This window comes from Microtus oregoni, unplaced genomic scaffold, assembly GCF_018167655.1.
Source record: "Microtus oregoni isolate MIOR12 unplaced genomic scaffold, Mior012 000082F_ref0000272, whole genome shotgun sequence".
In the NCBI taxonomy this organism is placed as follows: Eukaryota; Metazoa; Chordata; class Mammalia; order Rodentia; family Cricetidae; genus Microtus; species Microtus oregoni.
In genome coordinates, this window is record NW_024544542.1 from 664,940 (window position 1) to 735,821 (window position 70,882).

At 45.9% G+C, this 70,882-nt stretch overlaps 1 protein-coding gene and 1 pseudogene across 1 annotated transcript; both read left to right on the forward strand.

Moving 5' to 3' along the window:
• Positions 1–24,571: 24,571 nt before the first annotated feature.
• Positions 24,572–25,346, forward strand: LOC121441841 (annotated as a pseudogene).
• Positions 25,347–35,210: 9,864 nt separating this feature from the next.
• Positions 35,211–53,261, forward strand: LOC121441858 (INO80 complex subunit C). The gene is made up of 5 exons (XM_041643180.1): positions 35,211–35,437; positions 40,398–40,508; positions 41,512–41,623; positions 42,546–42,613; positions 51,391–53,261. The coding sequence occupies exons 1-5, from the start codon at positions 35,285–35,287 to the stop codon at positions 51,520–51,522; spliced, it is 576 nt and encodes a 191-aa protein (XP_041499114.1). The 5' UTR covers positions 35,211–35,284; the 3' UTR covers positions 51,523–53,261.
• The last annotated feature ends 17,621 nt before the right edge of the window (positions 53,262–70,882 follow it).

The following is a 70,882-nucleotide window of genomic DNA, read 5'->3' on the forward strand; positions in this document are numbered from 1 at the left end:
TACAGGCCTGGATGCAGATAGAAGGTGAAGAGCTAAGAGTGAGTCTCATCAGGCAGATTAGAGTCGAAGTGGTGTCTGCATTCTTCAGACTGTGCCATGTCTGGCTGGGAAGCCATGGCATCCGAATCTAAGGAAAGCAGCAAGCAGAGTTTCTAGCCTTACGCAAACCCCTTCCTGCGCTCTCAAAGTCCCTGGGCTGTTCCCACGTCAGGAGGAAGTTCTTTATAAAGTTGGCATCTGTTCCCTCCTTTGGAGACTTGCTTCCTTCTCTTGTCTTGCCACTTTTTTGCTGTTGTGGTAAAACACCACAGCCATGGCAATTTATAGAAGGAAGGGTTGACTTGGGGATTCAAGTTCCAGGGGGTGAGAGTCCATCACCATCATGGTGGGGCGCATGGCAGCTACTGCAGGCATGGGTCTAGACCAGCAGATGAGAGCCCACATCCTGATATGGAAACATGGAGCCGGGGGAACACTGGGAATAAAGAAGTCTTGAAATCTCACTGCTCAACCCCAGTGACTCACCTGACTCACCTCCATCAGCAAGGCCACACTTTCCAACCGCTCCCAAACAGTCCTACCAACTGGAACCAAGTATTCAAACACGAGCCTGTGGGGGCCATTCTCATTCAAACCACACCTTTCCATGGCAAAAATGACCTTTGTCTGAGTTCTCAGGTACTGGTTCATTGTATTAAATAATGATTTAATGAGGCGGGGTGTACTGCTGTTATACCCTGTTGAATAGGAGGAAATCCTAAATTATAAGGGCCATGAATGTAGCTCAGTAGTAGAACATTTGCCTAGCATGTGTCAGGCTCTGGGTTTGATCTCCAACCCTCATGATCCTCATTCACCCCTCAGTGTACACACACACACACACACACACACTCACACACACACACACATACTCTCTCATACACATACACACACACTCTCTCTCTCTCTCTCTCACACACACACACACACACACACACTCACACACACACATACTCTCTCATACACATTCTCTCTCTCTCTCTCTCTCTCTCTCTCTCTCTCTCTCTCTCACACACACACACACACACATACTCAACGTAATAATTTCTTTCCTTCCTTTTTTTCCCCTGAGACAAGATCTCATGTGACCCAGGCTAACCTCAGACTTACTATATAGTAGCAATAGATCTTGAACTCAAGACGCTCCTGCCTCAACTTCTCAAGAGCTGCTGTCACAACCATGTGCTAGTATATCTCTGCTAGATGTGGTGCCCATGTTTGTAATCCCAGTACTTGGCAAGCCTGAGTAGGAGGCACACCAGTTCTGGTCTAGCCTAGGCTACAAGGAAGACCCTGTCTCAACATGAGCAAAAACTAATCCATGAAGTGAATTGATGCCACAGCTGGATCCTGCAGCTGGTGTTAAATCTAAAACAAATGACTGAGGGGTGTATTTAACATATCAAAGTGGACCTGGCTGCCAGGTTCTTCTAGCATCATTCAGCCCCTACCTGTCACAGGGTGTGGCTGGCATACCCTGCCCTCTACCCTGAACTTTCCAGCCCAGGGGGCTGGGCTGCCCTTCCCCTAGAGGCTCTTCCCTATATAATCCAGGTATGTGGTTACTTGCCCTTTTGTACCCTTGACCTCCTGGCTACTGCACCAGGTTGTTGTCCTGCCCACCCCCGCCTTCCTTCCCATCATCCCCCTCTCTCCACATGGCCCATCCCAGTCTGGTGATGTCCACTCTGAACTCTCCCAGATGTCCCTGATAGGAACATCTAGGCTAGGCTCTCCCTGTAATCTAGAATAAACTTTCTCCTGCACCACACCTTAGGAGCTGCCATGGCTCCTTCTTTCCTTCCTTCCTTTCTTTCTTTTCCATTCACAGTGTTAGATCCTTTCTTAAAAATCAAAACAAGCTAGGTGTGGTGGCTCCCACCTGTAATCTCAGTACTTGGGAGGTGAGAGAGGGAGCCCTGGATTTCAAGGCAGGCCTCGATGCCCAGCTAAATTGAGACCCTTGCTCAAAAATCTACATAACAAAATGAACCCAGTGGGGAACAAAAGAGCCTAAAACACAAACAAAATAAAGGCACCCCAATTTTTATCATTAACTTTTCCCAGCTTTATTTACCTATCTGAGTGGAAGAAATTCCCAGCAATCATGTGCTTTCCTATGCTCATTGATTATTGTGATAAACCCTGAACTGCCCATTTGTTGGCCTTCCTTTCATATAACCCCTCTTTCGTGTTTATTCAGAGCCTCTCGTAGAGAGCCTGAGGGGCCCAGTCTAAAGGCTTCTTGTTGCTTAAACCCAAACAAACCAAAAGGTACCCGCTGACCTCAAATTCACAGTCTTTTGAGAAGATGAATTTGCACAATGACAAGGGACAGCTGAGGAGAGAGGAACCCCTCTATGAGAGGAGGCAGCTCCTTGTCCTTCGGCAGAGATGGTCAGAGGACACCAGGAAGAAAACCCCTTCCAGAATAGGAACAGGTGAAAGTCCCTTCAGGTAAGGTCCAGAAACAAGGCAAAACATCTTTCGCCACTTACGTAGAACGAGACATTTTATTGGAGCCTGTTGTGCATATAAGAACAGACTTTTAGTTGGGCAAGGTGGCTCCCACCTGTGTTATTCTTTCGGTCCCTGCCCTAGCCACGCCCACTCCCTTTAACTTCTGACCTCGCCTGCCATCGCTCTCTCTTCCTGCTTTTCTCTCCCGGTGTACACACGGGGCTTTGCCTCTCTCCTCCTCTCTCTTCCTCCTTCTTTTCCTCTCTTTCTTCTCTCTCTCTCTCTCTCTCTCTCTCTCTCTCTCTCTCCCTTTCTTAATAAACATTTATGGCTATTTCCTGTGTTTATATGTCTGACCCGCCCTCGCCAGCGCGGCTCGTGCCCTCCCGCTGGTGGGAAGCTGTAGCCGCTTTTTCTCATGGCGGGCTCTGCCAGCCCGCCCAGGTATATTTTTTAAGAATAACAACCTGGAATCCCAGCACTTGAGAAACTGAGACTGCAAAGCCATGAGTTCAAGGTTGCCTGGGTTACGTAGTGAATTCAAGGCCAAACTGAGCTCCATAGTAAGACCCTGTTTCAAAAGATAAAATCTTAGAATTAATGAAAAAATAAAAACTTGATCTGGGTATGGAGGTGCAGGCCTTTAATCCCAGTATGTGAAGATGCAAGCTGGTTACCTCAGCACTTGAGGCCCTGGAAGGAGAATGGGGTGGGGGAGGGGCTCAAGCTGGAGAGTGTGGAAGTGGAGTATACTTTCCTTTAGGTTCTCACTGTTTCTTTAAATTTTTCTTCAGTGACTATGTTCTACTTGCATAATTAGGAAAAATATCCTTTAAAAAATGAAAATGTTTTTATAAGATTTTTGAGCCAGAAATTTAAAAGGGGAAGAAAAAAATTAGCTTAAATAGCACTCTTCCCAAATGCTTTAATATTTCTTTAATTGCCTAATTCGGGTGCTTGAAACAGGATTTTAAAATAGGCTACGTATTCAATAATTTTGAACTGGTTAATTTTCTCTTGTTCTTTTACATCATATGCAAAAAACGGGGGGAGGGAGGCTATGGATAATGTATCGACACTGATAGCTAAAGTACTGGGACTGCAAAGGGTGCCTGTGTGTTTTCTCAGCTGTATTCAGGTCTCGGGTTATTCGTGTGTCATGCTGTTCTGAGGCGGCTTTCCTGACTTCCAACACCTGCCTCCCTTTCTTTGTCTCTCAGTAGTGGCTCCTGAGTACTCGTTAGTTTAAGCTGTGGCTATGGTTGGGGAAAGAATGGATCCCGGGGACTCCAAGCTGATGTCGGGCATCACGGGATTCTGCCCAAGGCAAGGCACCTCATTTTATTGTCTTGTCTCTAACAAAACCACATAGCTGCCAATCAGATCCTACCAAAGGACCAGTCAGAGATGCCAATCAGAGCCTACCAAAGGACCAGTCAGAGCTGCGAATCAGAGCCTACCAAAGGACCAGAGCTGCCAATCAGATCCTACCAAAGGACCAGTCATAGCAGCCAATCAGATCCTACCAAAGGACCAGTCATAGCTGCCAATCAGATCATACCAAAGGACCAGCCATAGCAGCCAATCAGATCCTACCAAAGGACCAGTCAGAGCTGCCAATCACATCCTACCAAAGGGTCAGTCATAGCTCTGGGAGCCAGAGGTCCCAACTCTCTCAGCAACAGTGCTCATAACCATCCCCCACTGCCAAGCTCAGGCCTACAGACTGAAGCAGCAGGATGCCCATCCGGACACTACTGCAGGGAGCAGCCGTCGGGGAGAAAGGAGAGCTAAGGCAGCCGTTTAGATGCCGTCCTGCTGCCGCTGCCTTTGGATGCCATTCATTCCTCTGACAGCTGCCGAGACCTCTCTATTTCCCAGCCAGTGCACTAAGTGATAAGGATTGAGTAGTTCTGCGGGCAGAACTGCGTGTCTCCAAATTCACTCTTTAAATTCCTCGTGTCTGGAGACAGTAAGTTAAAAGGCCATCAGCGTGGATCCTAATTCACCGTGGTTAAAAATCAAGTGCTTTTCCCTGCTGAGCCACCCCGCCAGCCCAGCTCACACCTTTCAGTAAGCAGCATTTTCATTTTCCTTCCGTTTGGAACGGTTTCAAGTTTCACTTGAGAGTTTCTTTTTGATACTATTGTTTCAAAGCAAGGCCTCATGCGGGCCAAATGGGCATTCTTTGATACAATTGTTGAGCACTGCTTTATTTAATTTATTGCTGTTTTGAGGTTTTCCCACTTAGACTGCCATTGTTCATTTGTAGTTCAATTTCAATGAAAGTGAAGATAAATCTTATAGGATTTAAATTCCTTTTTTTTTTAAATGCTTGTTTGATGATTCTGACAATACCTTGGTATGCACTGGGTATAATGTTTAAGTGTCAAATCACTTGTTGCCCGGTGGTGTTTGTTAGATTGGGATTGATGGAGGGGACATGGAAACAAAAGCGAGCAGACAGGCCTCTCCAGGTAGATAGTCCTTCCGTCAGAACTGAGGGGCTGCAGTCTCTCCATGGAAGGGCAGACTCTGGGCCTGTGGTGTGGGGTGCTTGGGTACTATCCCCTCGTCAGTCCTGCCTCCAGTCTCCAAGTGGTAGATGCCTCTCGAAGAGGTGTGGTGATCCTCTGACTAGAAGCTCCTGAAACCCAGCAGCCCACAGGTGTCACGATAACGTCAGCTTTCCTGTCGGGCACTTTGCCTTTCACCTGAGGCTTTTAAGCCATTAACCTTTTGGTATTCGGTTCCAAATTTTTGCCTAATTTTTCATCGATTTGTTTTATCAATATATAGGGTATGAGTGCTAAAATCTTCAAATATATTTCTGGATTTCTTTGCTCTTTTGGGTATGTCCATTTTTGTTTTATATATTTTAAAGCTGTTGCCTTGTGTGTATATGTGTGTGTATGTGTATACATATATGTATATATGAGATGCATATCGTCTGTGTGTGTGTGTTATACCTAATAATTTTCCTTACTCCAAGATCCCCTTTGCTTGCCTGCTGGTTGCCACCACCTCTTTCTTTCTCTTCCCCCTTTTTCCTCCTTTTTTCCCTCTTCCTTTGACAGTATCTTGTTATATACATGTATATACACGCATGCACACACAGATACAGTGCCCTAAAACTCTCAGATCTGGAGTGCTGGGATTGCAGGTCTGCACCAATTCATCAGACCCAGTGTTGATGAGTGGTTGCTGACACACCTTTCTTGAGCTCTCACTCTGTGTAATTCCATGGGCAGTGAGATCTGAGAATCTTGTAGACAACACATGGTCATATCTTGCTTTAGAAAAAAACCCATTCTCAATATTGTTGTCTTTTTGTTGTGTGTTAGTACCATTTCTGTTTCACGTATGTGAGAATTCCTATACTTCTTTTCTATGATCAACTCTGGTTGTTGAATCTGTACACCGATGTCTTTTGGTAAATTCTGGAAGTTTTCAGCCAATACTTTTCAAATGCTTTGGAACCACATTCTTTTTTTCTCCTCCAGTTTTCTGAGGATTCAAATTTGAGATTTCCCTCATTGTCCCATAGTTCCCAGTGGCACTGTTCACTCTTTAAACTCATTTTCCTTAATTGCTCATATTGCAGAATTTCTCAACTCGCTGACTCCTTTAATTTTTATTCTACTATTGACATCTTCCAGTGATTTTTTAATTTTTGTTATTTTATACTGAAGTTCTAAAGTTTTCATTGAACTCACACACACACACTCATACACATGAACTCATGCACACACATATGCTTGTGCACAATGAATGCACACATGCATGAGCACACACACACACAATTCTTTCTTTGCTTAGAGTCTCTTTCCAGTCATTCCCAAACCACTCCTGCTTGTTTATCAAGATCATGGTTGCTTGTTTATCAAAGCCTCATTGCAACAGCATCTTTGAAATTTTCATCTTGTAATTCAAGCTGACCTGACATCTTAGAGTTGAAGACTTAGGTCTCACTGGGCAGTAGTCGCCCATGCCATTAATCCCAGCACTCAGGAGGCAGAGACAGGCAGATCTCTGTGAGTTCAAAGCTAACCTGGTCTACAAGAGCTAGTTTAATAATAATAATAATAGACTTAGATCTTTCTTTCTTTCTTTCTTTCTTTCTTTCTTTCTTTTTCTGAGACAGGATCTCTCTGTGTAATCCTGGCTATAGACCAGGCTGGTCTTGAACTCACAGAGATTCATCTGCCTGATTTTTTTAACTCTGCTCACCAGCCAGCCCCCAAATAAAAACACGGAGTCTTATTCTTACTTATGAATGCATGATCTTAACTTGTTTTGTTTCTTTCCAGATTTTCTTTAGCTATTCTGTCTACCTTTAGCCTCTGGGCTTTAACCTTCTCTATTCTATATCTCTTTCTATCTTTCTTACTCCTTGACTGGTTGCGTAGCTGGGTAGCTGGTCGCTGGAGTCCTCCTCTCCTTCCCTTGCTTTTCCCTTTTCTCCTCTTCTATTAATTCTCTCTGTATTCCAGCCCTGCCTATCCTCTCTCTCCTGCCTAGCTATTGGCCATTCAGCTCTTTATTAGACCAATGAGGTGTTTTAAACAGGCAAAGTAACACAGCTTTACAGAGTTAAACAAATGCAACATAAAAGAATGCAACAGACCTTTGCATCATTAAACAAATGTTCCACAGCATAAAAGAATGTAATCCATTTTTAACTAATATTCCACAGCACTTGCCTTTGCCTCTCAAGGGCTGGAATTAAAGGCGTGTGCCATCATGCGCTGCACTTTTTCATTCTGAAGATGTTCTTATTCATTTTAGGTGTATGATTCTTTTTTGTCTATATGTATGTACATGAACCATGTATGTGTAGTGCTTGAGAAGGAGCTCCTGGAAGTGAAGTTACAGGTGGTTGTGAGCTGCCATGTGGGTGCTGAGAACTGAACCTGGGTCCTCTGTGCTCTTAGCTGCTGAGTCGTCGTCTCTCCAGCCCTCCTATCCATGGTCTTGGGACCAGAAAGCCTGAACTTCAGTTTCCCTACTCTGGCACATCTGCCTGCATCCGGCCTCTGAAGCCAAGTGGGAAGACAGACTCAGAGAAAAGCTGCTTCAGGTTTTCACTATGCTCTGATCAGAGAGAAGGGTCCCCTACCTTCAGAACTTTAGACCTATCTGACTGTTGCCATCACCATTGCTGTCACTTCATGGGACACAAGGTTAGGGCAGGCATGGTGGAACAACTAAAAGGAGGATCCTTCACGCTCTCTGACCTTGTTTGTCTTATTACCAGACCAGAAAGAAAACCTTTTCTTGCAGCAGCTTCTGCTCATCCCCAGTAGACTGTTCTGTGACATAGGCAACTCTGTATACAGGTGTGGGGGGGAACACGGTAGACTGTTCTGTGACGTAGGCTACCTCTGTATACAGGTGAAGGGGGGACGTGGTAGACTGTTCTGTGACGTAGGCTACCTCTGTATACAGGTGAAGGGGGGACGAGGTAGACTGTTCTGTGATGTAGGCTACCTCTGTATACAGGTGAAGGGGGGACGCGGTAGACTGTTCTGTGACGTAGGCTACCTCTGTATACAGATGAAGGGGGGACGCGGTAGACTGTTCTATGACGTAGGCTACCTCTGTATACAGGTGTGGGCTGGGAGGACGCGGTAGACTGTTCTGTGACATAGGCTACCTCTGTATACAGGTGAGAGGATATGGGGGACTAGTCTCTCTTGATACTCTGGCTTTTTTCCCCAATCTTCCTGCTTTTGTTCCCCCAGCCAACCTCAGGCATCATTTCCACAGAACCTCTTCATGGTCCATAGTTGCAGTCAGTAACAGCCTTTTGAATCGAAGTCAGAATGGGAAATACCTTTTTGATATTCCGTCATTTCTTTTGGCAGTTGAGTCTTCTTAGAACTTTGTTTGAAACTCATCCATTTTGGAAAACCCTCTCCCTAAAAGAGTCTAATTTCCACAGGACAGTGATGGCACACACCTTTAATCCCAGCATTCAGGAGGCAGGGGCTAGCCTGATCTACAAAGTGAGTTCCAGGACAGCCAGGGCTACACAGAGTAACCCTGTCTCAAAACAAAACAAAACAAAAGAGTCTAATTTCCCAGCTGTAGTGACACACCTGTAATTCCAGCACCTGGGAGGCAGAATCGGGACTGGAGGCGGTAAAGCTCTAGTAGGTTCAGGGTACAATAGAGAGAGGGCAGAGCTCCCTCAGCTTCCAGAATTCCTGAGGTTCAACATGAAAGAAAGTCAGAACTAGGCTATGTCTTAGGCTTTCGGACATTCTAAGCTTACGTTTGGAAATAGGAAGCTATGAAGGAGGCAATAAGGGAGATCCAGAGCTGATCGAAAAAGTGCTCTAGGCAGGGATTCCTGGAGAAGCTGTAAAGTAGTGCTAGGAGATGACCTTGGGTCTCACTTGTTTCGAAGGGATATGTCTACCCTGTATTTGAGACTGAAGTCACAAAAAAGGTGTGTGTGTGTGTAGGTGTGTGTGTGTGTAGGTGTGTGTGTGTGTGTGTAGGTGTATGTGTGTAGGTGTGTGCGTGTGTCTGTGTGTCTCTGTATGTTTCCAAATGCACTAGACACTTCCACATGCAGGATCCAGCCGTGTTGACTTCTGAGTCTGCCAGTCTTTGGACCACGTGCTTGTCCATTCTCAGGCTAGACTTCAGCTGGCTGTTGTGAACAGAGTCGCTTTTTCGTGCCTTTAAATAAACTCTATTGAAGCGGGGCAGTGGTGGCGCACACCTTTAATCCTAGCTCTTGGGAGACAGACACAGGCAGATCTCTGTGAGTTCAAGGCCAGCCTGGTCTACAAAGTGAGTTCCAGAACAGCCAGGGCTTTTACACAGAGGATCCCTGTCTTAGAAAAAGAAAAGAAAAAAAAAAACTCTATTGAGTGCTGAAGAGATGGCTCTGGGGTTAAGAGCCCTTGCTCCTTTGCTGCTCTCCCAGAGAACTGTGAGTGAATACAGTGAGCCGAGTGGACGAAATGCAAGAATAAAAACCCAGTATCCTGTGTACTAACTTAAAAAAATTAATTTAGGAGGAAACAATAATAGAGAATATGAAAACCCCTGGCTGACAGCCAGTCCCAAGCAGGCACACTGAGGGCAGAGAGCATGAAGCCCACCCCTAGCCATACTGGAGAGGAAAGCCCCACGATTTTGGTGACACAGTACCTACAAAAGACCTCCACACAGGGCTCTTCAACAACTGCCAGAAAATGAAAGAAGAAAGAAAAGCAAGGAGAAGCCCAGCCACTGGCAAGAGAAAGGAGTTCTAGGTTTTCTTGTTAGATTTTTTTTTTTTGAGGTTCTATAATTAGATGTTGAAACAGCAAGCACAGGAATAACCAGCAAGGTTGTCCCCCCTTGGGCATTTATTCAATCCCCTGCCAGCTGTGGGGCTGTGGCTTGCCGGGCACGCTGCCAGGCAGTGAAATGTGAACTCAGTGGATTCGCATATTCTCCCCAAGTCACTTACAAGCTGGTGTCAGCAAAGTGCTGGCTGACGGTTCCATAGTTTCTCCTTCAGAAGCCTCCTGGAGCGAGCAGGTCAGGCAGCTCTTGTTTGGAGATAGGAAAGACACAGCGAAGAGGAATTAAGAACTGTGTAAAAAGTCCACTTTCCATTGCTATGGCAAAATGCCTGAAGCCAGGCACCACATAAAAGAAGAGGATTGTTAGCTTACAGTTCTGGAGACCTGGCCACCCCAGCTACTCGGCCTGAAAGACTCTGTCCTTGTGTAAATACGTGCAAGAGGCCACATGGAGGGACCGGAAGCCAGAGAGAAAGACTGGGGAAGGGCCAGTCTTGCTGTTTGTCACAACCCTTCTATGAGGTCTCAGTTGGGTTCTCCGTACAGACATTCATTTCACCTAGGGCAACATACACGATGACCTTCAATGAAGCTCCCTTCTTAACCTGACCACACTGAGGACCAGGCCTCCACCACATAAGTACTTAGCGGACAAAGCATCCAAGGCATAGCCAAGTACTTCCAATCCTCTAGAACCTCAAATAGCAAAAAAGTCACCCAAAGAACTACTGAACCAGGTAGGAGGAAGGACAAGAGGCCCAAGAGTCTCCTGATGGTGTTGTCCACAGTCAGGAGCCACGGTGGAACAAGCCGTACTATAGGAGCCCAAAACAAAACAGTTGACCCAAGCTGGGCAGTGGTGGCACATGCCTTTAATCCTAGCACTCAGGAGACAGAGGCAGGCAGGTGGATCTCTTTGGGATCGAGGCCAGCCTGGTCTACAGAGTGAATTCCAGGACCAGCTCCAAAGCTACAGAGAAACTCTGCCTTGAAAAACCAAACCAACCAACCAACCAAAACAAACCAAAACAACAACAAAAAAACCTTGGCCCAAACCTGTCACTCTCCAGTTGTCTGTGTGATTTCCGACAAGTTATTTAACTCCTTGGTGCTTCAGCTTCTTCATCTATAAAAGAGAAACACTGATATTTGTTGCAGGAGGTTGCCATTAAGAAGGATTGAGCATCTAAAGTCATTGGCATATGGTGAATACTCAGTGCTCAATAATTGTTACTGTTAGCCTCCTGGGAGCTATGGTCAGGTCCCTGGCTGTCACTCAGGATGTTACTGAGCTTTGGAGGACATCATGGGTCACTGCCCTTTTGTTCTTTGACGACACAATTTGGAGTTTTGATGCTGTCAGAGTATGTGGTACCGAGAACCTGGCTGCATGGATAGCATGGCCATCTCTGATAGATTTTGTTCCTAACAGAAAATCTGGTGAAGAAAACACAAACAGTGGAGCAATGGCGGTTAATGACTTTAATACCAGCGCTTGAGAGGCAGAAGCAGGCAGATCTCTGAGTTCAAAGCCAGCCTGGTCTACAGAGTGCATTCCAGGATAGCCAGGGCTACACAGAAAAGCCTTGTCTTGAAAATACCAAAAGAAGCCAGGTAATGGCGGTGTATGCCTTTAATTCTAGCACTCAGGAGGCAGAGGTAGGTGGATCTCTGTGAGTTCAAGGCCAACCTGGTCTACAGAGTGTATGTTCTAGGAAAGCTAGGGCTACACAGAGAAACCCTGTCCTGAAAAACAAACAAACAACAAGAACAAAGGAAGGAAGGAAGGAAAGGAGGAAGAAGAAAAGGAAAGGAAGAAAATGAAAGAAAGATAAAGAAAACACAAAGTTACAGCCTTAGGAAAATCCTATAAACACCCACAAGGAAGAGGGAATGTGCAGCATCATCAGTTTCCTTCAGAAGAACAAACTGAGCATGTCTCTCACCACCAAGGAGCCCCATGGCTGTCCTCTTCCTATTGAACTTGGGCCAGATGCTCAGATCTCTTAGGGCTTGTCCCGTCTATAACTGGTGCTTCTTGATACACTTCCTTGCATCTGGGCCCCAGCACACTGGGCACATGGTTGGAGTTCGACAAACACCTGATGAATGCAAGAAATGACTATGCTCACTTCTCAGGCTTTATCTCTCACCCCAAGAGCAGCCCCTTCCTGTCATTATATCAGCTAACTGAGCATGTGTTGTCTAAGTTAATACCCAGTTGAGCTACATAAGATGAAGAATTTTATGATGATGATATGTGTGTCTGTCTGTCCATTGGTGTGTCTGTGGAGTTCCGAGGACAACTTTTAGGAGTAGGGTTTTTTCCTTCTACTGTGAGTTCCACCCATCAAACCCAGGTCTTTAGGTTGTAAGGCAAGCACTTTTTGCCTGTGGAGCCATCTCACCAGTTCAAGATACAGAAATTTCATGACAGAAATTCTAGAGCTCAGGTGGGTTCACATGTACTCCCCATCTGGGTTTGAAGCAAGACTCAACATCTCCCAAGCACTCCCAGGGTCCTTGCTCTCTGCCAGCTAGACCTGTCCCCCTTCAAACTCCGGATTCCAGCTCTTATCATCAATGAAAACATTTAGTGGCTAGAGAGATGGCTTAGCAGAGAAAAGCACTTGCTGCACAAGATGAGGATTTGACTCCAGAGCTCCAGCAGCCACATAAAATCTAGGTATGACATCGCACATCTGTAACCCCAGGGCTCGGGGATGGAGACAAGCAGATCCCAGGGCCTTGCTGGCCAACCAGTTCAGCCAAATGGTGAGCTCCAGGTTCAGTGAGAGAACCTGTCTCAAGAATGAAGGTGGAGAAGCAATTGAGGAAGACACTTGACATCAACCTATGGCCTCCACATTTGTTTAACTCTGTGAAGCTGTGTTACTTTGCCTGTCTACAACACCTGATTGGTCTAATAATGAGCTGAATGGCTAGACAGGAGAGGGATAGGCAGGGCTGCCAGCAGAGAATAAATAGAAGGAGAAAAAGAGAAGATCAAGGAACGAGGAAAGGAGGAGAAAAAAACATCAGGGACCAGGCACCAAGCTACACAGACAGTCACAGAGTAAGAAGTAAAGAAAGGTATAAAGAACAGAGAAAGATAAAAGTCCAGAGACAAGAGGTAGATGGGAGAATTTAAAAGAAAAGCTGGCTGTCCAGGACAACCAAGGCTGTGACATGAGAAACCCTGTCTTGAAAAACCAAAACCAAACCAAACCAAACCAAACCAAAACAACAACAACAAAAGCCCCAAAACAAAAATAAAGCAAAATAAAAACAACAAAGCTAAACTAAAAAAAATAAACAAAACTTACCAAACAAACGAACAAAAAAACCAACAGCAAAAAAGAAAAGCTGGCTAGAAACAAGCCAATGTAAGGCCAGACATTCATAAAAAAAAAAAAAAAGAACAAGCCTTCATGTGATTCATTTGGAAGTTGGGTGGTGGACCCCCCAAAAGAGTAAAGGGCACAAAAACAACCAACAACATTTGGCACCCACAGGCTCCTGTTTCCTCTACATGCACACTGAAACCAGCCATACTAGTACTTAACCTCCGGGGTCGTAGTATTGAATTAGCAAATACGTGTAGAGTACTCAGCAGAGTTCTTGGATTCTCACGGTAAGAAGAGAGAGGAGTAACAAAAGACATGCTTATCTGTACCAAGGCTCTACTGCCGCTGTCTTGAAATGATTAATTGTTTTGAAAGAGTCCAGCATTATCATCCACACTGAAACTTACAGATGGTGTTAACTGGTTCTGGCCTTCAGTGGTGGAAGCCGTGGAGATACAGAGAAACACAGATTCTAGAATGGGCCTGAACGGACCCAGGAGTCCCCTCTCCCAGTGTGGTAGCACCTAAACACACACTGCCGTTACCACGCAGACTGAGGAAGAAACCTAGCATTTGGAAACCTGCAATTTTCTCTCTTTGCAATTAAGTTGTTTTAGTAAATTTAAAAGCAGAAATGTCAACCTTCCCTTTCCCTAAGGGTTCTCTCAGACCTCCTGTGTGGCTATCTCCCCATGATTCAGTGGGGTGGGGAGGGGGGTGGATGGGAAAATGGAGGAAAGGTGAGGTAGAGCCAGAAAAGTGCTCAGTGGACAGAGGTGGGGGGCGGGGAGATGGTGGGAGGAGAAGCAGAAAGTTGCTCAAGGAGGTCTTAGAGGGGGACATGTGGGTGGCCCTGACTTGCCAAGAATTCCGTTGCAATTTTCTACAGCCTGTCTTGCCTTGCATAAACTTTCAAGATGCAAAACCAGCAAAGTTTAAGCATGAGAACAGTGTCAAAGTATCTGGTCTATGCTAGTACATATGAACATGTGTGTGTGTGTGTGTGTGTGTGTGTGTGTGTGTTGTGTGTGTGTGGAGACTGGTGAACTTTTGTGTCTCAGTCATCAGCCCTCACCTTGTTTGAAGCAGGGCTCCTGCTGTTTACTGCTACAGTCTCTAGGCTCCTCAGCTCCACAAGCTCCCAGATTTCCTCTTCACCTCCACTGTGGGAACACTGGGATTACAGGCTCGCATATTATACGAGTTCTGAGAGTTCAAACTCAGATCTTTATGTCTGCATGGCAAGTGGTTTAGCCATTGAGCCATCTCCCTAGCCTTAAATGTATGCACCACTTATATTTGTGTGTGTGTGTGTGTGTGTGTGTGTGTTACAGTTCAAATGTGGAGGCCAGAAAAACACTTGCAGGAGTTGGTTCTGGGGATTGCACTCATTAGACTTGGGGGAAAGTGCTTTTAGTGAGCCATCTTCTCAGTTCAGTGTCCCATGTGCACACACAGGCACATGCACGCACACATATACATATACATACATACACACATACATACACTAAGTGCTTTTACTAAGCCATCTTCTCAGTCCTCCACACATACACACAAAGTACCTTTAGGAAGCCATCTTCTCAGCCTTGTGTTCCCCCACATATGCATGCACACACACACACACACACACACACACACACACACACACACACTGGCATCTTTTCCATTACAACACTGTTTTCCATGACTGTGATTTCACATGTATTGTGGATTAGCTTGAGCTTAGGTTTTCTGTAGAACGGAATTCTGCATGCCAAGTAACCAACATGCAGCATTACTTTTGGAATACGGCTTCTTTGTAAACTGGGTCTGTGTCCACTTAAAATTAGCTTAATACTGGATGTCAAAGTTCCGAAGAGCTCCCTGGAAGGATGCTTGGAATATTTTCTTAGATGGAGCCATTGTCCAGAACATCCTCCACAGGTGATGACGACGTCCATTAACAACTGGGGACAAAGTGGCTGTGTGCCGAGTGTTTGGTCAAAAGTGAGACCCCAGCCCTCTAACACCCCTATATCCAAAGAGTCTGGAATGTAATATTGAGTTGGAAGTGTCACCTCAGCCCTGACCTGGGAATTGCCAAGCACTTGGACTCCCACTCCCAGCCTGCCAAGTGCTGACCCCTTTCCTGGAGACAGTCAGGACCACTCCCACAGGGTATTTAGGCTTGCACTGGAAAAAGGAACATGGGGTTTCAGGTTTTGCGTGTGCTCTCCCTCTGTCTTCCCCCTGCCATGCTCCTGGCCACCCAAGAGTGCAGCATTCATTAAACGTGGCCATTTTTGATTTGGTCTATTCTGGTTTGATTGACGCTCTTTGTGCTGGCGGAGAGGCTCTATTAGGAAATATTCCTAACACCGAGTTCTTAGTTTCATTTTCATCTAAGTCCACGCCATCGTGTTTGACCCCATGCCATTACATGACCTTGTTGGAACCCATTGAGATCACCGAGCAGTCAGAAATCCCCCCAGATAGATATCACCTTACTGGTTTGACCCCCTGGGTCCTCTGAAGCTGAAGATACCACCTCTGCCCACAGGAAGGTTGCAGGGACCTCAGGATAACTCTTCCTCACTGGTGCGATCTGGGCTTGCTAGCCACTGGTGTGCCCGCGTCAATGAGCAGTGAGAATAATTCCTCTATGTTTTGCCTTCCTTCTTTCCTGGTCTGAAGTTAGCTGTCTTCGTTTCCCTTAGGAACTCTCTTCCAAAAAGTCTGTGCCCTTAGCTCAGACCTAGAGAGCTTTGGCTATCCACAAAGGGAGGGATTTCCTTGGCTAGGGTGAGTCTCCTGGGGGCAAAAGAAAGTCAGCCTGCTGAGCTGGCTGCGCTCACTGGGGTGCAAACAGGAAATGGCTTTCTTTTCTCTTTCTGTCTTCAGAGTCATTTAGTTGAATTTCCACTCTTGACTCTGTGACAGTGCAGGATAACCTTTACTCTCAGGCTTGGGAGCCTCAGAGGCATTTAGTGGAAAATGTCAGCTTCCTTCTTTTCTCGGCTCCCCTCCTCCACCCTTATTCTGCAGTACATTCCAGAAGCAAGGAGAAGCCACCTCACCCTTGAGCCGCTCTGCTCCAGCAGGGAACTCTCCTTCTGAATTTCAGTCCTCTTCTTACCTGAATGTGGAACTGAGGCAGAAGGACGGGGTGAGTCTTCCCTCCGTTGGTTCTGTGGCTGCTCTTGGGGATGTCGACAGGAGCAGGAGGCTGGGGCAGGATGACTGTCATGAGTCCAAGGCCTGTCTGGGCTATAGAGAGTTCAAGAAGTGCTTGACTAGAGTGAGGCCTTGTCTCGAAAAACAAAACAAACAACAAACAAAATAAGGAAACAAGAGGAAGGAAGTGGGAGGGGAACCCTCCCCCCCATCTCTGTGGTCCTGGAACTAGAGAGAGCTACATGGAGCTACTTGGCAGCCTTTAGAGAGGGAGCAGACTCAGAGAGGAAAGTCTGGCAGCTGGAGACCATGTTCAGGTTTGGTTATACAGGCAGATGTCTTCTTGAGTAAGGCATTGTAAACAATTTGAATTGTGAACTTTAGGCCACAAACTGCTTTGCCCCAGAGTTTCTTTCCTTAGGTATCCATGGCACGGAGATTCTCAAGGAACCCAGGACCCAAACAAGTCATTTAAGTCAGAAGACAGAAGCTGGTTGACCCAACGCTGCCCACCTCCAGGCCCCAATCCTGACACCTGGGCAGGGAGGAGCACTGATAAGGAAAGCCCACGCCCTTCACCAGCAAGCAGCACTGGTGCACAGTGCCGGGCACGCACATTTAATTTAGTTCATTTGTCACATTATTTGGAGACAGGGTCTTATGTATCCCAGGCTGAGTTGGAACTCACTATGTAGCCAAAGATGACTTGAACTTTGGATCCTCCTGTGTGTTGGGATTACAGGCTTGCATGACCACACCCAGTTTTATATGGCCTTAGGGATTAGAGCCAGGGCACTGTATATACTAGTCAAGCTATGCTTTTAGAAACAGGGCCCAGCCTGTAGTCCAGGCTATTCTGGAAACTCATAGCAGTCTTCCTGTTTCAACCTTCCAAGAGCTAAGATTACAGGTGTGATCTACATGTCTAGCAAAGACACTAGTTTGGACTCAGTCTTCCCACCATCCATCCATTTTAGGGTTGGCTATCCAGGGGATGGTAGTCGCTGAACCAGTTTGAGCCAGTAAGAAAACATCTGTACTCTTAGCAGCACAAGGGGCCAGGTGTGGCAGGACACACCTGTAATCTCAGCATTTGGGATGCTGAGCTGGCTAATTTTACATCAATTTGGTATAGGCTAGATTCATCTGAGAAGAGAGAACCCCAGTTGAGAAAATGCCTCCACAAGACTGGACTGTAGACCCAGATAAAACAAAAGCCATCCAACCAAAGTTGGACAAGGCAAACCAACAGGGAAAAAAAGAGCCCCAAGAGAAGGTACAAGAATCAGACGCCCACTCGCTCATACATACAGGAGATCTACAAAAGTGCTAAGCTACAAGCTATAACATATATGCAGTGGACCTGGTGCAGACGTGGGTAGGCCCTGTCCTGCCACTTCAGTCTCTGTGAAGTCATATGAGCTTTGCTCAACTGATCTAGAGAATTGTGTTCTCCTGGTGCCCTTCATCCGCTCTGGCTCTCACCCTCTTTCCACCTCCTCTTCTAAGGGGTTTCCTGATGGGGGAGGGTCATCTGTCTATGTGTTACTTTCATTGGTTAATCAAGAAACTGCCTTGGCCCTTTGATAGGACAGAAAATTAGGTAGGCGGAGTAAACAGAACAGGATGCTGGGTAGAAGGAAGTGAGACAGTCGCCATGATTCTCCCACCCGAGATGGATGTAGGCTAGAATCCTTCCCGGTAAGCCACCATCTAGTGGTGCTACACAGATTATTAGAAATGGGTTAAACAAGATGTGAGAGTTAGCCAATAAGAGGATACAGATAACAGGCCAGGCAGTGTCTAAAAGAATACAATATCCGTGTTATTATTTTGGGTGTAAAGCTAGCAGGGTGGCAGGATGCAGCCCGCCATTCCTTCTACAGTTTCCTGAGTTCTGAGGGGAGGGATTTGGTGGAGACATTCCATCTAGAGCTGTATGTTCCAAGGTCTCTCTATGGGTGTGATGTCTGGCTGTATTTGTTCTCAGTCTGCTGCAGGGGGAAGCTTCTCTGATGATGAATAAGGCACTGATCTATGAGTATAGGGAAATATTATCAGGAGTCATTACATTGGTCCTTTTTCTTTTTTAGAGCAATAGTTCTTGGTTTTACCCAAGGTCTCTGTTCTGTCTAGTCTCTGCTTCTTGGTCACATAAACAGTGTCAGGTATGGGTTCCATCCCATAGAGTGGGCCTTAAGTCAAATCAGACTTGGTTGGTACTCTCATAAGCTTGACGCCACCATTGCCCTAGTGGGCAGACAGCATTGTAGATTAAAAAAAAAAAGAAAAAACAACTGTAGTTTTTGTGGCTGAGTCAGTGTTTATGTTCCACTTTTTGTAGCCTGCAGAGTACCTTTCTGCACCAAAGCTGCTAGCACGTAGGGGTGAAGGCTCTGTGTAGGCACCAGCTCGACCTCTTTGTGTTCAATGAGTTGTGTGGGTGTTGTTTTCAGCAATGGGGCCTTGCTGCCAGTCTGCGGAGAACAACCTATTGTCTTGGCAACAGCCTGGGTTATTTGGGGATTTCCATGAAACCACTTCGGCCAATGGATATAATCCAGACCTGGTACTGGAAGCTTCCTTAAGTGACAAGAGATGAACAGTTGGGACTTCATTTCCCTCTTTATTTGGAGACTTCATTAAGATAATCTTTATTTATTCTAGGATGTTTATACTACACTAGGTCTCCACACCACCCCTCAAATGCTCCTCGATTGTAGCTGTCTCTCCTTCATCCCCTCCCTCTAACCCACTTCCCCTCCCTGCCTGATATTCTCATTCCTGTCACCTCTGCCCTTGCCCCAGTCCACCCATAAAGTCTATTCTATTTCCCTCTTCCAGGAGATCCATGGACCCCCGCCCCCCATCCTTTGTTATATAGCTAACTTCTTTGGGTCTAGAGACTGTAGTGTGGTTATCACTTATTTAATGGCTAATATCCACATATAAGCAAATATTTTATAAACCCTGTTTATCTTTCTGGGTTCAGATTACCTCACTCAGGATGCTTGTTCCATCCATTTCCCTGCAAATTTTCATGATATCACTTTTTTAAAACAGGTGAATACTACTCTATTGTGAAAATACACCACATTTTCTTTATCCATTCTTCTGTCTCCTCTCTTTTTTCTCCTGCGGCATCTAGGTTGTTTCTAGTTTCTGGCTGTTATGAATACAGCAGCAATGAGCGTGGTTGGGCAAGGTCCTTGTGTAAGGACGAAGCAGGGAAATAGTTTTATAGAGTTTTCATGGTAACAGAGCAAAGAGAGTTATAAAATAAAGGCATTGGAGAAATACGTTAGTGGGAAAACCAGAGAGATGGGTTACTGCACAATGGGGGGATGTCAGCTAGAGGCCTTGGGTACTTTCTGATGGCAGTCTTAACCCTTGCATTGATGGGGGTAAGGTTTTTCTCTGTTTCTCAGGATGTTAGGTCTGATACAGCAGTGTGCAGGAATGGCTCCCTGTGGGGCTAAAGGTAGCCTGAGAGAAATGGTGAATAAACGCCCAGACCGGCAACATTCCAAAGTCTACACAGTCACTACAGCTTTAATGGGTCTCTGTAGCTTCTTTTCAGAAATCCTCATTCCGAGGCTTGGTCCACTTTTCCCAGCTGGCTTCAGCTATCCTAACCGTGGAGTCGTTTATACCAGCATGCCTGCCCTTACCCTTCACAGAGAAAACAAAAAGAATTTTAAAATGTCCATGATTCTAAAATCCAACAGTAGTTTAAAACACATTTCGCAACAGCATTGCCAGCATCCGCTCCTTTCATAGCAATTCATGGCACTTAGATTTCAACCAAGCCACAAATTTCTTATTATATTTTGTTTGTTGATTTGGGTGGTATGTGTGCGCTACGGTGCACATCTGGAGGTCCAGGACAACTTAGAGAAGTCGGTTCTCTCCTGGAATCATGTGGGTCCCACAGACTGAATTCAGGTCTTTGGGCTTGGCAGCAGAGACCTCTCCTCACTGGGCCATCGAAGTGGTCTCACGTTAACCAATTTTCCTTAGAGAGTTTGGGACAGGACGTTAAATTTGGGTCACTATAAAAACTTTGTATTAAATAGGTGGTGGTTTTGAGATGTCGTGCTTGCGTGAAATCAAAGGACCTGCACACCTTCTCACCTGACTTGGTCGTGCTTGCTGAGAGAATATGTCAAGCTGTCTAAACCCCAGTGTGGTGTGACATTTCGACCTGCTATTGCTTCTGAATAAAGATTTCTGTACCTCAGAATCTTTTGGCAGGAAATCAATGGCATGCTCAAGTTAGGAAAATTTGTGGAGAATGTAATGACTTTACAGTCTGGAAAGGTAGAGTCTGGGAGTCAAGAGACCACAGGAATAGTGCAACCACCACACGGCTGGCTGTTATGGGAACAAGGAAGGAGAAGCCACCTGGAAAGAACCACGCCCTCCAAATCTTAGGCTGAGCTGTAGCTTACTCAAAGGAACCTTTGTCCATGGGGAGCTGAGAGAATAAATACCCAGACCTGTTCACCTAGCCACAGGCCAGGAGAGCTTTTTAGTTGTTTATCTAATCAACCACGTCTGTGTATGTGTGAGTGTGTATGTGTGTGTGCATGCATGTGTGTGAGTGTGTGTTTGTGTGCATATGAGTGTGCATGTGTGTGTGTGTGTGTGTGTGTGTGTGTGTATGGAAGAGAAAGATAATTTATCAGGGGATGAGTGTGTTCTCCTTTTCAATAAGCACATCAGACAGCTGAGTTTACACTCTCTCAGATGCCAGAGGAATGCTTAGCCAAAGACATAAAAGATGTACAGTTGCACTTTTAAGGCTGGAAGGCTATTTTATCTCAAAGTATTTTTAATCTATCAACAGGAGCAAAACTATATTCACACAAAAAGCCATGTTACCATAGCGTGATTTAATTCTCATGTGACCTGTGTGTGTGTGTATGTGTGTGAGCTGAGGCCCTCTTACACCCAGGATCAGGGGTTCTAAGGCTCTTGGCATTTGTGATGAACTTGGACTAGCAGCTGACCTCCAGGGATTTTGTAAAACCGGATAACTGTGGATAAAATCTGAGTTAGGTGCAGGGCTGTGACAGATGCAGAGAGACACTCAGGATACATTCCCAGATGAACAAGGATTTAGAAAATGTAGAAGTGGAAAAAGAGGAGATAATATTGAGTTAATGGGTATTGATGGTAAAAAGTGTGTGCATGTTCACACGCAGAGAGAGACACATGCACATAGACACACAGACACACACAGAGACACACAAACACAGAGGCACATTTTCAGACAAGGTCTCTCTGTGTAGCCCTGGCTGTCCTGAACTCATAGAGATCCTCCTGTCTCTGAAGTGTTGGGATTATAGCTGTGCATCACCATGCCAAACAAGAGCATATATTTTTAACAATAGATTGGTATTCAAGCATGGGTAATTCCACTAAGGCAGCATTCACTTGCGGGGTGTGCATGTGCATGTAATGGACCCTGGTAGATTTCCAGTCCTAGGAAACAGTGAGGCCTGGGCATTGAAGAGCAGGGCAGGGGGCGGGGAGGAGTAGTGGGGATCAAACATGTGTACAGAGTAAGTATGGTAGTGCCATGGAAAAGTGAAACTTGTTCTCTCTTTCTCGTAATAAAATGTAAAAAATGTTTCAGATATTAGGAGACTATAGGAAGTTGAATGTGAAGTGTTCCAGGCTTACTTATTTGAACATTAGGTCCACAGTTGATTTGGAAGGCTACTGAACCTGTAGGGGGTAAGGTAGCTAGAGGAAGTAGGTCAGTGGTGGGTGGGCCTTGAGGCTTATAGCCTGGCCCCACTTCCTGCTCTCTCAGGCTTGCTAATCTGTGGGGGTGTGAGCAAGCAAGCCTGGGCTACTGTTGGAACATTTGCTGCTGCTTTTGCCCTGCCAAGTGTCCTCTCTACCAGGATGGGCAGCATACTCATCCTGCTTTCCTTAAGCTGCTCACATCAGAAGAGATGTAACTGATACAGTCACATGCTCTTTGTTTTCATTTTGCTGATAGAAAGCGAAGTTATGTTTAACAGAAGCACAGATTTGATACACAACACATGCAATAAGCCAGAAGTGGGAGCACACGCCTTCAGTTTCAGCACTCAGAGGCAGAAGGAAGCAGATAACTGAGTTTGAGGCCAGCCTGGTTTACAAGTGAGTTCCAGAACATCCAGAGTTACATAGAATTTGTCTCAACAAGACAAAACAAAAAGCTAAACAAAATGTGTATGAGAACATTGAATATGTGAAACCATCTTCTTAGTATTTGCTTTCTAGTGGGACAATTGTAAAATGATCAAGCTTGTGAAATTAGAACTCTCATACACAAGCTGTAACGATTCGCTATGAAGCCATCCACCTCCCATCGGGTACTCTTAAGTATAAGGTGAACAGTTTACAGCCAAGTTAGAAAAATATACAGAAGCCAGCAATAAAAGCACAAGAAAGATGGAACAAAAGGCGCTGTCATTCTGGCTGCCAGAGTGTCAGGAGGTCAGAGAGACCTCTGCCAGGGTCTTGGGAAAGTTGAGAAGGCAGACTGGGTTAAGAAGGAGGCAGAGAATCTGAAGCAGGCACACGAGGGAGTCTCATATTTGCAGAGTAGATGGTAGTTGTGTAGAAAAGAGGTGAGACTCGGCCACAATGTGGGCGTCAGATGGCAAATAAATAAATAATAAAATTTTTAAAAAATCCTCAAGCAATTTAAACAGAACTCACTCATGTCAGAAGCCATTGGTTTCTGAAATATTTAGGTCAACAGTGACAGAAGCCCTTTCTGAATCATCCCACAAGTCACAACTAGAGCATAGTTCAGATGCCAGCTCCACTCTTCCCATGAGCTGGTGGGGACGATTAAAGTCAATGACACCGTCTACTGTTGCGTAGGGTGTTTCCATTAGCAATGGCATTTGGAATCACTGGCGTTTGCTGGATTCCTCATATTAATTATTTTAAATAATAGCCCTCAAATAGTCACAGTTGGCTTCAGTAGTGAACACAGCCAAACGCACTTAGAAGAAATAATATGCAAACTTTTACAGGAAACTGAAGAGGAAGAACCAACTTGTGATTCAGCCTGTGAGATTGGTGTTACCTAATCTGAACCCACCAAAGACACGACAGGAAAAGACATTTCAGATCAGTGTTTCTCACGGATATATATGCAAATTTTTTAAAATAAACTTGTAGTAAATCAAATCCAATATTGAAAGGGTAAGAGAAATTTTAACACAGGAATTTAAGGTTAGTTTAACTTTTGGAGGGAGGGGACATCTAATTTGTCATTAAAAAATATTTTAAAATATGCCTTGGTATGGTGGTACATGCCAGCTCTTGGGAGGAAGAGGGAGGCAGAGTTCAGTGAGTTTGAGGCCAGATTGGTCTACATAGTAAGCTACAAGACAGTCAGAGCTACATAGTGAGACTTTGTCTCAAAAAACAAGACAAACCAGAAAACATTTTTTTAGGTGTGTACAAGTGTGTCTGTGTGTGGGTATGCACATGTGAATACAGGTGCCTGCAGAGGCCGGAAGAGGGCCAGAGTGTCTGGAGTTACACACAGCTGTAGCCACCTGACATGGACCTGAGCCTGGGTCCTCTACAAGAGCAGTACGTGTTCTTAACCACTGAGCCACCTCTCCAGTCAGTAATTAATTGTCACAATAATGGTCTAAAAAAAGACAAGCTATGTGATGTCTTTACTAGATGCAGAAAAAGCAAACATTTGATGAAATCCAACCTTCACTCCTGAATAAAAACCCTTAGTAAACTCACACTGGGCCAGATGCCCAGAGATGTGGCCGAGTATCTGTGATGTAGTAGCAGGATGAAGGCACAGAACCTGCTGGGTGGGACGTCAGCTTGAGCTGTGCCTCTTCTCTCTGGTAGGGCAAAGGGGGTCAGAGGTGGAGAGTGGGTTACTGGAGAGGGGCAGGACACCTGAGAGCCCTGGGGGAGGTGTTAGCAAGCCCCCTCCTTGGACAAAAGTGTCAGTTTAACAGCGTCTTGAATCTTCTAAGAGACAAACATCAGCACGTGGGTGAGGGAGTTTCTAGATTAGGTTAGCTGAGGTTAGCTGACCCACCCTAAATGTGAGCAGCACTCTTTCATGAGCGGGGGGGGGGGGGGGGGGGGGGCCTGGACTACATAAGACGGGGGAAGTGAGCAGAGCACTCCCAACCCTCTCTGCTGCCTGACTGCAGGTCCAAGTGACCAGCTGCCTCGTATGCCTGCTGCCGTGATGCAGCATGGAGCATGTCGTGACGCACCTTGGCGCATCCTGATTGTGTCTTACGGTAAACAGTGCAGCCATCTGTAACATCTGTTGTAGAAACCTTGACTGTGAGCACAACCTACACTAACCTTAACTGCCTTATTAGCCATCTGTGTCTTCCATCACTGCTGTCCTCAGATGAGATGGAGCCCTGAATGTAAATCAAAGTGACTGAGTTCCAGACCAACCTGGTCCTCTATCCTGACATCCACTTCCCTCCGGCCACATAAGCCCCTGTCATCTCTGCTGAGAAAGCCTACCATGAATGGATTTCTGTAGCAGAGATCACCAATGCCTGCTTTGAGCCAGACTAGAGATGAATGTTACCCTCACCATGGTAAATACATGGCTTGCTATCTGTTGTACCATGGTGATGTGGTTCCTAAAGATGTCAGTGCTGCCATTGCCATGATCAAGACCAAGTGCAGTTTCCAATTTGTGGACTGGTGCCCCACTGGCTTCAAGGTTGGCATTAATTACCAGTCTTACATTGTGATACCTAGTGGAGACCTGGCCAAGGACCAGAGAGCTGTATGCATGATGAACAATACCACAGCCATTGCTGAAACCTGGGCTCACCTAGACCACAAGTTTGATTTGGTGAATGCCAAGTGTGTCTTTGTGCACTGGTATGTGGGTGAGGGCATGGAGGAGGGGGAGTTTTCTGAGACCCCTGAGGCCATGGTTGCCCTAGAGAAGGATGATGAGGAGATTGGTATGGATTCTTTTGAAGGAGAGTGTGAAGAAGAAAGAGAGGAAAGCTAATCCATTCTTTGAATCCCTGGATCACATCAAACTCCCAGAACTTCAGATTCAACATTAGGTAGCAGGCATTGATGCTTCTAATTGTGTTGTCTTTATTCTGTGATCATGTCTTCTCCATGTGTAGGTTTTTTCCATGATGTCTCAAAGTAAAAGCTTTAAGAAAAATAGATAGTGGCCACAGTAGCTCTCCAGGATGTGACAGGGGCCCTGTTCTCAATCGCATTGTCTGCTTGCTTGCCCCAGAGCAGGGAGTGGAGGAGGTAGGTGAGAAGGAGTCACTTTGTGGAGAAAGCACCACACAGTGAAGAGGGAAGGATAGGGTAGAGACAGCATGTGGCCGTTAAGCAGTCTTCCCACTGCAGGCCCCCAAGAGGAAGACCCAGCCATGCCAAAGCCAGATGTTTTTATAAAGTAGAACATTATCAACGCCTTAACAGCTTATTCCCATTGTGAATCCAGTCACGAAAGCCTCCCATACCCCAAAATTGCCTAGAGGCATCTGAAGGAGGCATTTTCTCGGTTCAGGTTCCTCTACCCAGATGACTGACTAGTGTCAATTTAACACACAAAGAAAATCTAACCAGGACACTATTGGTGTATGCCCCCACCACCAGACCAAACTTTACTCAGGCAAAGATTCACAGATGGCTGGCAGTGGTAGGGTCTGCTTGTCTGAGCATGAAGGAGCAGGTGTTTGTCACCAAGTCAGTGAGTGCGGTGCTTTGAATAAGAATGCCCCCCCCCCTAGGCTTATGGATTTGAATTCTCCAGGGAGTGGCACTATCTGAAAGGATTATGAGGTGTGGCCTTTTTGGAGAAAGTGTATCCCTAGGGGTGGGCTTTGAGGTTTCAAAAAGCCCATTCCAAACTCAGAGTCTCCCTCTTCCTGCTGCCTGCAGATCCAGATCGGAACTCTCAGCCACTTCTCCAGCACCATGTCTACGTGGGTGCCAGTGTGCTCCCCACCATGGCAGCAGCGGACGGAACCTCCGAAACTGTAAGCAAGCCCCAGATAAATGCTTTCCTTTAGAAGAGTTGCTGTGGTTATGGAGTCTTCTCACGCAACAGAACTCTAAGACTGTGTGACAGCTCACCCATGATGATTCTAACAACTCACACCTCTGTCGCTGGCTCCATTGGAACTGAGCTCTCCTTTGCTGCCTGGAGCAAAATAACCAATATTCTGAGACCAAGGATTTTGCGCTCAGTTGCCTCTTAACTTCCCACCCACCTTTCATAAGCAATTCAGCTGTCCAGTATCCTGGTACCACTTCAGTCCCTGCGCGGGAGGCGGTGCCTGGATGGCGCATGCGCGACCTGCTCAGCGTCCACCTAGAGCTGGTCCTGGGAGGAGTTCAACAAGACCCCAGAGAGTGCACGCCACAGGAAAGGTACACGGTGAGCCAGTACTTAGGGTGAAAGTGGTTGAGACACGAGGGCTTTATGGTCCAGAACAACTTTTGGCTTCACTATATAGCGGGCATTTGCTTGGTAAAAATAGTTATACAAAAGTTCAATAGAAAAGCCTCAGTCATGTGGAAAAACTGGAACTCTCATTTTCAGCTGGCGTGAAGGTAGGCAGACACAATTGTTTATCTTAACTCTTAGATAAGAGTTAAACCATACTCTACTACCTCAAAATGCCATAGTCCAACATGAATGTATACCTCCATTCATTTAAACTCACGTACCTTCATGTTAAAACAAAACATGGATAGGTGAGCACTTTCTTTGAAAGTGTGCTGGCTAAGTAATGGTGTTCAAGGCTTAATTTTTTTTAGTTTTCTCTCTCTCTCTATGTATGTACATGCGTGGTGTGTATGTGTGAGCGTGTGCGTGTGTGTGTTGGTGCTGAAATTAAGCCTAGAACCTTGTACATGCTAGGCTAGTGCTCCTCTACTAAATACCTGAGTCTTACTCAAAGTACTTTGAGAAGACCCCAAATGTCCTGTAGAACAGATGCCCTGCAGAATACCGTCACCATAGAACTGCACAGCGTGACAGTGAAGGATTGCCCCATCCCATGAAAGGAATCTCACAAGAGCAGAGGGACACTTAGAGGGATGGGGGAAAGGCGAGCCCTGCCTGAGCCCCTTCATTTACTTTATGGCTGATGGTTGAAATCCTCAAGATGAGTTCGGTGCTGTCGTCATCCTCTGGGGTTTAGAGCGTTGTTAATTCAGGAGTCTGTCTGAATCTGCGATAGACTTGTCTTGGCATAGTCTCTCTCTAGCCATGGCATTCCAGTTGAACTTTCTCTTGAACCTGGCCAAGGCAGCCACTTTTGCCTCAACTTCTGAAGATGAGAGGCCTTAGAACAGTATCTCAACCTATGGATCGTGACCCCTCTGGGGGCCAAACAACCCTTTCACGGGGGTTGCCTAACACCACGGGAAAACACAGATATTTACATTATGATTCATAACAGCAAAATTATAGTTACGAAGTAGCAACAACAACAACAAAGATTTTATGGTTGGGGTCACCACAGCATGAGGAACTGTATTAGAGAGGGGCAGCGTTAGGAAGGTTGAGAACCACTGCCTTAGAGCCACAGAGGTGGCACAATGTGTGGATATCATTGCAACAACTTCCAAAGGATGGTGTGTTCCCTTCTTCATCTTTCTTCTGCCACCGCGGCCAGAGAGACCAGAAGAGCAACCTTCTATTTCTTAACCTCATTTGAATCACCGGATGTATTTATTTTGTAAAACTTTACCTGCTTATCTACATACAATCCAGGGATTTTGTTGTTGTTGTGAGCTGTGCTTTAAGAGGGGCTCAGGCAGTAAAGTGCTTGCTTCACAAGCCTGAAGACCACATAAAAAGCCAGGCAAGGCAGTGCGCATTTGTAACCCCTGTGCAATGGGAAGCAGGGACAGGTGGGTCCCAGGGGTTTGCTGATCTGCCAGCCAAGCTGAACCAGAGTTCCAGGTTCAGCTGAGTCCGAAAGTGAGATGGGAAGCCAGCAAGTGGCTCCATGTGGACAAAAGTGCTTGCCACCAAGTCTGAAATCCACCAAGTCTGAAAGCCTTGGGTTGACCTCTGATGTCTACACATGTGCCATGGCACCCACACACACAGTAAACAAAATGTTAAAAACAGTCAGTGGAGAGAAGGTCGACATCTACCTCTGTACCTGTGGACAGCATGTGTATTCTCTTCCTCTTTCTCTCTACCTGTCATGAAACAGCTCCTTATGGAGATAAAGAAACTGAAGCCCTTCTTCCTTTTTACTCCAACCCCAACCAAAAGGAAGGTACAAGACTTAGCAAAACAGAGTTCTTGATCAGACAAACTAAATTTTCCCAAAGACATTGGCCGTGTACCTTTGGTCTCTGGACAAGCACCCTGGGGCCTTACTGGTGGACACCTGCGACCATTTTAGACATACCTCTAGCACCATGGTGACTTATCACTCCAGTCCACAGTTTTTTAAAGGTAAAATCCTGTTACTGTGTGTGCTGATGAAAATGTCTAAAATCAGTCTTCAAAGGCAGGTATGGAAAACTAGAAGGCAGGCACCCAAGCCCCTGACTACATCTGCATGCAGGACTGTGTTTGGGGGAAAGGGCTCCTGTTAGGACAGAATCCCAAAGCCTTGCAGCTCACACCAACAATCTGCACTCCTCCTCAGAAGTCCAGAGACATAGTATAAACAGCTGGAGAACACAAATGTAAATTTCCAAAAGTGTCCCACTGCAGGGCTGGGGACTGTGAAAGTGAGGGGGCTGAGGGAAGAAGTCAGGAACACTAGCCACACAGTCCGGGAACTGGAATCAAAAGAGCCAAGTCAGCAGCAGATCCAGGCCTAGGATGGGGCTCAGCCTGAAGGACCCTGATAGCCTGGGCTCTGGTGGTCAGCAAATGCTCAGCGATCAAATGCCCCTGATGAGCTTTACAAAAGAAAGATGAAGAGGCAGGATGTGGGCCATACTATGCAGTTTGAGTCTTTATAGGGTAAAAAAACAAACAAAAACAGCAACAAACAAACATAAGGGCATTAAATCTCTCGCTCTTGCGAACAGCAGCTCCCTGCGCATGGCAGAGAACAGTGCTATCTTTGTTCCGCCAAGCTCTGGGCGCTGTCTAGGGCTGTGTCCGGGAGGAGGACTGCTGCCAACCTGTTTCTTATTGTTCCTTTGCCCAGAATGAGTTCTCCCCCCGCCCCCCCCCCCCCCCCCCCCCCCGCCCAGCCATACTCTTCACTTGCCTTGCCCCTTGTGTGCCTAGGCTGGAGCATTGTGGGAGTTGGACTGCTTGGCTCAGCTACTGAAGGGCAGGAGCAGAAAGGTCTGAAGAGGGTTGACTAAGCGCGTCTTGGAAGAGGCTTTGCTTTCTCAGCCTTTGGGAGTTTTTGTTTTGCTTTGTTTTCCTTGAGTTTACAAAACCAGTCTTTATCTATGTTAATTCCAGAAGCAACAATTTCCAAAGCTTGTAGATCAACCTTCTTGAGTACTACCTCAGTGTGCTGATGCCACAACAGAAACCAAGAGTTAGGCATCAAGAAAGATAAACGAAAATGAAGAGCATGGCAGCGGTTAGGAAAATGATACAGGGGAAATGAAGCAGGCTAATAATCTAGGAAGGCAAATGCGTCACAGTTGAGGATTAACAAGTTTGAAAAAGAAGAGAACCTCAGAGATGGGAGAATTACAGTAATCATGGGTTTCTTTCTCTATGGTATGCACAAAGAATATGTGTAAAAATAACAGCTCATGCTAAGTGATGGGTGGGACCTCTGGTAAGAGAGAAGGGAAGACCAGCGCCCAGAGGCAGAGTCAAGGATGGGTACCAAGGGCCAGGGAAATGTCACTCTGCTAGTAGGTCCGACCTCTAGCAGAAGAAGCCTGCTAGTTGGGAAGTCTTTTGTCAGCCCCTCTGGGGCTGTATTCGTAATGTTAAGTTAGTAATTACTTAACATTGAGGAAGTCATTCCAGTAAGCAAAATGACACATGAAAACCTATTTTTCTTTATTCTGACTTTGTAAAACAGCAACCTGCGGGGATCAAGTTTAGAGAGGAGGCTGCATGGCCCAGGTGTGCCAGGTGTTGTTCCTTTGCGGAACTACAGCTCCCAGCATTCCCCTGGACTACGGACACATTCCCAGAAGCCCTTGCATTCCTCGTTAAAAGGCGAGGGTCGCCATGACCCCTCCCCTTTTTCCCCCCACCTCTCCTGTTGTCTCTGCACACCTGTACCTACCTGCCGTTACCCCTCCCCCATTAAAGTGCACCCACGTGGGACCGCCGCATAACGTCTTTACCCTTTAACCCCCGCAGACAAGAAAGCCAGTGTAAATAAGAACAACAATTGGTGCCGTAAATAAGAACAACACCAGGTGTCTGCAGAAAGGAGCAATATCTGACCTTTCATGTTGCAGGGGCTATAGGGCCTCCTGGAAGTGGACTGGGGCAGGTATACTGTCAGGAGGCCATCGCTCACAGCCCCTTAGCGTGACTTTCCCAAGCCTTACTGAGCCTTCTGAGCTCTGATACCTTCTCTCCACCTAGCACGTGCTGTGGTTTCCTCCTCTCCCCACTTTCTGTGGAAACTGGGCCTAAGAGACAGAGAGCACCAGCTTCCCAGCACCTCAAATAACAGTGTGTCTCCTCTTGGACCTACCTTCTGCTCCCCCAGTCCAGCAGGAAGGAAAACTGGAGATCCCTACCCACTGCTCAAGTTCATCTGGGGTCTTCTCTGAGCTGAGACCTGTTCTACAGGTGGCAGTCTGAAGTGGGCAAGGAGGCCCTCCTCCTTTGCCTGTTTACACTGAGCAGGGAGGTAGAAATGAGGAGTAGTGTCTATCCAATTTCTTGGCTTACACTTGGAGAACCTACTCTAGGTACTGAGAACCTCGGAGTCTCCTGTGCAAATGGACTTGCACCCTTCTCAGGGCCACTGAAGACTTGTTCCTCGGTTCAGTGCATTTCCCCAGGTCCTAAGAGGTGGACAACAGGAGGTGGTGGTTTGATGCACGGAACTCCACGTGTGTTCACATGTCACGATGAACTGTTGAGCAAGGGGCTCATGGTAGCTGGGAGAGCTTTCTAAGCATCTTGACCAGCAATTTCCAAGTTTTCCCTACCACTGGGGAGTCCTCTATCAGCCACCTTTTACATGGCAGGCTCTGACTTTCATACTTCAAGCCCATTATCAGAAGAAAACGAACAGCTTGTCTTCCAACCAACAACAACAGCCTGATCCTCAATATCCACTGTATTTCCTGAGCTTTTCTGAGACAAGAAACCAGGCACTCTATGTCTCAAAATACGGAGCGGCTTAACAAGCACGGTATTTACTTGCAATCTTTAAGTCTTAACCGGGATCAAGACTGTTTAACTGGTACATTCAGTCTGCTGTCGCTAGCATCGCAGCAATGCTCCAGTAGCCTTTAGTGAAAGAACTGTGGCACTGGTGAGGGACCCTGGAACTTCAAGGAGCAGTAAGGAGGCTGGGGAGGCGGCTCACAGAAGGGGCACATCTTGCAGCAGAGGTAAGACAGGTTTTCCCAGCTTCCAGACATGGCTGGACATTTAGAAGAAAGTCAGCTAGTTGAATATGGGCCACAGGCGTTCAGTTCACTGCGCCATTCCAGTGCTCAGAGGTCACGTGGGAGTTTTGCATGCAGTGAGGTGTACTGTGCAGGCAGTGGGCAGTGACCAGTGCGTCCACGATGGAAGAAGAGGTTTCCAGCCAACTTAAAGCCTTTGTATTTATGTAGATTTCCTCCAGCACTCACCTCACACTCTCTATAGGCACTGTCTGTCAACGTTCTGTTGCTCAGTTCTTGATGACTCTGACAACTACACGCAGGCAGCCACATCCATCTGGGAAGACAGAATCTCTTCTTCCATACTAGACTGGGGATCCCCAAGAACGGGAACTGATACTCTTCTTGCTCCTTATAATCTCCACCCTCCAGAAGTAGTGTATAAAGGGCAACCAACAGGTACTGCATACCTATGACTTGTGGTGACTCTGGACGGGGGATGCTAAAAAATGAGCCAGTATCAACCAAGAACAAACAGGGGAGTGGAAATCACCGGGACTGTAGGAGGCTGAAACCAGAAGAAATGTAACTTCCATACCAGAGGAGGGATATGGATTGAGGCCCCAAGGGAGGAAGAAACACAGTTATTGAGATTGACAAAAATGGAAACTGAGGGCGAGTGCAGAGACCCGAGGAGGAGGCGAGATTGCAAAGATGGTGGGTTTCTGACTGTGGACCATGAGCTTCATTCTAGGGATTGCAAGAAGACAATGGAGGGTTTCAAATAGGGAGCACGATCTGAAAATCATGAGCCTGTCACCTGGAATTGAATGAAACTACTCAGCCACAGGCACCAAAATTGGAAGCAAGGAGACAGCCCATAAGGGAGATGGTAACTCAGGCCTTCGGATTTATTGGAATGGCTGGGAAATGTATAGACTTGGAAGGCAGAGGGGCTTAGACATCAAGGGATTCTCCGTTTAAAAAATGGAGCAAGATTCTGGTTCAATCATAGCTACTCATAATGACTCCCAGGTGTAGTAGGTTGAGTGTCAGGCTGCTTGTCCCAGCTGCCTGGCTAGCTTAGTCCCCAAAATAATCACACAGAAATTGTATTAATTAAATTACTGCCTGGCCCATTAGCTCTAGCCTCTTATTGGCTAATTCTCACATCTTGATTAACCCATTTCTATTAAATCTGTGTATCACCACCTGACTGTGGTTTACCAGCAAGATTCTAACCTATGTCTGTCTCAGGCCAGAGGTTCATGGTGTCTGCCTGTCTCTGCTTTCTTCCTCCCAGAATTCTGTTCTGTCTTCTCCGCCTACCTTAGTTCTGCCCTATCAACTAGGCCAAGGCAATTTCTTTAATAACCAATGAAAGCAACACAAATACAGAAGGACCTCCTACACCACCCAGGAAACACTAAAAATGTGTGTCTAGAGGGATTTGACCGTGTGACATAATTTTGAAAATCCCATAGTGGCACCACAAAGCATTTGGTAAAACAAGACAGCTGTCAAAAAGACAACTGGAGTTTAGGAGGAAAAAAAGAAAGAGCTGACATTTTAGAAACCAAGGGGAGAATTTTAGCAAGAAAGCAATTAGTGAGATGAAGATTGAATTTGGTATTTGGAAACCAAATGGTGTTACACCCACTTGTCTGACTCCTTCCTACTGGGATTCAGTAAACATTACAAGAAGCAGGTCAATAGGATGTTCCATGCTCAATGTCCTCAGAGATACATTCACAAGATTCAGATTGGGGGTCAAGGTGAATTGGGTACATCGGCTGCTTATTACAATTTGAACTGAGGCAAAAAGTGGATAGTCACCAGCCCAGGAGCTAGGCATCCTCAGGAAAGAAAACAATGGGAACAAAGTATGAGTTCAGAGACCAGAATATTCTAGGAAATAGAATTTGTCCCTGGCAGGGGCACAAAGAATTTGTTGTTGGGAATTGAACAAAAGAAGAGGATTAAGCCTCAGTTATTAAGGACTTAATGTACCAAACTAAAAAGTTATCTGGTTTTTATCTGGAGGATAAAGGGGTCCTGTATATAAGAATGTTAAGTGCTACAGTCAGATTTAAAAGCCCGTTCTAGCAGGCTGTGGAAGTGGCCTTGGAGCCAAGGATAGATTAGGAACAGTGACTGTTCAGACTTCCATTTGGAGGCTGACACAGGGATCACGTGGTTGGTTGAGGCACTGGGATAGGAACAGTGAAGACAGGAATTAGGCTGAAGGGGTGACTGGAATAAGATTTGCTAGAATGACTGCTGGCTGGAGGCGCGAGTCCTTGTGACAGGGACTAGAGTTCGATGAGGATGGGAAGGAGAGCTGGCACAGGAAACAACATTTAAACACCAGAAGAGGTGCCAGTAATAGTATTGTCAGTTCCTGTTCCCTTAACTGGTCCTTCCTCTCTGCCTCAGTCGAAAGCCTGTTTCAAACATCCACTTGTATTGCTGCTTTAGCTACTGACTTGTAGGGACACACTCCTTTATTCTGAACATCACCCAAACATAATTATAGTGCACCAACTACTTGCAAGTCACTGTAACTGGGGACAGATGTATTTATCCCTAGTCTAAAGACACAATTGGCAGTCACCTTACAGAAATATTATTATATCCTAACCAAAAGACATGCATTGCCTAGTTAGAAACCATTAAGGTAGGTCATGGCATAAAGGCTCTGGAGAAATACAGCGCAGGATGAGGCAAAGAACAAGGCGTGAGGAATTGTGATTCCTGAATTTGTTTAGATCTGCAACCTCCCCGACACGAGTACGTAAGATTTTGTCTGTTGATGGGCACTTGGTGAAGAGAGTGGAGGTCAGGAATGGCAACAAGTGGTCTTGGATCCTAAAAGACTGAAGAACACTACCTTTCTAGTCTATTGTGCAGTACTGATACAAAAACTTCAGCACGAATAAGAAATAGGACCGAACAAATAGCTCGGTAATCTGCTAGTGCTCTGATATTTAACTTCCTTTATTCTTACAGCCAATGAGATGGGCATTGGGGCACTTGACTGTAATCCTGGCATTTGGGAAGTGGAGAATGGGTTGGAATTCAAAGCTAACCTTGGGTACATGAGTTTGTGGCAAGCCTGGTCTACACAGAGAGCTACAGGACTCTGTCTAAAAATCAAGAAAAAAAATTAATAGTTACTAAAAGATCGGATGATCACTGAGGCCCTACAAGAAGGTGCCCAGACCAAGGCTCACAATCTCATCAGCAGCCACCAGCTCGACTCCTTCCGACCCGGAAGGAACACTTCCAAGCCCCGCCTCCTTGGAGCAGATAGGGAGGAGTCCATTAGGCTCCTGGTGACCAGCAGTCTCGGAGCATCAACACGGAAGTAACCTTCAGCCGGAAGTTCCTGGGCCTGCCTGAGGAGGGGTGGGGGCGGGGAGCCGCAGGCGGACTGCGGGCAGGATGGCGGCTCAAATTCCAATCGTGGCTGCCACTTCTACTCCGATCATAGCCAGGAACAGCAAGAAGAGGCCAGCCAGTCCTTCCCACAACGGCAGCGGCGGGGGATATGGCACCAGTAAAAAGAAAAAGCTCTCCGCCTCCAGCTTTGCTCAGGTACGTTGTCCGCACGGTCCGGGGACGAGAGCTCATGCGCAGGCTCTAGAGGAGCCGAGCACGCTTGCGCAGGGCGGAGCGGAAGCTGCGGCGCGTGCGCAGTCCAGTGGGATGGTGCTGGTTGGGAGGTGTGGCTCGGTTCCAGCAGGAGAACGTCGGAATTCCTGGTGGAAATTAGTGTTTTTGAGTCATAGGCCGGACCTATGGCTTTGGTTAGAAGTCAGCCGCATCATAGCTTAAGGTGGGAGGTTATAATCGGCTTAGTAGAAGGGCCGCCCGGTTCTGTTAGGACTTGTTTTCTGTATCAGCAAGGGAAGTTCGCGGACACCCATAGCGTCTTAGGCAGACACCCCTGAAAGCCTGAGGGGTCGCCCCAGTGTGCAACATGGAGGAATGCAAAGATGACTGATACCTGTGGCTTCCTTCATTCTTTTTTACCTGTGTTAAATCTGAAAGTTAAGAGGTTGAGGTCTAGCCGGCGGTGATAGCACACGCCTTTAATACCCACACCCCGGAGGCGGAGACAGGCGGGTCTCTGAGTTCCAGGCCAACCTGGTCTATGGAGTTCCAGGGGAGCCAGGGGGAAACTCTGTCTCGAAAAACAAACAAACAAAACAAAAAGGAGGAAAAGAAAGAGATTGAGGTCAATGACGAAAGTGCGGAGCACAGCGGATTGGCGCAGCAGACTGACAACAGCTGGTGGAGACCAGCAGTGGTTTGGTTGGGCTTGTGTTTTTCCCACTGTAAGGATGGTTATGCTCCTCAACTTGTGTGGTGCGCTTGCTCAGCGACTCTGTCATTGTCACCACTTCCACCTCCTTTTTTGCATTTTCTGGGGTGTTTGCATGCAGTGAAATACACAAACCATACATTGTCTCCACATGAGAACATTCCTGAGAGGCCCAGAAAACTCACGCTGATCTTGTCTTCCTGCCTCAGCCTTGCAATTCTGTCACTATGCCCTTCCCTCCCTGCCACAAGTAACCACTTTTCTGCCCTCTTCTACCTCGGTTAGCTTTATTTATGTACCCCTTCTTCCTCTGCTCCCCAAAACAGGGTCTCTGTAGTCCTGGCTAGCCTGGAACTTGTTCTGTAGACCAGGCTGGCCTCAAACTCAGGGATCCACTTGTCTGAATGCTCCACTCTGGGCTTGTTTGTTTTGTTGGGGTATTATTATTATTATTATAATTATATCTTTGGTTGTTTCGTGTTTGGAAACAGGATCTCATTATGTTTCTCAAGCTACCATAGAACTCAGTATGTATTGCAGGTTGGGATACAGACTTAAATTGCTAATCCTCTGTTTCAGGCTCCTGAATGTTGAGATTAGGCATGCTTTATCATGCCCAGCTCTGTTCTGTACTCTTGATTTGATTCTTCATGAGCTGTATAATGTGTATTCTCTTGTAGTTATCCATAATGTGATTTAATGTTCACTTATGCAGAGACCAAGCAATGCAGTCACTACATTAAGATGAATTTCTGTTCTTGATTTTTTTTTTTGCGTTTTGTTTTTTGATTCAGACTCTCAACAATATAGACCCTTGTGATATATAGACCAGGCTAGCCTTGAATTTACATAGATCCACCTACCTCTTCCAGTTCTGGAATTAAAGACCAGTTTTACCATGCCCTGCTCTTTGTGGGCCACCTTTGGTTTGGTTTGGTTTGAGACAGGATCATCTTGCCTTGTACACATTGGTGGCCTGAAATAACTGGTCTTGTAGCAGTTTTCCTGCCTCAGCCTTCTTACGGACATCTGCTATACCATTCCTGGTCTGAATTAACATTTTTCTTTTTTCCAGTCTTTTGAGACAGAATCTTGCTGTATAGCCCAAGCTGACTGTACCCCAGACTGGACTTCTTATTCCAAATTACTGTCAAATCAATCAAATCTGTTGTATTTGATTCTTTTTGTTTTGTCTTTCAAGACAGGGTTTCTCTGTGTAGCCCTGGTTGTCCTGGAACTTGCTCTATAGACTAGGTTGGCCTCCAACTCAGAGATCCTCCTGCCTCTGCCTTCGTCTCCTGAGTGCTGGGTTTAAAGTCGTGAACCACCACCCCTAGGCTGCTATGTTTGATTCTTAAATGATGACAAAACACCCCAGGAGGAAGACAAGGTTGTCCTGAAGTCCCAGACCCAGTCATGGGGGCTGCTGTTGGCAGGAGCCATTGTTCAGCAGACGCGGGGGGAGGGGAGAGCCCCTTGCTCCAGTGTCTTACAGCAAGACTAGTATCGCTACCCTGGGACCTACACCGTCATCTTTAGTAATGGGAAGAGAGCATAACCCTTAGTTCTGGGCATTACTTTCCCATCTGTCTTGGCCTTTCATGTCTCAGGGCTGGATATTCCATCTCTTAAAGTCTCTTGGTGTTAATGGTACTTTCATGACATGGAAACCGTAGATCATCATGTGTCTTATTTTAACTGGGGCAGAGCATTGTAGACTTGATTTTCCCTCTGACTAAAGGCCTTCCTGTCATCCTGACTCAGTACTGACTCGGAGGTTGTGAATGGGAGAACGGGGAGATAAGGGTGGAGTCACATGGGAGTGGGTTTAAGAGGAAAGACAAACAGAAACCAGAAAGCTCCCTGGGGTTTATCTGGGTAGAGGTGGCTTAGAGCCCTACACTGCTGGAGAAGCCGTAGCCTTTCATACTCCACAGCAAGTACTCTACCGCTGAGCCAATTCCCAGACCGGCATTCCCTAGACTGCCGCCTGGAACAGCGAGCTCTGGTCACCCACACCCCATTACAGTCAGCAGAAGCACTTTGTTTTGTGGGGTGACCTCTCCCTGGCAGAACTTTACAACTCTCTGTCTAATCTACACTGACTTGCTGCCATGGCTGCTTTTCCCAGGGGCCCCTGGAGGCTCGGGCGCTGGAGTTGGCCGTGCTGTGTCCATAGTACTCTTGTCACAGTTGTCGTGAGAGATGTTAAGGACCAGGTTTCTTTCCCCTTAGCATCCCTTTGCTTCCTTAGCAGTTCACCTTGTTTGGCCTAGATGACCTCTTTTCTCCTGACTGGAGGTCTCCAAGATCCTCTAATTAGCAGCTTGTCTTTTCCCCTTTTGCCCTGGATCACAGCCTCTTCAAACAGATTTCAGGGCCAGGCAGGTGGCTCAGTGGTAGAAGGGCTAATGTAGCAGTCCCCGTGCCCTCTCATGTGCTCCAAAAATACATGCAAGGAGATTTCAGTGTGCGTCCCCTCCCTCCTTCTCTCTCTCTTTCTCTCTCTCTCCCCCTCTCCCTCCCCCTTCCTCCCTTCTTCCCCCTTCCTCCCTCCTCCCCCCCTCCCTCCTCCCCTTCCTTTTTTTTTTTTTCTCAAGACAGGATCTCTACATAGCCCTGGCCCTGGAACTAGCTCTGTAGGCCAGGTTGACTTTGAACTCACAGAGATCCGCCTGCCTCTGCCTCTTGCACTGGTATTGAAGGCGTGCACCACCATCACCCAGCTCCAGTGTGTTTCTTAAGGCTTAAGGTTTGGCATAATGCCGGGAAGACTGGAGTAATGGAGGGTGATGGGAGAACGACACTGAGGAGTGATGTGGGCAGAGGAGAGGCGTCCAGGTAGAGACCATGCAGAGACCCTGAGAGGAGTCTGAGAAGGTGGTTAAGGAGAGAGCGTTCTGAGAATGGTTGTGACAGTGAATGACCCTCTCTTCTCATTTCTAGTCACGTCACAGATCCCACAGAGAGGGCACACACACAAACACATGTACTTTCTCAGGAACACAGTCTTCACTTCTAGGTAAATGTTCAACGGAAATGAAAGCACGACAGCTGTTGTAGTTTGGTTTCTTTTTTCTGGGGAAGGTTTTGCTTGAGACAGGCTCTCACTATGTAGTTTACATAACAGACTTGTTATGTAGACCAGGCTGGTCTCAAACTCCCAGAGATCTGCCTGCTTCTGCCTCCTGAGTGCTGAGATTGAAAGTGTGTGTCACCATGCCTGGACTAGTTTGATTTTTGTTTCTGATAAACACCATGACGAAAAGTAACTCCTGGTAGAGAGGTAGGTGCTTGTGTATGGCAGCTTTGTTTATGATTGAACATTGAAAGTAGACCAAATGGATAGATAGGTTTTACCACATCCACATAGTGATTTCTTCTCTGCTGAGAAAGAAATTGATGACGCAAACCACTGAGCCATATGAAGGCGTCAGAACTCCAGGTATAAGACACATACTGTCAGGTTTCTTTTGGAAGAAGTTCTGGAAGTAGAAGTGATGTAGCAGAATCAGCATGTTGGTTTCCCTTGGGTCTGGGAGGGATTGGCCAGGAAGGGGCAAGAAAGTGTTCTGGAATGGTGGTGGTGTTCGGTGCCTCGGAAGGGTTTGGTTGTACCAGTGTCAGAACTGGAAACTCGTGAAACCTCTACCTGACTCGTAGGCAGCTCGCTTTGTGAAGACAATGCCTCTGTTCCTAAGATGTTTGTTTGGAAATTGGTTTAGAAGCCAGACAGCATTTCTTACCTCTGCCTCTTTTCTCTTGTGTTGTTAGCGTAAAGGCTTGTTTTAAAACTGCTTTGCAGGACACTGTGTTCCAGCAATAGCCAGCTGGCCCACGTCCCTCCAGCTTCCTCTTTTTCAGAATTCCCGTGTCCTGTTGTCCCCAAATGCAGACTAGCTCCAGCCTGGATTTTCTGACCAAAATAGACCCTTGAGGTCCAGATTCTAAGGCTAGCTTTCCTATTTCGAGACATAGTTGACAAGATCATCGAGATATAAAGACTACGTGGTGTCATAGAATGGAATTAGATTGAAAAGGTGTGTGCTATGCTGTGTAGCCTTAAACCAGTCCACCTGTGCCTCAGTTTTCTGTAAGATGAGGATAGCCACACTTCCTTAGCAGTTGTCAGAGTTAATGAGACAGCTGGCGCATGTCTATCTTGTTGAAAACAGATGTGAAGAACCCACCTGGATTGGCTTCAAAGATTTTTTCTTTCTGTGTTTTAAGGGTGCCAGCATTGAAGCCGTGAGTGAGAATAAAATGGCGTCCTCTGAGTTTAGTTCGGGGCCTGTGGAAAAAGCTGCCAAACCGCTGCCTTTTAAGGATCCCAACTTCGTGGTAAGCATATAAGATGCTATACAAATACAGGGGTGAACAGCTGCACCTCAGCTCCGATGTAGCTGGGCCTGAGTTGGGTCGGGAGTCCCCTTCTCCCTCAGTTTCATTTGATGGACGGATGGGATGGGGCTGGAAAGGCCTTTCCAGAATTCCCCAGAGGATAGAACTTGGAGGGTGATCTTTCCCATGGTTGTTCCCCTACGCTTTTACTGGCCTTCAGTTTTAAAAGAAGTTTGAAATAGATAACTAAAATAGGAGAACTCCTCACCAATTCCTTTAGATCCCTTTCATTCATGAGGGCTATATTAAATAATCAGTTTTAGTGACCCAAATTATACCTTTAAACATTTATTTATTTTTTATTAATGAGTCTTGGCATCTATTGTAACTGGAGTCTGCAAATACGTTAGTATTCTTTTCCATTTTATTTTTTAATCTTTATAGCACAAACAGAAATTTCCAGAAGGCTTGCCATACCATGATTAAAGCCTGCTTGGGTTTTTCAGGACCACTGGTGATTAGGAGGCCAAGTTACACACCCTCAGAGGGGAGTTTAGAGATGTGATCTTAAGGCGAAAACCAACTTTGTGGCAAACTTATTTTAAAGGGATGAGGTCATAAGTGAATTCAAGTAGGCTGAACCCAGGAAGGGATTTGCTTTCCCGTGTACATGCTGAGAAATAGCCATTTGTTGGTTTCTTTCTTTCTTTCATTTATTTATTTATTTTGAGAAAAAGTCTCCTATAGCCTAGGCTGGCCTCAAACTCATCCTGTAACTGAGGCTGGCCTTGAACTTCCAGTCCTGCCTCCACCGTGAATAGCTTAAAACTATGTTCTTCCAAACAAAGATAAAAGTATACGGTGAGGTATTTTTAAAAGTCTCAGCGACACCAATAGTTGCTTCCAGACTGAGAGGTGCCTGACAGCTCTAGCGGGCTTGGTGTCGGGTTTGCCAGGCGCATCTTAAACTGACTCGTCTCTTCTAACCCACTTTTCATTTGAGCACTCTGGCCACGGCGGCGCAGTAGCTGGCAAGAAGAATAGAACCTGGAAGAACCTCAAACAGATCCTCGCTGCTGAAAGGGCATTGCCATGGCAACTGAATGATCCTAACTGTGAGCATCTAGAGCCTTCCATGTGTTGGTAATGCAGACAGGAACTTCCCTACAACAAGCCTACATTATTTGCTCATGTTTGTGTTATCGCGGGTGATGTTCTTAGCCTGAGAACTGTAGGGTGGCACCATCCAGGGATATTATGCATGCATCCCCCCTTCACTGTGTCTGTGTTGAGTTCGTTTGTTTAGTTTTTAGTGTCATTATTTGAAATTTCAATCTGGAGAAGCAGGTCCCGCTGTAATAAAGATGGTGTTTCTAGTAGATCTCTCATTTAAACATCTCCTCCTTACATTTGTTTCACAAGCAGCGTAGCCTACCTGTGATGTGGGATTTGGGAGAGTCTCCATCAAGCAGCTTACAGGCCACACACTTACTCTCTGAGTAAATACCTCCTGCCTTAGTATGTCCAGACCTGGGCAAAGCCCGTTAGATGTTTCTGTTCGACTACACTGGAAACTTCAGGTTCCAAGATCTCACCACCTCCTGTCCTGCTGAGCGTCTTCCATGGGGTGACTCAGATGGTGACAAGTTAGTCATCTGGGTGTGGACCGCTTGAGTCTGGGTGTGTGGATCCAGTTAGTGGCTGTGTGGCCTTTCATCAGTCGAAGCCCATTTGAGCTGGAGACTGTGACATGGCCTGTGGGTAGATGAACCTGGCAGTTCCACTGGGGTAGCTTGTCTCTGGGGGCAGGGCAGGACCGTAGCTGAGGCCGGCACTTAGTCTGCGACTTACACAGTCTGCTATTTTTGAGAGACCTCCCTTGTTTCCCTGGTTAATCCCCGGAGGCTTCTGCAAGTGTGTAATCACAAAGGAAATCTCAGGACTATTATCACATGTTACCTTAGAATAAAGGAGAAGGAATTCGGATAGTTTGAAGGTTATTTGGTCATCTTTTTTTCTTTTCTTTCTTCTTTTTAGACTTTAGTATTGATGCTCCTCCATCCTTTAAGCCAGCTAAGAAGTATTCCGATGTTTCAGGCCTTCTTGTGAGTATAATTACATCTGACTATACTAGCATTAAATGTAAGATTTCACAGTCAAGTCTGTCTAAACCAGTGGTCCTGCCTGGAGCAGGCTGTGACCTGAGTTTCTGGGTAGTCGGGAGAGGCCATTGCTCCAGAAAGCAAGGCACAGAATTCTCACTTCTTTTTTCCTTGATAGTTAACTGTGCGAGACAGCATGAATGAACAGCCATTTCTGCTTTTACTCTTAACGTTTTAAAATACTGATTTTACACAATTAGTGGTACTTTAAAGAAAATCTCCTGGACTGGCGATGTAGCTCAATGGTAGAGCATCTGCCTAGTGTGCCTAGCACCGAAGAATGCATCTTTAAGTCAGAGCAGGCAAACACAGTTTCTCAGCCTTTTCTCCAGTGAAGTGGTATATGTAACCCACATATCTAAAAGAGCCGGAGCCCCCCTCTCTGTGTGGTCCTCTGTCCTCCTTCCTAGTCCACCACCTTGACCCCTCCCATGCTGCTGCATCAGAGCTGCACTGAGGCAAGCGTTGTTGATGGGGGTGGGGTGCACTGAGCTCCCGCTTCCACTCTTGCCGAACAAAGAGTGGGTACAGAACCTGTAAGGAGATTTCAGCTCACCTTCATCCTTCTTCATCTCTTGGAAATTTGAAAAGTGAGATTTTTCTGCAAATTATAGAAATGATGAAGCGTGCTACTTCTAAAATTTACCTGTATATCATTTCAATGCTTTGCAGTTTAACGAGGATAGCTGCACCATCTGTCACAAACTGGCCAGATTAATTCTATACATTATACCAGGAAGTGTGCTTCTTCCATCATTGCATAATCTCCTCTCTCAACTCTTTCTGAAGTCTGCTTCTGTCTGAATTCATAGAGCTATGTGCTTGTGTTAGGGTGTTTGTTCTCCTGAAGGCTTGTTTGCTGTGAACTTGGCTCCCACTGTGGTGTTGAGCTGTTGAGAGGTGGGCCTGATGAAATAATGATGCTTCTTAGAAATGGATTGTTACAGGTCAGCTCCCATAGGATGGACTAGTTTCTGCAAGAGAGTGCTGTCATGAAAAGAGCCTCTTCCTTTCTCTGTCTTTGCTTGCACACATGCCTTTCCTTTGCTTGGCCTGTTCTCTTCACACCATGTTGAAATGCATGCAGTGCTCCTGACCTCTGAGCTCTCTCTCCAGCACTGTAAGCCATGTTTCTTCATAGAACACTGTTTCAGCTTTCTTTTTGTGCAAGTTTGCATGGCTTATCTCATGTGAGTGTTTTGCCTTTGTCTGTATCTTTGTATGAAGAGGGAGTTTCTTATAGAGTGGGTCTTGCTTTGTACCCACCTGGCAGTGTGACACCAGATAGATTTATGTGGTTCACATTTCAGTGAGCATTACTGTGGGTGTGTAGTTGGAATTTTCTTTGGGCAGCCAACCAGCTCTCTAATAAAGACACGGAAAGTCATATTAATTATGACTGCTCAGCCTTAGCTCAGGTTTGTCTCACTAGCTCTTTTAACTTAATTTAACCTGTTTCTATTCATCTTATGTTTTTCTGTGGGGCTTTTTTACCTTTTTTTCATTCTGTATATCCTACTTTCCTGGTCTTCCATGTCTGTCTGGCCCCTGTCATCTTTCTGTCATTTCCTTTTCTTTCTTCCTTTCTTCCTGAGCTTAAATTCCTACTTCTACTTACTTTCCCTGTCCAAGAGTCCCACGTATACCTCTTCCTTGCTATTTGCTATTCAGCTTTTTATTAGACCAATCAGGTGCCTTAGGCAGGCAAGGTAAAACAGCAGCACATCTTTATGTAAGTAAACAAATGCAACACATCTTTACATAGTTAAACAAATATTCTACAACATTTCTGCATTTTTGACTAAAGAAAGGTTTTAGCTCCAACATAATAAGATTATATACAATAAGAACAATTATCAAGTAAGGATTACATTTACAATATCCAGTCCATTTGGATTTGGCAAATTCAGAGAAAATGCTCCATTATTTGTCCTATCTTGATGAGTCCAAAGTTGTATACCTAATTTACTTTCTAGACCTCAAAATACTTTCTTAGATAAACAATTTAAGCTTTTATATTTCTTAGCCTTATATATTTTACATTTCTTATGTAAGCTTCTTTGTTAAGTTTGGTAACAAGGAAAACTATAACTATCTCATTTTCAACTCCGTCAGAGACACAGGAAGGATATAATATTCCTGAGTAAACAGGAAGTGAAAAATAAACAACTTCCAAAACTATAGAAGTGACAGAAACAGCTGGCTGCCTGGATAGCCACCCAAGTTTCCTCTGCAACACTGGGGCATCCATCTTTGGCCTATAGGCCTAGAATAGCTGACAGACTTTTCTGTGAAGCAGGAATTTTGAAAGAATGTTCCACGTTGTGTTGACAAAGTTTGGCAGTCTTTTTCCTTTGTGTCCTGCTTATCCAGTTTTACAGTATACTGTCAACAGTCAAGGCCAGGGCAGTGTCTTGCCCAAATGGCTAACTGTGCCTCCATATGGAGGTTCTTCGACACCCATTATCCTTTTATGAAGCAGATTGGTTCTGCCAGGAGCAGACATGTCTCATTGTCATGAAAAACCTTAGATAATTAAACATCTTAAATGTCATATTCTGTTAGGTATCTGAAGCATTTGAAGATCACCTATCTATCTAAAATATATGTTTAACCTTGAAAACTTACCTAACATGACTGCAAGTGTGATTGTTATAGGTGACTAACTACTAACCTGCATTTTTAATTATCCTAAATAGTTTGTAATAGTAACTTTCAAGGACTAGACTTTATATTACATTTTAAAATGAATTTCATAGGTACAATACCTTAAAGAACAGTAGAAACATATATATGGTATAGCAAAAATAACCTTAAATTTGTATCAGTATACAAAAATCCATAGTAAGGTAAAATATTTGAGATGAATAGTTGTCTTTCTACCCTTTATTCCTATATCTCTACTAGATGATGACAAACATGACCCACCAAATAACCAAAAACCACCCACCCCATCTCTTGAGAATGTGGGCATTATAGTCTCTAGACTGCTTCCTATTGTTTGGGGGGGGGCGATGGCATCCCCAGGGAACCCTAAGAAAACTAGATATAGTATTTGTTGTTCAGTCTCTGTCATGGGAAAGTGCAAGGCTTTATCTGAAGTCTTGGCTAGAATAGTCTGTGAAACTGGACCATCTCAGCTAGCAGCCTTGAAGTTGTTCTGAACACAGATCTCTGAGGAAACTGCAACAGAACTCTATCTGAAAGCCTGGATCACCTCAGCCACCTGTTTTCATTGGTATCTGGTCCCCTTGCTCTGAAAACACACAAATTTTCAAAGATAACCTACATATCTGTATTAACACAAGTATGGACTGTATATTGTACAGAAGCCAGCCAAAGATTTTTGTTTGTTTGTTTGTTTTATGTTTGATCAGGTAAAAGATATCTGTCAGCTTTATGATTGTTTGGACTCTATAACCAAACCTCTGTCCATGTCATATGAAAGGATGGCATGTAAAAATAACTCATGAGGACTCTGTAACCAACAAGATGGATCATGTCTTGTCCTGTCTCAGAGTTGTTCCCATGTCAAGGGATCAGCATATGTCACCTGTCTGGTAGTTTTTCTAGGTTTAATTCTTTATGTCTGTAGCCAAGATTTTCAGGGAGTCTTCCCCAATCAAATCTGGTCTCTATTAGTGTTTCCTGTGGAAACAAAAGCATAACCTTTCCCCCAACACAATACACTTTCTGAATTCCACTTTAAAGTTAAGATATCTCTAAAGTATCTAGGCTGGTTTAATTCAGCAGTTCCTTTTACAATCCCATGTCTCTCAGCAGCTGCCATTCACTCATCAGCATTTAAAAACTTCAAAGTCAACAAAGCACCATTCAGGATCCAGATTCCCTCTGTATATCCCATCCTTACATGGCTTATTCTTTTTATATTACTTTACTCCTTTAAAGATTTTACTTAATTATTTTAAGCTATTTTTTCCTATGACTGTCTGTACCCATTTTTTTTTTCTTTCTTAAGCACCTACTTACACTGTAACCTGTTTAAAGTTTTTCCAGTCTGGACCTGTTTTACTGTTCACTCATAGTGTTCTCTGACCATGTGAGCAAAACCTTAAACTGTTAAGTGGCAGCCAGGTCCTCAACTGTGCGGCTCTAGTGGCTGGCTACACCCGTCCTCAGGTCCATGAGAGCCGAGCCTTAAGCCAAGAGCTGCATTTAACTGCTCCAGCTCTAGGAATTAGGTGTGCACCAGGGCTGTAGTAATAGGGGCGGCGGGGCTGCGTCCCCAGCACCCCAGCCGCCCGCATGGCTAGCTTATGCCCGAAATAACAACACACAAACTGTATTCATTTAAACACTGCTTGGCCCATTCTCTTCTAGGCTAATTCTCACATATTAATTTAGCCCATTTCTAATCATCTGTGTATGGCACCCCAAGGTGCGCTTACCAGGAAGATTCTAGCCTATGTCCATCCTGGGTCGGAGCTTCATCCTGGGAGCGGGGCATGGCATCTCTCTCAGGCGTCTGCTCCCGAGAGGAGAGCTGTCGAGACTGAGCTCACTTCCTCTTCCTCCCAGCGTTCTGTTCTGTTTATTCCTCCCACCTATCCTCTAACCAATAAAATGGGCCAAGGCAGTTCATTAGCCAATGACCTTCCTCCATCACAGGGCAGGCATTTTTACTTAACTAGCTGTTTCTACTTAGCGTACTGGTTGTTCAAGTGCTCTGCTGCACAACAGTGCCTCTTAACGGAGGTATATTTTTGTCAGCTTCCTCAGACCCTATGTGTAAATTTAGGCCTCACATTGGGCGCTGTATGTAGTTGGAATTTTCTTTGCATTGTCAACCATCTCCCAAATAAAGACATGGAGAATTATTATTAATTATGAATGGTTGGCCTTAGTTTAGGCTTGCCCCACTAGCTCTTTTCACTTAATCTGACCTATTTCTCTTCATCTACGTTTTACCTCGGGGCTTTTTACTTTCTTCACTCTGTATGTCCTACTTTCCTGCTTCCTCCATGTCTGTCTAGTTGGCCCCTGTTGTATCCTTTTCTTTCTTCCTTTCTTTCTGAGCCTAAATTCCTCCTCTTACTTAGTCTCTCTGCCCAGAAGTCTTGCCTATACCTCCTCCCTTGATACTGACTATTCAACTTTTTATGAGACTAATCAGGTGCCTTAGGCAGGCAAGGTAAAACGGCAACACATCTTTACATAATTAAATGCAACACATCTTTGCATAAACAAATATTCCACAATATGGGTGAACTTAATCCACCTGTTTTCTTTGATCCATCTGCATGCCTTTATCCCTTGTTTTGGTCATGTGTTGGTCTAATTGGGCACTTTTAAACACTTTGGAACAGTTTAGTTTACAGAAAGACTGAGAGGCTTGTCGGGGGAGTTCTTACGCTCCCAATTCAGCTCATTCCATTATTAACACCTGCGGTGAGTTTTTTACGATTAGTGAACCACTAGTGATGCATTGTTACCACAGTTTATTAATTTTCTTAGTTTGGGGCCAGGTGTAGCCTAGTGATTAGCTTTGCCTCATGTGCAAAGGATGGTTTGATCCTCAGTACCACGAGCTGAGAAGGAGCATGAGAGAGAAAGGCAGGCTGAGAAGAGGTGGGAGATGAAGAAAGAAAGGCAAATATTTTTAGATTCTGCCCAAGCCCGGTGTCCTGTCTTGTCAAAGACACCATAGTCTTTAGTTGTCATAACTCTTTAGGCCACTCCTAACTGTGGCACTTTCTCAAATTTTCCTTGTTTTTGGCAGCTTTGTCAGAGGTGTGTGTGTGTGTGTGTGTGTGTGTGTGTTTTGAGATAGTCTGATGGACTTCTCTAGCTTGTCGTGAGCTCCTGAGTTCACGTGATCCTCTGCCCCAGCTGCGGAAGCGCTGGGACTAGAGGCCTGTGCCACCACAGCTGGTTACGGGTCAGGTTCTTTACAGAGTGCTCTGCTATGGAACTGTGCCACGTGCTTTCCTCAAGAGGGAGCGAGGCCAACTGGGCATTTTCATTATTTATGCCCCCTTTAAAAGAAGCTGAGTAGTTGCCCTCCTAGATCTAATGCTCATCTTGCCACAGAGTTTGTTTTCAGCACTACACTGCTTTTTCTGGAGTGTGAGGCTCGTGTACTAATCCCTTTCCAGCGCATTCTTGTTCTATGTTGTCATATTTGCTGCTTAAGATAGCACAAAATAGATTGTTAGTTCTTGTTTTAGTTATCTTTTAGAGAAACAAAATTTTTAAAGAATTTTTTCTTTGTTTATTCTATTCCTAGCCTTCTTCACTAGGTTGTGTATGTCCATCTAGCAATCTGACCCCACAGCTTTTCACTAGAACTACTTCCTGAGTCTCCCATGATTTCTGTTTCCTCGGCCATTGGTCTCTGAACCCTCTTTTCTGTTGAATGTGTGCTGTGCTCATTTCAGTGGTCATCTGAGGCAGGAAACCTGGTGTGGCCCCCATTACTGTTCTATCCTGAAATGGGGATCTTGCCCTATGTCATTTTGAGCAGCTGGAAGTCATGGTTTATGTACAGGCTCAGAGGCTGGCTCCTTGGTATATCCGCTTTTTCCTCGACCCTGACAAGCAACCATCAGCTGGTACAGTGGTTCTCACCTGTGAAGAGGCATAAGCGCCATTTTGAAGACCATTATTCCAGGCCTTTGTGTCATCAGCAGGGGTCTTGCTATATATATATGTTACCTAAGCTCTGACTATAAGAATTAAGGTGTTAAGAACGTATGAAGAACTCTACTCCCAAACCACTGATAGTTCTTTAAAAGAAGTGGGGAAGAGCTAGGCTAGGCAGTGGCAGAGGAAATATGGGTGATCAGGAGTTCACCTCACCGGTAGCTAGGAAAACACTATCAGATGGAAGGACTGAGAATGTTTAATTGTATATTTCAGCCTGGATGAAGAGATTGTGTGTTCGTACACTGCTCTTTGGGAGTAGAAAGGGCATTGATGCAGCTCCCTTGAATGACAACTTGGCACATTTTCTTAAAGAAAATAAACAAAGAAAGAAACCTATGACTTGGCAGTTTGCCTTCTATGCAGCTCCCCAGAGAAATGGGATGCACAAAAATCTCAGGCAGAAATGTTTCTGAACGACTATTATCAAAGTGTTGGGGGTCCCACGATGGTCTTCTGTTGAGATATGCGGCTGTTTTCTGTGAGCTGGATCGATGTGGAACAGTTCCAGGGTCCATTCTTGACTAGAAAATGCCAGCAGTGTGGATTGTATGGTAAAGACACACACACACACACACACACACACACACACACACACACACACACACACACTGGGTAATTTCTCTGCTTGGTTTGTCTAGTAAGACATACATTTTGAAAGCCTGGAAGGATCCCCACCAACAGTGGCTTTTTCAGGGGAAGCCAAAGACTCTGAGGTAGAAGATGCTGGTGAAGGCTTCTTTCTCTCTGTGGAAAGCTTTAGTTTTATTCTTTAGATGACAGTAATTCAGCTTGCCTGGGCACAGGAGGAAGGCATGGGTGTGTTACACCTGCGTTTTCCAAAGCTATGATGAACGCCATGACTCTAGAGGCTGCTGGGGGTTGTGAACGCTGCCTGTCATCCTAAAGCCAAGGCAAGGCCGAAGCAGTTTGCTGAGTCCCATGGGCAGGGAGCCTGCTTTTTCTTCCAGTCTCAAGGGACGGAATCCAGAGGAGGGTGGGATATTCTTTACTCATCTGGCTCAGAGATATAGTTTGTCTTACTCCTTTCTATTCAGAGCACTGTGTGCTGACTCCTGGCTCCAAGGCTGTTCCAGCTTTTGTCTGTGCCACAAGGTCTCTGTGTTCTTAATTGTTTATGTGGCAGCTTTCTTGGCATGAGGTGTGAACTCAGGTGGCCAACTCAGCATGGTGTAGTGGTAGGAGTGAGGCTGACCGTAGCTTTATGTGTGGAGTCAGGTTATCTATTCCAAGTTCATGTCCTGCACCCTCTGAGAACATGAGGATGGCTTGCCCCGCCAGAGAGCTCACCCAACTACTGCACAGCCACGAGCTCTGAAACAGCTTTGTTACTGCTCCTCAAATCGGGCCTTTCCCTGTGTTGCTGTCATCAAAGGAAACGTAATTCACGGGAGACAGCATCGGACAGCATTCCTCCCATCCTCTGGCCCTTCCCTGTCTCTCTGCTCCTGTCCTTGAGCCTCAGAAGGGAGAGATGTTCGCTTAGGGTTGGCCGAGCACTCAACAGTCCCTCATTCTCAGCACTTTGATGAGTTCTGAGTCTCTGCAGAGGTTGGAGTCAGAAGGCCGGGATATGTGAGCATCATGAAACGAGTCTTGGATCTGCAGTTTGCAGTCCTTGAGATACCAATAAGAAGTGTCCCAGGATCTGGTGGGGCCGTTCCTCTTCCTCCAGACTGTCCCTGGAGTGCTTCTGGAAAGATGAATGAGTCTGCCAAAGTGAGCAATTTAGTGGTTTTGTTTTTGTTTTGTTTTGTTTTGTTTTCTTCAGTTTTTTGAGACAGGTTTTCTCTGTAGCTTTGGAGCCTGTCCTAGAACTCACACTTTGTACACCAGGCTGGCCTTGAACTCATAGATCTTCCTGCCAGGGTTCAAAGGTGTGCGCCACCACTGCCTGGCACAATTATTGTTCTCGGTGACAGTGCAACATAACGAAGATGTATTTTACTTTGACTAAAGTAATAAAAGATTAAAGTTGTGCTTAAAATATCTCCACTAACAACTTTCTGTCCTTCCCTTGCCTGTTTCTCTCCCAGGCCAACTACACAGACCCTCAGAGCAAGCTGCGGTTCAGCACCATTGAAGAGTTTTCCTACATTCGCAGGCTACCGTCTGATGTCGTCACAGGCTACCTGGCCCTGAGGAAGGCCACAAGCATCGTTCCCTGAGCCTGGGAAGTGGAGATGAAGTGGAAATGACCTTGAAAACAGACTCTGCCCTTATGGTTTTGTTTCAGGGAAACAGATGTGTTCTGCTGTCAATCCAAGAGTGTCAGCTCTGTGTCGTGCAAAGATTGTCTGGCTTTACCATGAGGGTCTTTCTGACTTTTTCCCTCCAAGTGTGATGTACCTCTTTTAAGTCATATTTCAGTTGTTGCAAGTAAAAATTGTTTGATAAGAAAATATAGTAAAATTATGCATTTAAATTAACTCAGGCAAGTCCCGGATTTGGTTTGCGAGTTGTAAACCCTTGTCAAACATTTTCAATGAATGTGCAATGAAAACACAGGTCTGGATCGTCCTGGACCTTGGCCAGCATGTCAGCCCTTCCCCGGATCAGAAACTTCTCTTTTCTGCTGTGCTGGCAGGAGTTGGAAACTTTAGAAGACTTTATCCATCATGGCATGCCTGCTGGTGATTTGTCTCTGCTAAAGCCCAAAGGATAAATCCAGCCTTAAAAGGAAAAGCAGTCGAAGAGACAGATTTTGGAGGCCCAGCAATTAAGATCACCTATTGCTTTTGTAGGGCACCCACGTTTGGTTCTTAGTGCTCACATGGTGACTCCCAACTGTCTCTAACTCCAGTTCCAGGGCATCCAACCCCTCTTCTGACCTCCAAGGACACTGAGTGTGTGTATACATATGCACATGTATGCAGACAAACTCTCGTAATTATAAAAATAATATGAATATTTTTTAAAATTTGTGTTTTCTTCTCAAGACCACACTGATATCCACACTGCTCTGACGTGAGTCCTGCTAATACATGCTGCATGTCTCCACTGTAGAAGAGGAGCCAAGAGGTACACCTTAGAGTGGCCAGATGTCAGAGACTCTGCTAGAGCGGGGAGAGGAGAACCATGCCACGGTCGTTACTTTTCCTGCAGTGACCACATGTCTGGCATGGAGGATGCGTGTCCACAGCTGTGGGGCAGGCATGAGGCAGCTGGCCACACCGCAGCCACGGCCATGAAGCAGAGAACAGACAAAAGAGGCTGGACTGGAACCCCTCAAGATCTGCCTCTAGTGACCCACGTCCTCCAGAGGGACTCTGCCACTGTGGCACAGCTCAACAGTCTCCTAAAACTGGGCCACCCACATTCGGGTAACTGCACCCTGTCTCCCGAGGGGAAGTGTGTGTCCACCCAGCCTTCAAGTGTGATCTGTAGCGGATGAGACCTAACAGAGGCCACATTATTTCCCAGCAGGTACCACTGTTCTGAGCTGGCACCTCTTAGGAGGAGGCCTCCTGTCATCCAACAGCACAGGTGCCTATGGAGAGGTCACAGATGTCTTCTTGCATGAAACAATGTTATTTCCAATATTGTCCTCATCTGAGAGGATGTGTGGGCCTTATTTGGATCCTGGCTCAAACGAAAAGCCTGGAATACCCCCGAGAAGATGTGTGGGGATACTTACGTTCACTTTTAATCGGGATGCTGGTGTCACAGTGTTAAAGGAATGGGTTCGTATTTTAGAGACAGAGGCTAACACATTAATGGACAGAGCAGTGTGGTATCTGTGATTTGTTTTAGGATGACGTAGGAGAAAGGAAATAGATGGAAGTAGTGTTGAGGCAAGATTGGCCGTGAGTCAACTATTGTGTGCTAAGTACACGGAAGTTCATTACACTGTTCTACTCTGTGTGTGTTCTAATTTCTCCATAATAAACTTAACAAGGATGTGGTATTTTTATTGCCAACAGTTGAATAGGGAAAGTACCCACTTTCTGAAGCTTCTCAAACAAAGAGGAGATTAGGGAGAAAGAACCACAAGGCAGTGACATTGTCCTGTCAGTGGTCCGAATCGAGGTCACCTTTGCTGTCTTGGAGTCAGAGAACTGTGTGGGTCAGCTTTCTGTTGCTGTGTCAAAGACCTGAAAAAAGTTGGAACATTCACGATCCAGTCACCTCTCAAGTGAGCCGCAGTTTGGGGACCAAGCTTTCAGTGCATAAGCTTTTTGTGGGAGCGGGGGTACTGGCAGCTTTTTGGGTATAGTAAATCGTAGGAGACAGGGTTTGGGGTGCATCGGGATGGCTTCTGTGGCTTGAGGAAACACCTGTCAATCGTACTCCTGACAGTAGCTGCACATGAGGTCTGGAATCTGTCAGCACAGATCCATCTGTTCTGTCTACAGAACTTCCCAGAGAGCTGAGCGAGGAGTATGGTAGAAACAGTCAAACGGATGCATGCAGAACATCGTATTCAATGTCTGGCATTGTCCCTGAAGGGGCCTTTTCTTTAGAAAGGCCACAAACTCATCTTTATCTCTGGCTAGCAGTTTCCTCCCATTTGTTGTCACGACTGATAACAGTCACCGAGGCTGGTCTGGCCTACTGCAAAAAGCCCTTGTAATATTCCACGCTGCAAAACCCCAGGCCGCACTTGCCAGTGTGCATCCTGCAAACACACAGGAGGAAGTTTGATCGTCAAAGCACTGAGCACAAGCGAGCTGTTGGGGTGAGAGGAACTGCTATCCCTGAACTTCAGCTGGGCTGTGCCTCACTGAGGAAGGAGGGGAGGAGATGCTGTCTTAGGGTTCATGGTGCTGTGATGAAGTAAGCCACTGGGGGTGGGAAGCGTGCCTGTCAGCTTACACTTCCATCGCCTGGAGACAAGCGCTGATGCCCTGGCCACAGAGCAGTGCTGTTTGCTGGCTTGCTTCCCATGGCTTGCTCAGCCTGCGTTTTTATAGAACCGGGACCACCACAATGGGCTGGGCCCTCCCTGATCAATCCCTAATGAAGAAAATGCCCCATGTGCTTGCCCACAGCCTGATCTTCAGAGGTTTTATTTCCTCAGTTGAGGTTCCTCCTTTCAGATAACTGTAGCTTGTGTCAAGTTGATATAAAACGCGCCAGCACAGACACCGCTTGTGTCTGCTGCAGAAACATCCCAGGAGCTCCTGCTGCCCCACAGGTGAGCTCTTTGGCGGAGCACTCAGACCTGAGCTCGAGTTACATTTTGTTCCACCTCTACAACTGACCAACCCTGTGGTCTAGTCCAGTTTCTAGTTCAGTCTTAAGTTATTAATCCCTCATAAAATGTCCTTCTTGATAGACTCAAACAGGATTAGAGTCAAACTCAGAAGGTGACCTTCAGCCCCTGAGGGTCTGAATGGGATCTTCTGCCTCCCTCAGTCTGTGTATTAGAAAGGCGGGTCTTTCCCGACCTGGACCTTCTCCTTGATTGTTTTTCTCATTCCTCTTGGATGGAAACTTGTAACCCACAGGTGGCAACTGGACATGCTGTGGCAGCTCCACCAGCTGGCCTCGGGTCTGCTGGTTCTCCTCCTGCTTATCCTAGACACTCACTCTGCCTTTCATTCTGTGTGTTTTATAAGCCAGTTCTTTGTCGTGGGTCAAAAGAAGGAGTAGCTGAGCAGCTAAATCAATAATGAGATGGGGTTAAGGATGTCGCTGGAGTGGCCGAGCGCTTTGCCTCGCATGCGCAAAGCCTGGCGTCCATCCCCAGCGCTACTGAAAACCACCCCTGTGCACACACCTCTAATCCCAGCACTCTGGAGGTAGAGGCAGGGACTCAGAAGTTCAAAAGTCAGCCTAACTACGTCGTGAGCTTGAAGCTAGCCTGGGCTACCGGAGGAAAGGAGGAAATAAACATGATCTGTAACGGAGACCAGGAGGGAGTGAGGCATGGTGGGTAGTGAGCAGAGACCCTGATGGACAAGTTCCTGCAAAAGCAAGAACAAGGAGCCCAGCAAAAGTGTTTGCTGAGCCTCCTAACCACCCTTAGCCCTTCATGCCTCCTTTCGTATCCCTTGTGTATCCTGCCGTTGTCTATTCCCCGTGGATAACAGGCCATAAACGCTTAAAGGCAGACAAAAATGAGGGCTAGTGGTCCGCTTGTGCTGGTGACTGGGCAGGGTGGAGACAGGGAACTCTTCTACTGTAAACACAGAACTCCTGGATCCACCTGGGTTTCTTCCATGACTCAGTGGTCTCCGTTCCAGCTGCAGACAAAGCCCTTCCTGGAAGAGCCGATGTTTTCCTGGCCTACAGGATGCTGGCTGCTGACAGGTGCACAGTGGGCACTGAACACAGCTCTCCCCCGACAGGGGTCAGAAGATGAGTCACATCCACCAGCCTGGTGATTTGACGTCTTGGCTTGCTCCATCACGCACGTGGGACGGCCTGGCCTAGGGTTGTGCGGTGTGGAACACCGGAGGGCTTTTGCAGCAATCCAGTCGAGACCTTGGTGAGTGACATCTCCCCTCATAACAACTGGGGAGGAAACTGGAAGCTGGAGATAAAGAAGAGAGTTTCTGGTCTTTTCAAAGAAAGAATCTATCCAAAGACAGCACAGAGTACTGCGTACAAAGTGTACAGTTGCCCGCACTTCTTACTCTACTCTGGTAGGCTTTGTAGAGAAACTGTAGCCTGATTATTTGTGCGCTGAGTGCTCATTTGTCCTTCAGTGAAGGAAGCAGTCTCAGATATTGGGCCATTCACACAGGAAACATGGTTGAGCCTGCCCGGGGCCTCTGGGAAGGAGAGGGAGGGAGGGTGTGTGCTGACTCCGCAGGGCTCCATCGCTGACCACTTCCCTTCCGCCAGGCTCAGTGCCGCACCAGGCTTCTCATGTGCTGACTCCATGTCTTCCCCCTGTAGCCTCAGAACTGGGAACACAAGGAGCTTCTGCTATTGTCAGTTTACCCAGTGTGTGGTGTTCTGACATAGCGGCAGGAGACAGATCAGCATGAACACCATTTTATAGTCTAAAAAAAGTAAGAAACTATTGAAATGATTCCTGTCAATGGTTCCTGACAGGGAGGTCATAGGTGAATTGTTTGGGGGCGGGGTTGGCCAAGAAGGTGAGCTTAAATATTTGGAGAGAGAAATTTGCTTTAACTCAAGGTTAAAAGACTGCTGATGTTTCCCACCTCCCCCCACCCTCCGGAACTCAGGCTCACATACTTGGTGTGGGACCCACTCCCTCCTACTGCTTCACTGCATAAGCCCACCTCCTCCATCAGGACACGGGTCCCTTCTGTCCCCAAGTCAGTGAGCTTCAGCCATTGCTGAAGGGCAGTGGCCACTCCTAGGATAGCTCGAAGTATCTGTTGTCAAGTGTGTCGCATGCTCCCAGCAGTCCAGAGTGCTCCCCTCACACCCAGGGAGCCTGAAGTTCAAGGGTGAAACAGCCCAGTTCCCAGGGAGCAGCGAGGGTCACCAGCCAGGCCTCTCTGTCTGCGCACAGGGCACCTCAGTCTCTGCTTCCCCTGAAGAAGATTGGCATGGAGCTACCTGAAGAGGGTAAGGAGGAGACAGGGACTTTGTCTGGGTAAGCACACCCACGTTATCCTCAGTGTGTGATCCCGCACTGCAGTGATGGCCTCCAGGAACTGAGTCAAATGTGTCTAGAGCAGTGGTTCTCGACCTTCCTAATGCTGCGACTTCCTCACGTTGTGGTGACCCCCTGACCATAAAATTACTTTCACTGCCACTTCATAACTGTATTTTGCTAGTGTTATGAATTATGTAAATATCTGATATGCGGGATATCTGATATTTGAGCATGACAACCCACAGAGATTGAGACCCATAGATTGAGAAATGCTGGCCTAGATATTTCTGACGGGGTACTTTTGAGATGGGTCTCGGATCTTTGAAGGCCTCCAAGAAGAAGAAAAAGAATGAGATCCCCAGTACCTTATAGAACTGTGTGTCATTCCTGCTCTTTCCTGCAGCTCTCAAGGAAGAGCCCAGCCCCCATTCTGCTCTCGGTGACAGCCAGTTGTGTCGGTTGCTCTTGTAAGCAGGTCACAGGCTGTGTCATCAGTATTCACAGAACGTTATTGCCTCATTATTAACCACGAAGGAAACAGTCTTGGGGACCGTGGTCCATTCACCTAAGCTACATGAGAGTCGTGGCCCAAGCCTGTGCTGCAGCCTCTGGGAGGGGAGGGTTATCAGGGAGGAGTGTGCTGGCTCCCTGGCCTCCCCACCCCACCATCCTCATCCTGATGAAGACTCGCGGCTTTGCATCCTTGCTTCACGGTTCTCAGAACTGCATTCTGCATGTAGAAGCATGCTTCTTACGTCCCACTGGCGACTCTGGTCTAGTGTCTCCTGAAATAAGTTGTATCCAATGTCCCATTTCTTTTCCCACATCATGGCAAGCTCATTCTCAGTCCCTGTCACCAGTCATCCCTCAGCCCTCAGTTCAGCAGTTGCCTCTTCTGGAGAACTTCCGCACCCCTCCCTCCAGCCATCCTCCCATGGATCTCTGCACCGTAGTTGCCGTGTTCACTGAGACCCCTGTGGTCTGGGAGACCGACTCCATGTAGACTCTGAATGCAGCAGAGCTCTAGGAACATCTCTCGCGGGCTGGAGAGATGGCTCAGCGGTTAAGAGCACTGGCTGCTCTTCCAAAAGTCCTGAGTTCAATTCCCAGCAACCACATGGTGGCTCACAACCACCTGTAATGAGATCTGGTGCCCTCTTCTGGACTGCAGGCATACATGCGGGCAGAACACTGTGTATATAATAAATAAATAAATCTTATTTTAAAAAAAGAAACATCTCCCAGCTGTGGTGGTGCACAGCTGTCTTCCCAGCACTTGGAATGTAGAGGCAGGAGGAGGCATTTATTCCCAGATATATTTGGGTTTGAGACCAGTCTGGACTGCATAAGACACTGTCTCAAAAAAAAAAAAAAAGACAAAGAAACACCCACAGGAGGCTGGGGGATGTAGCTCACCTAGTAGAGTGAAAAACCTGGATAAATACAGACCCCCCCCCCCAAGCAGGAAAAAAATAGAGCCAAAAATCTAAGCAGGAGGGAAGAATCAGAAATCTAGGATTAGCCCGTTCAGTGACTGTGTTTCAGAAACTAGCTGAAGATAAAGTCAGTTTGAGAATAATCTTGAGAAACAGGGAGTTGCCCCCTTGTGATTATCATTGGTATTTTTGGAATTTTCTATGATGCCCTTCCTACCCCTTTGGATTACTGGGCTGTGGTTTCTTCCCTTTAAAAACCCCTTCTCCCAGTTACTCGGGGTCGAACTTCTCCCCTGCGTGGGTTATGAGTCTCGGCCCCAGTGCACTGGTACCTGTCAAATAAACCTCGTGTGATTGCAGCAAGGACGGTCTCTCTTGAGTTACTGGGGCGGTCGTGTTATCCCGAGACTTGAGTAAGAGTCTCCCCACACCGGGGGTCTTTCAGAGTACTTGTTTAGCATGCATGAAACCCCAAGCTTAATCTGCAGAACCACACGGAACCAAGCCGAACCACCATTTGGGAGGTAGAGGCAGGAGGATCAGAAGTTCAAGGTCAGCCTTGGTTATGCAGTGAGTCCCAGGCCAGTCGAGAATGCGTACTAGTAACTATTAGGTATTGCTAACCTAGGAAGAGAGGGAGGTGTTCAATGGAGGAAAAATAACCAAAAACTTCTTGGCACTCAGCATCACGCGCAATTTGCAGAATAATGAATAGTTCTTCAAAGTGGTGGGGGTGGGTAGGTGAGATGGGTAGGGGGTAAAGGTTCTCGTCATCAAGTCTCATGACCCACCCCTGATTCTATGTGGAGGAAGGAGAATTGACTCCTGCAAGCTGCACCCCCCCCCAACACAATGAATAAATGTAACTGAAAGTACGAGCATTCTGAGGGCAATGCTCTAACCCTTCAGCACCGCTCTTTTGGGTAAAGTTGCCCATAGAGAGAATGCCTGCAACTTTGTCTTCTTTCCATACACTTGCTAAACCCACTGCCATCCCGTTGCTTCTCTAGAATCTAGGAATTAAAACAGAATTTAGCCCCAATTATATGCTCTACTTATGTTGAACTTGAAATTTGACATGCTATGACTGTGATTTTAGGAGACTAAAGTCTGCCTGATTTCAAAATTGCTGGTTGATACAAGTTCAAAATAATTTGGTTTAGAAGTTTGGCAGTTTGCTTCCTTCTTTTCTTCCTTCCTTCCTTCGTCCCTTTCTTCTCTCTCTCTCTCTCTCTCTCTCTCTCTCTTTCTTTCTTTCTATCTCTCTCTCCCTCCCTCCCTTTCATGTATGTGTGTGTGTGTGGTATGTATGCATGTGGGACATATGTAGGCCAGAGAAGGACATCAAGTGATCCTGTTCTATCTTTCTCTTTCTTAAAAGACCTTGGGACAGATCTCTTGCTGAGCCTGGAGCTAGGCTGGTGGCTAGCAAATCCCAGTGATCTTCCTGTCTCCTTCACACACACCCCTGCCCACCCTGTGCTGGGATTACAGGTGCACATAGCCACACCTTTTACAAGGCCTTTTACAGGGTGCTGGAACTTTACACCCTCTTCTTCATGCGTATGCACGAAGTTCCCTAACCTGCTGAGCCAGCTACCTCGCCCTCTTTCATTTCTTTCTCCATTCACCTGGGAATGGCGAGACACGTCCTGCCACATGAGCATTTAAATGATGATCAAGGTAGCTGGACATGGTGACACACACCTGTAATCCTAGCACTTGGGAGCCTGAAGCAGGCGGATTGTGAGGCTAGCCCGAACAATACAGCAAATTCAAGCCAGCCTGAGTTACACAGGGGGTTGTCTCCAAAAGGGGCAGGGTGAAGATGGTACAGTGGTAGCTGCTATTGTAGGGTGCTACTGTGGGGTGCTATTGTAGGGTGCTACTGTAGGGTGCTAGGGACAGCCAGGAAGAGACACTGATAAGCATGAAGGTCAGATGCACCAGAAAGATGATGGGACCCGGACTGAACCAACCAGAGTAGGCTCTCTCCACCAAAAATGGTGCTGGAATAGTCGGGGGGATATAAATAAGAGATGTATTGTCATGTTTTAGTAAAAGCCGGGAAGGAATAGGCTAGAGTTTTGAGGACACAGAAAAGGCGAGAGGGTAAGTTAAGAACAGAAAACTTTCCCTGGATAGTGGTCATTTCCTACAGCAATTAAAAAGTTTGTAACGTGTGTAGAGAAGTCAAGGAGAAGCCAGAGATGGAGCAGGCAGTGGCCTGGTATCCAGCAAGAAGCCCAGGCCTGCAGCAGTGACTCAGGAAGGAGGAATGTGGCCCAGGCAGCCTGCAGCTGTGATAAGGACAGGATGGGGCACTGAGGAGGACATCCTGCAGACGCTTTGGGACTTTCCATGTGGGAACAGCCCACAACTCCCAAGAACTCTGGCCTGCATGCCAGGCACAGTGCTTGAGGAAGAGCAAGAAGAAACTGGGGGAGTGCCGTTCCAACCCTGAGGCCGGGAGCTGCTGACGTCCAGTGGGCCCTGGATGGCCGCATTACAGATCCTGTAGACTCCGGACTCCGGCCCATGCAGTGCTGCTGAACACTCCCCAAGGCTACTCTGGGGTGCTCCCAGGGCCTGTAGCTCGGAACCCATGTTTCAAATTGCAGAATGTTTCTGCTTCCGCTCCAGTTTGTGTCATACATGATCCACGCCTGTGTCTTAATGCATTTAGGTGCTCTGAGCTGGGATGACTCCATGGGAGAGCATTTGCCTAGAATACCCAGGGCCTTAAGCTTAACCCTCAGTACTAAACTACGACAGCCGCGATCTGAAGAAGTGGGGTGCTCTTTTCAAGAGGCCTGCTTCGTGCATCCTAAGCAAATGGCCACACTGATGATTGACTCACCTGAACTGCTGCTGCTCCCATCACCCTCAGGACTCCTGTGCTCGCTTCCTATGTCCCAGTCCCTGTCTGCTGGGCATCTACTCACTGGACACCCAGGGAGTCCGGAAGGCAGGGTAACTCCTCCCTTCTTTGAAGCAGTCACCTTCACTCAGTGGTGTGTGTCGCTGGAGCTCCCTGGGAGGCAAGGTTTCTCCCCCGTTCTCCGCTGCTGAATCCAGTCTCCCATTGTCTCCCACAGTACCAAGTCACCTGGATAGCAAGTGCCCCTGGTAAGACACAATGAGGTGGCACGTCCCCTTTTATCATCTTCCTCCCTGGCCCAGTAACCCCCGACTCGTCATGAGAACACGAGACAAATTCTTCTGGAAGGACGTGCTACAAAACGCTTAATGAGTACTCCTTGGAACTGGCAAGGTTGTCAGTAAAGTCTGAAAAATGTGATGGTCAAGAGGAGCCCCAGGAGACTGGCAACTAAATATAATATGGGGTCCTGAGATGGGAGAGAGCATTGGGTATAAACCAGGGAAATCTGAATCAACTATGTACCTTAGTTTTAGCAATGCATCATATTGGTTTAGTAATTCTAACAAATACACCATACAAAGGGTAAGGATGCGATCAGGGAACTTAGGTATGGGGGTTTTAGGAAGGGTGTATAGGACTTTTGCACCCATCTGAAAATCTGAACTATTTTAAAACTTAGATAAAGAATAATGAAGTCTTGAAAGCCATCTTCACCCCTACAACTTTGTCAGATATCATGAAGCAGAATCTTGCTCATTGTTTGCTTTCCTCACTACACTGGTAAAATACCCCATAAAAATCAGTTAAGGCAATTACTGGTCATTTATAACCCGCAATACAATGGACATTGCCTATAAAAAGACACGGTCTAGCAGAATGGATATGAAAACAGGAGCCAACCTTCTTCTGTGTGCAGGAAACATACCACAGCTTCAAAGAAAGACATTAGCTCAGAATAAAGGGCTGGGAAAATACTACTTTCCAATCAAACAGACCCAAAGAAGCAAGCTGGTAGAACTAGTCTAATATCTAACAAAATAGACTTCAAACTAAAATTAATCAGAAGAAATGAATAAAGATATTTCCTGTTCATCACTGGACAAAATCTATTGTGGAATATTCCTGTACACTGTGCAAATTATTCTCTGATTGGTTTAATAAAGAAGTTGACTGACCAGTAGCGAGGGAGGATAGGGTCAGGCAGAAAAACCAGACTGAAAATGATGGGGAGAAGAAGGGTATCGGGTGAGAAGCTAAACAGTTGCTGCACAAGCAGAACGTGTAGAAAATGAGATAAACTAAAGCCAGACTAACGCAGGCATAGAGAAGAGAGTTAGAAACAGAGCCCACCACGAGCTGTAGAGCTCTCGGAAACTGAGAGCTAAGGAGAGATGGAGATTGGTTTGACTTTAAGAGTGTGCCCCTGGCATATGGATTGAGCTTGAGCAGAAGGCTACACACCTAATAATTTACGGCCAGCAAAAACTGACGTGTGGAGATTCAAAGAAAAAAAAAATGTAGACACAAAGTTGGCTGATTAAAGATAGAGCTGCGGTTCTGTGATGAGTTGAGAGAGGAGGTGAATGTAATAAAACCACGTTGTATGAAATACTCAAGGAATTAATAAAAGGAGAGCTAATACATTTATATAACACTTTAATTTAAAATGGAGTTTAAAAGTAAACAATAAAAGATTCACTATTGAATTACAAATAGTAAACATTTTAACTTTTTATTTGTTTTTCTAATTTTTGTCTTATTGGTTTTAGATGTTTTTGTTGTTTGACCTCTGTTTTATGTTGATTTCTTTGTTCTGAGAGCGAGAGGTTGAAAGAGAGATGAAGCTTACGGCTAGGGACGTGATAAGGATGGGAGTATTTGCAGAGGGGAAAGAAAATGATTAAAATATATTTCATATAAACTTTTTAAAAAGTCAGTTAAGGGAAGAAAGACTTATTTTAGTTCACAGTTGGAGAGTACAGTCCACCATGGACGGACAAGTTGGCAGCATCCCTGGTGTCAGGAGCATGAGGCCTCCAGATTGGTGACACACATGGTGTCAGGAGCATGAGGCCTTCTGGTTGGTGACATGCAAGGTGTCAGGAGCATGCGATATTGCATCCAGAGTCAGGCAGCACAGGGAGCAGAATACAAGTGTTCACCTCGCTTTTTCCTTTTTATTCAGTCCAGGTCCCCAATTCATCAAAATGTGTTACCTGTATTTAGGGTGAGTGTTTTCATGTAAACCTCTTCAGAAGTGCCCTCAAAGACATGAGCAGAAGTAAGTATCGTAGGTGATCCCAAAGGCTACCAAGCTTATCCATCACGCTTGTGAATCTTCACACAGCCTTCCAGCCCACAGGAATGCTAAGGAGCCGCTGCTACCGAGCAAGCACTCATCCGTCTTGGCTCTTGATCAGCCTCTCTGATATCTATTATGCAACCCACAGGAACTGTGAATATGTACTTTAAAATCCTGGGTTAACTTATTTCTGATTCAAAAGGCAACTCCTTCTTTGTTTAATGGGTTGAATAGGACTTGAAAAAGCAAGAAGTTATTGTCAAAGTGTTGCCTGCCTTAAGAAATAGTGTATTGCTGTGCTTCCCTTAAGAGATGTTATAGAAATGAGTTTGAATGCCTAATCACTGTGCTACATTCTACCCAGTAGAGATGGAAAGAAAATAGTTGCTTCCAGTGGTAGCCAGCTGTGATGAACGTCAAACCCCTACCTGGCTGCAGTGCAGAGTCCCATCCATCCCTTCCTGCAGCGATTTGTGAGGTTATGAATTTACGGCTCTCTGATTTTCACCCAGTGTGAGTCTCTCAGGCTGTGGTTGCTTCACTGGGAGAGAGACGCTAACCAAGAGGTGAGTTTGAAGAAAAGTTTCCTTGTCTCCAGGAGAAATGACTTAAATAGAATACTAGAGTCTTTTTAAATTTTTTAATTTATTTAACTTTTATTTTTTATTTTTATTTTTTGGATTTTTTCGAGACAGGGTTTCTCTGTAGTTTTTGGTGGCTTTCCTGGAACTAGCTCTTGTAGTCCAGGCTGGCCTCGAACTCACAGAGATCCGCCTGCCTATGCCCCCGAGTGCTGGGATTAAAGGTGTGCGCCACCACCGCCCGGCTTAACTTTTATTATTTATATTTTGAGAGGAGGTCCGCATTCCAGGCTAGCTGCAAACTTGCTCTGTGGTGGAGGATGACCTTGAACTTCCAATCTTCCTGCTTCCAGTTCCTGTGTGCTTAGGCACGCACTGCTGTGCACAGTTTACGAAATAAATGCTGGTCTGGGGTGGAGCCCTGGATTTCACCCCTGCTAAGCTTGTAGTCTGCAACAGCCTTCACGTTAGCCCTTTGTTGTCGTCATTGTCTTGCATACTTTGTGTCCACAGAGGCCAGAAGAGTGCATGGGGTGATCCCTGGGAACTGGAGTTACAGACTGTTGTGAGCCACTGTGTGGGTGCTGGGTATTGAACCCAGGTCCTCTGGAAGAGCAGTCAGTGCTCTTGGACACTGAGCCTGCTCTCTAGCCCTGAGCTCTTTGTTTTAGAATAAACTTCTGTAACCTACGACGGTCACGAACTTGCTAAGTAGCTAAGAATGACCTTGAACGCCTGATTCCCATCCCCCCCCCACCTGTCTCAAATTACAGGAGTGTACACTACACTCAGCAACTATAGTCTTGATTTGCCTATTTGTGGCACATCACACACAAGCTAATTAAAGTCACAGGAGAAAGAAGCAAGCAGGCAAACACACCTTTGAAAGACTGAAATACGCCACACACCACGAAGCCTCAACAGCCTGGTTCAGCTCCAAAAGCCTGATCCTGAAGGGACTACAGTGCTGTATCGCCTTGCCTCTCTCCAGCTCTCTCCTAGGCTTCGCACAGTGTCTTGGCCTCCTGTTTTCTGCCCTTTGCTGGCCTCTTCCTGCCTTCATGTGTTTTACTGTCTAGCATGAGACCTGCACCTATATGAGCCAACATAGAAAGCCAAACCCTAATGGCCAGCCCCAGGGAGACTAGCCATCAGATTTGATCATGTCCCCTGCAGGCTCAGTCCTTCGTCAAACGAATGTCATAATTTGTGCCATTTAATTAATAAGAGTTTTAATGCTTCCCAGTGAAGCAAAGTTATGCAGAATCAGCTGATCTTCTAGCTTTGGGTTTTCTGAGGCACTGAATACCGCAAGACAAACTGGGCCTTCTGGGGCAGCAGGATTGGCCTGTCACTAAGCACAGCGTTATGCAGACATAGACAAAAATGCCTGGCTGGTTCCCTCACTATTCTGTAACTACAGTAAAGGTTACTTCCAGGCAAATTTACCTCCCCGTCATGCAGAAGCATCAATCAGTGGCTGATCCCCTGTTCTCTTAGGACTTGGCCTGAGAAACGGCAGAAGCACTGGACTAGAGTCTGGAGCTCTAGCACTGACGTCAGTGCACCAGGGTCAGCTGAAGAACCTCAGAGGCCTCGATGCACCCACCTTCAGAAGGCATGGTTCCACGCTGCAGGGTCCTTCTGAGACTTTACGTGGAAGGGCACGAAGCTACGCTGCTGGTTTGTTCATGACTATGATCCTAGTGCAGGCAGGAGGATAGCCATGAGGCCTACTTGGTCTACATAGTCCTGGAGGACTAAACACACGTGCACACACACACACACACACACACACACACACACACACACACACTGAAACTCTTTAGTGTTGTCAGTATAAGCTCCTCCTCAAGCCTGGGTATTGCAAGGCTGTGTCAGAAATGTCAGTTTCACCATGATGTTCAAAATGTTATTTTGAACGCCTTACGTGCCTGGAAATTGGCTATCAATTCAGAGCCAAGGGAATGAGGAGAAAACCACAGCCCAGAGGATTCTGCCAAAGTGACATCCCAAGTGTGGGCATCATTGTTAGATGGGGAATCTCTTGATTGGGTAGAGCTGCGCTCATTTTTCACAACCTGTCAACCCTGTCAGTCTGTGTGACAGACAGGCAGGTAGGAGTTAGCAGGGCTTTTACATGATCCGAACTTCTGGAGCCGGGAGGTGGAGGCTGCCTAGGTGCTGGGGCTGCATGAGGCTCCATGGTGTTCACTCTTCATTCCAACGAGTTGAATTTTTACGTAGATATCCTTTTTGTGTCTTTCTTGTATGTCTAGTGCTTTTCCTTTTCCCTTCTTTGTGTGTGTCCTAAGAAAGCATTGGCCCTAACCCCCTCAAAGTCATGAAGCTATTCTTCCCTGCTCAGCTCAGAAGCCATTAAAGCTTTATCTTTCTAAAAGGCTTGTGACCTAATTCAGATTATTTTGTGTAGGATGTGAAGTGGGAAGCAATGTTATTTTTATCTACTCCTATCGGCATTCTGTTGTTCAAGTAGTGTCTGCTGAAGAGATTTTCCTTCCCCGTGGAGGACAGTAGTTACCTGTCTTGATGACCAGTTGGACCAGAAAGAATGTGAGGACCCATTCTTTCTCTTTTATCTTTTATGTGTGAGGGTAAGTGCATGTGAATACAAGGTGCCTATGGAGGTTTGTGCACGTAGGTGGAAGGTACCTGTGGAATCCCCACAGCTCTTCCCAGGCGGTTGTTAGCCACTTGACACAGAGCTGAGAACCAAACTCCAGTCCTCTGCGAGAACACTTCATGCTCTTACCCACGGACCCACCTCACCACAGATGTACTCAGGACTTGAGACCAGGTCCCGTGAGGCTCCAGTTCTGTCTTTTTCAAGATTGTTCCAGGGACTCTAGGTCTGTGTTGTTCCCCACATAACAGGTAGACCAGACCATTGTTTTCTCCTCCTCCTCTTCTTTTTGAGATAGGGTTTCTCTGTCCTACCGTGGCTGTCCAGGATCCAGGAATTCACTCTGTAGACCAGACTGGTCTTGAACAGAGATCCTCCTGCCTCTGCTTCTGCCTCCTGAATAATGGGATTTTAAAGGCATGTGCCACCATCACCTGGCCAGACCATTGGTTTTTTTTGTTTTGTTTTGTTTAGAAAATCACAGCATGTTAGGATTTTGATTTGAGTCTACAGGTCAGTTTGAGAAGACTGAGTACCTTAACAGTACTGAGTACTCTAAATATAAGCTTGACCTGTCTGGCCAGTAATATAAGTCCTTCTTAACTGCTCCTAGCAGTTTCTCATAGCTTTTAGTATACAGATTTTTTTCATATATTTTGTTAAATTTATTCCTTATATTTGTGGGTTTTAATTGTTACTATAAGTGATATTTAACTATTTACACAGTAGTATATACATTGTATATTTTCTTTTAAAGTTATTTTTTATGTATACCAGTGGCTTTTGTGTGTGTGTGTCCATCTGAGCACCACGTAGGTGCCTGATGCCTATAGAGAAGGGAAAAGGGGGCTGGATCCCCTGGCACTAGAGTTACAGATGATTGCGAGGCACCATGTGGATACTGGGAATCAAACTCAGGTCCTCTGGAAGAGCAACCAGTGCTCTTAGTTACTACTGAGCCATCTCTCAGCCCCCACATTTTAAATGTTTTTATATTTCTAGGTTCTTGTTTTGAGAAAAGTTGAAAGATAATTTACATGTAGTAAAAAGAATTGTAGGGACTGGAGAGATGGCCCAGCAGTTAAGAGCACCGTTGCTTCCGCAGAGGACCTGGGTTTGCTTCCCAGAACTCTCACAAGCATGTAGCTCACAACCATCGTAACTCCAGTTCTGGAGATCCCATGCCCTCTTCTGATCTCTGTAGGCACCAGGGACACATGTAATACACATACAACCATGAAGGTAAAACACTCATACACAGAAAATTAAAAAAATACTTTAAAAAATCACTTAAAATATACAAATGAATAATTTTAGTACACCCACAAGGCTGTGCAACTCTCTCCCCTGAGTCCTCCAGCCCCCCAGGAAACTACATTGGTTAATAGTAGCCACACTTTTCAACCTTCCCATTTCAACACTAACTACTTCCTGTCCCTATAGACTCTACTCTGGGTGTTCTGTGGAAGTGGAGCGTGTGTCTTGTGAGCACTGTGCCCAAGAGCACCTATGTCCATGTGTGCTGACTGATTTTTATGTCAACTTGGCACAAGCTAGAGGTTCTGAGAAGAGGAAACCTCAGCAGAGAGAATGCCTCCCTAAGATCAGGTTGTGAGCAAGCCTGGAAGGCATTTCCTTAATTGGTGATGGATTTTGGAGGGTGCAGCCCCTTGTGGGTGGAACCACCTGTCTAGGTTCTGTGAGAAAGCAAGCTGAGGCAGCCATAAGGAGCTCGCCAATAAGTAGCACTCATCCACGGCCTCTGCGTCAGCTTCCGCTTCCAGGTTCCTGCCCTGTTTGAGTTCTTGCCATGATTGCCTTTGATGATGAACTGTGATAAGGAAGTGAATGAAATAAACCCTTTCCCCCTCAAGTTGCCTTTAATCAGATGTCACACATAATAGAAACCCCAAGACAATGTGTCTTGTGGATACTGTACCTGTGAACACCGATGCACTTGTCTGATGACCCCCGGCCCGTGGACTCCAATGCATGCGTCTTATGAACCCTGTGCCTGTGATCACCATTGCTTGAGTCTTGTGATGATTACACCCATGAACACCCGTCTGTGTGTCTCGTGAATACAGTTCCTATGGACATTTATGCACATGTTTTTGTTTAAATAGTTGTTTTTGATCTTTTTTGAGTCTATATCTAGAAATAGAATTGCTGAGTCATAAAATAACTCTTTGTTTAGCTTTGCTAGGAACTACTGAGCTGTTTTCCAGAGTGGTGGCCCTGTTCACACCCTACCAGCAATGCACACAGGTTCCTGTTCCTCCATATACTCATGAGCACTTGTGTGTGTGTCCATTTTCTTTATGGTCATCCTAGTCGGTGTGAAGTGTCTCGTCTTTGCTGTTTGTGTTGCACGCATGATGTGAGTCTCTTTCCGGGTGCTTATTGTCCCTAGTGTTTGGGCCAGAAGTGTGTAAGAGAGTCCGGTGGCTGTTTTGCTATTGGGTCTGTATCTTTCTTACTGTGGAGTTAGAAAGATCTTTCAATATTCTAGATCCTAGGCTCTTATCAAATACATGCCCCAAGGATGTTCTGTTCTATTCTGTAAGCTAGGCTTTTCCTCTTGTGGTCATGTGATTTGACACACAGGACTTTAACGTGTGTTTATGTGTGTGTATGTGTGTGTGTGTTTGAGAAAGAAAGAGATAGAAACAGAGAGAGAGATTATGCACATGTGTAGGGGAATTGTGAATATCGATCAACTGTTGAGTAGTCCCTCAAACTTTGTAGTCAAGTAGGATTGTTGATAATTTTACTTTTCAATTATTTGTTATTGGTACCAGAAATATACCTAAAGTTTGTCAGAGATGGTAGACATTCACTCAAAGGTTCATTTTAGTTCTTTCCAGTCTTTGTTGGCCTTCAGTTTGCCTTCCTTGTTCTGTTGTTCCAGGGAACAGTGGTTTCCAGAAAATGTGGGCTGTGGTAGTTGGAGTGGACATTCTTGCTACGCTGTTCATTTTCAGAAGAAATCTTCTGCATTGCATGGTGTTTACTGGAAGGTTTTGTTTTTAACTTCCCGTGTCTGACGGAGGACACTCCTTCCTTCCACTATTCTGAGGATCTGTATCATGACAAAGTATTACATTTTGTTAAATGCTGTCCTTATATCTACTGAGATGGTTGTATGGTTTTTTCTCATTAATTTTGATAATGTGATGGATAGTCTAAATGATTGATACTGAAATAATAAAACAATCTTGCATTCCTGGGAACAGATCCACTGGGTCATGCTGTATTATTGTCGCTTTAAAAAATACTGTGTTCAATTTGGTATTATTTTGTTAAGGATTTTTATGTCTGTATCCATGAGGAATATTGGTCTGTGGTTTTCTTTTCTCGTAATATCATTGTCTGGTTCTGGATTGGGGTTTGTATTAGTCAGATGTCTGTTACTATAACAAATGCCTGAGATTCTGAATTTACAGAAAGGTTTATTTTGGCTTGTAGCTTTGGAGGATCCCATCCATGAAGGACAATGGTCCTGGGTGAAGCAGCACATGGCCAACGCATGTTGGGCCCAAACTTCTCACCTTTTTACTGAGGAGTAAAGGAGAGGAAGAGGAAATGTTTGAGGTCCCATGCCCAGGGTTCGCCATGTTAGCTCCATTGTGTGAGTGTGGGAAGGGAGGACACATGCAGATCGGTCACCAGCGGCTGACCCCTCCTTTTTCTTTTCTGTTCAGCTCTCACGACTGAAGCCAGGCACATGAGGTCAGTGTTTCCTGTGTAATATAGCATTCACATCATTAGCAGGGCTTTTGCTAAGGCAAGGTACTCTGCCTTCTTCCTGCCCCAGTCTCCTCCCAGAGCAGCGACTGACATTCAACAGGCTCCATAAGCAAACCATGACCAAACCGATGTCTAAAATGTCCTTTTCTGATTAGGGGGATGGAATGGAACACCATGTCCTTGGGATCTACCAAAAATCCATACATTGAAGCCTAAAATCGTAATACATTTGGAAAATACAGTTAAGGCTTAGTGGTGTCATAGGGGTTGGAGTCCTGATCCAATAGGATTAGTACAGTCACTTTCCCACTGATATAACCAAACACCTGAATCTGGATACTTTATAGTGAGAGTGGTTTATCTAGGCCACAGTTTGGGAGGTTGGAGCTCTGAGACTTTATTCAGCCTC

Coding starts and splice junctions, on each gene's coding strand:
- LOC121441858 (XM_041643180.1), top strand. CDS start 35,285: ATGGCGGCTCAAATTCCAATCGTGGCTGCCACTTCTACTCCGATCATA. Junction 40,509..41,511: donor TTAAGGATCCCAACTTCGTG/GTAAGCATATAA, acceptor TTTTCATTTGAG/CACTCTGGCCACGGCGGCGC. Junction 41,624..42,545: donor GCAACTGAATGATCCTAACT/GTGAGCATCTAG, acceptor TCTTCTTTTTAG/ACTTTAGTATTGATGCTCCT.